The sequence below is a fragment of the Carassius auratus genome, unplaced genomic scaffold (assembly GCF_003368295.1).
Source record: "Carassius auratus strain Wakin unplaced genomic scaffold, ASM336829v1 scaf_tig00215205, whole genome shotgun sequence".
Classification (NCBI taxonomy): Eukaryota; Metazoa; Chordata; class Actinopteri; order Cypriniformes; family Cyprinidae; genus Carassius; species Carassius auratus.
Window position 1 is genome coordinate 1,318,343 of NW_020527982.1, and position 65,621 is coordinate 1,383,963.

Here is a 65,621-nt window from a genome sequence, read left to right on the forward strand (position 1 = left end):
GGATAGCTTAGGCTCAGAGGATTGTGATGGGGAATCGGCCTTAACAGATGTGCACTAAAGAGCTGAGAACTATTGTGAGAGAAGAGGGTCATCTGTAGGCTGAATGCACATTGCATCATTTTCTACTTTCTCTGGTCCTTGTCCTCATGTATCATGCTGTTTTGCAGCCAACATGCATGCCTTCAGGACAAGAGCTCATGGGCTGCGACTAGAGAGGCGCTGACCCACTGCATTGCCACTGCCCCCCTGAGAGAGGGAGCTATGGACAAATCCACAGGAGAAAGGGGACAAACTTCCCCTTTCTTGACAAAATAAGCTCCTCAGCAGCACATTTGATGTTGTGTGTATCCAAGCCTGCAAAACTTTTCCCGCTTTAGGGAATGTTTAAATCGCTGTTCAGTTGCTCAGGGCATCTACCAGCAATAACTGCCTAATGATGAAGACTGAATTGGAAAACAGTGAGCGTGCTCCTGACTCCCTCCATGGAGACAATATAAAACTGCTGAGTAAGTGTTTAATAGCCAGAAGCTGTTTTGCTGTTTGTTTTGATGAAGGTAAAATTGTACGGTTGAACGCCCTGTCCGTGAGGAACGTTATATTTAGTGAAAATTTTCAAAACAAAAAGCTAGTCTAAATTAAATAAACAGAGCAGAAAGAAGTCAGCAGGATTTTTAAATGTGCCAACAACTGGAGAACGTGCTGAAGTTCAGGCTCAGCCTCACAGCACAAACAACACGCAATATGAAGTCAACTTAAGGGCGTTTCACATTACACTTAACCCTGGGTTAACATGCTTTCCCAGAGGAACATTTTAACGCTCAGAGCCTGCTCTTTTATAGCTTGAGTGATTTAATGGAGTTCTCAGTTGCTAAAGACACTAACTTAAAAAAAATATACAGTATATATATATATATAAAACAGATGCAAACTGAAGAACTGGAATAATTTTATGTTCTGGAATAATCTGTATGTTCACTTGTATTTACACTAAATATCTTACTGACCCCGAACTTTTGAATGTTAATATGTGTGTGGTTTTTATTCAAATAGAAGTCTTTTGTAAACATGTAAATATCTCTACTGTCACTTTTGATTAATGCATCTTTGCTGAACAGAAGTATTAGTTTCTTTCAAAAAAGAAAGTGTCAGATTGACTACCCAGGATTAAAACCCAACGGAGGATAAACTTTATACAAAATGTGACAAACTAAACAAGATAAGCAGGGTTGCAAGGGTGAAAAGGCCATTAACAGGAAGTTCACAATTTATGTCATAGGAAGAGCAATGCACATACATGTGCGTGGTGGGGGTTAGGTGGTATTTGAGCATTAAAAGATCACAGGTACGAGTCAGGCTGTGTTTAGCACCCTATCACTCATTCTCTCTCTCTCTGGTTATGTCCCTTTCTCGCTCTTTCTACCTCTCATAATAAGTTCATTCTGAGTGATATGATAATCCCAAGTGTGGAGCTTGAAAGAGGTTGGAGAGATACGGAATAGCTGAGAGTGTGCATGAAGGAGGGAAGTGGAGAGCCCTGGATTTAATTTCACCTCTTTCACAGGACAAGTTCTTAACAAGTCTTTGTGATTATAGAGAAGATCTTCAGCATTACTTTTGGCCTCCCCTCACTCAATAATGAGGGAAACTGTCTCAAAGACGTGCTAAAGCTGCATGACACATGCAGTAATGAATGTGACAGTAATCCCCAAAATGAATTGCACTGAATCTTTGTCAATTGATTAACAAAACCCACATAATGTCAAATAAAAACACCACAGCCCTTTAATCCAAAGCTATTCGCCAACTTTTCCTCAGGAGATGCCATTGATCTGCAAGTAATTTCACCTTCAATATCTGCTAGGAGTTCTGTGCCAGTGTTGTTCTCGAATCGGAATTAAATTTTTTGCGGCCTGACTGAGGCAGTGATCTCCCTCCGAGAACTGAATCTCATTTAGTGTTTCTGTTTGCGGATAAAAGACCTGGCCTCGAAGAAATTAATTAAATTGTGTTTAGTGTCAACCAGTTTCGCTAAGTGTTTTGTTGTTTTGTTGAAAATTGAGGCTAATGATTCTCACAGCCCAATGAAATATACTTCAAAAGATTGGCCTACATGTTGAATCTTTATTCTGAATCTCTCTGCTGTTCTCATGCCTCCCAAGTGATGTCTGCTCGGCTCAGTGAGAAAATGAGACAGAAGGTCTGGCGAAGTTCAGACATGGTTTACTAATAAAGTCCCACAGAGCTTCATGACCTTTTCAATATTCTTCCTCAGATTAGTTGAGGGGAAAGAGAGAGGTGCGCTTGGATTGCTTTCACGTCACTTTAATTCATAAAGAAAGTGTGGGAGGAGACTGTAAAACATAGCTTTTCACAGTTTTTTTTTTTTTTTTTTTTTTACAGTTTATAAGTTGTGACTCAAGTAAGGTGTCATTTTTCACAGATTGCAAATCATAGGTTTTTAGGGAGGGAAGTAATACACAATCATAATATCATCACTGAAGTTTAAGGACATTATTTAACTGGACTAGAACATTTAGTAAATGGTTGTTGTTGACCTTGCAAAATATTTCTGCAAAATATTTGAATTCCTATAGATTATAGCAAAACTCTTTAAGCATCACAAAGTAAAAGTAAACACATCACACTAATGGTTCCCAAGTCATTTAGAATCGGATGTAATGGAAAAATGACTCCCAGTGAGTCAGGTGAGAACTATTGTCTTTGGATGACCTACTCATGAGCCAATTCAACATTTTTTCTTTAAGACTGAATATTAATGATTTAATAATTTTAAAAGAACAAATATTTATACAAGTTTTGATCAGGGATTGGTTATTATCATGCATACTGTGTTTGTTGATGTGTGTAGTTGTCCAAGACCTTTTTTATAGACTGCTACATTTACCTTTTTCTCACATTTGTCACCAGCTCATTCTAGAGCTCTGTAAACACCCCACTAAATTGTCTGAAAAACAGCTTTTTTATGATGATGTATTTCTTATCAAAACAAAGTTTGGGTGGAATATTTCAAAAGCCTAGTGCAATATGTTGCACAAGGCTTTTGAAAACCATGATTTGCTATCTGTTATTAGTGGCAGTGTACATTCAATGTGAATGGAATTTTATTGGACAAACATTAAGCATAAAATGTGCTTGCATGATACTCAAAATAATTTTTGCTGCTTATTATTTTATTTTTTTTCAAGACATAATTTCATTGTTCAGCCCATGTAAATTTGTAAAATTGAGCTCTGTAGTTCCCAGCATGCTCTGCATGGGACTGCTATAAGAGTAATGTTGAAATTAAGTGTAAGTTGACGTGTTTTTCGGTAAAGAGAATGACCTGTTTAGTGATGAAGGATATTTAAAAGAGTTTCTATTATGCTTCTGAGGTTTTGTGGTTAGCATTGTGCTGAAGATTGGAAATGCTATTTAGGGAAGCTACATGTTTTCCGATGTCTGGCTTCACTCAATAAACAACAATATATATATCTTCTTACTTGGTTATATGATGTTATGTATAACAGTAATACATCTAATTGTCTTTAACTTGCCAACATGTTACGGATAGTAGAAAATTTACTATTTTGAAAAAAGAATATTTTGGTTTTCCATGACACTTGCTATACACTATGTACTGTAAAGCTAATAGTTGTGGCCTAAAGCCACAGAACACTTTAATCACATGAGTACTTAAGCTACCATTTACCTCATTCCATCAGACACATATTTTTGCCAACCTTCATCTTTCCCCCATGTTTATCAATAGTTTATGTCTGGAGTGTCCTTTGAGCCAAGTCCAGTCCATTCATCTAGACAGCAAGACTTTATCAAACTGCTCCATATTAGTATGAACATTTATGAGTTTTGTGAAATTGCATTTGTTTGTTTTGTTATAACACTCTCATAACACTCTTGTGCTGCTGCTCACGGTCTACGGTTTTCATTTGTCTGTACTGGCTCAATTTAGCCAGTAACGGACACACTCAGACTGTGGGAGATGGAGCAAGCTGTGATAGTTCTTTGCTTGCTCTAAAAACCTCATGGAGATTAATCTAGCACCTGAGAAGAGCCATGATCAGAGACTCGTACAAGCCATTGAATTGCACACAAGGCAATTAAGAGGGACAATTAGGCACATTTACCGTGAATCACACACACACACGCACGCGCGTGCACACACAGACACAAGTACCTAATGGTTCCCTTATGTTGGAAAAATAGGATATCTGCAATTACAGTCTTGCTCCATGGACTTTCTTTGATCACTGATCTGCATGGGACATCTGTGTATTTGTTTATGTACATTTGGATTTCTCTCAGTAACACCTCAACAGTGAAAAATCAGATATGGCAAAAATACAGTTTTGTATCAATGCCTCAGGCTTTGTAATAGGCTAAGGATGTTATATGTGGGGAAAATGCAAAGGTTATGAAGGTCTGGTAGAATATATATCTGTAATAACATAATAGTATGAATAATTTGAGAGTATATGTAAACTTAGTAGAGTTTTCCCATAATGCAAATGTTTTCAAACTGTAAATATTTAAATATTTATTTGTTCGTTTATTTGTTTATATGATATTTATTTTATACACATTAATATATTAAATTTAAATGTTAATTGATTAAAATAATACAGACAAACAGATAGACAGACAGACACACACACACACACACACACACTGTAAATATTGTAGCATTAGACCAATCACACACACAACTATTTGTTATACTTCACGTGGAAACATTAAATGCAGCTTTTTTTTTATTCAAGTCCCAAAAAAAAACAAACCTTAATGAATCAGCCTGACTGCACTAGCTGTCACACGTGTGCTTGTGTGTAGAGTAACGCGCACGATGAAAAAGATATATATCAAAATAGTTCTTTTAATGCTCACGGGAGAATAAGGCACATCTAACACAAATCATCAAACATAAGATAATCACATTAACATAACATTAATAGCGGACTGCGAGGAACTAAATAGACAGGGTTTTTAAACACCAGGAAAGTAATCAGGGGATTGAAAACAGGTGGGGATTAATCAATTAACAAAACGAGGAACGGAACATGACCAAAATAGGGAAAAACACAAAAGGAACAGAAAGTCTATGATCGTGACACTAGTTTATTAGGTCATATTTTTAATCAAGTAGAAACACCTTAATAATGGAACAGTTTCACATACTGTAGTAAAGTAGGCTATAATCAGTATCTTGTGTGCTACAAGCAATACACTAATGTTCCGTTCCAAACATATAATTTCAGTCCAAATCCTACAACATGTTATGCATGTAGACTTTGCTCCAAAACACCTTTAATTCCTCTGGGTTGTCTGGAAGCTTTCAGGAGGCCTCTGTTGCACAGGGACTGATACAATGAAAGTGTGATGATGAGCTGACAGTCATGCCTCTGTTTTGTGTCTGACACCTCACTTCCTGTGAAGTGTTGTGGAGCTGTCCATTGTGCTGCACTGGGAGTGATGCTGACAGCTGCTGTGTTCCTCCTTCTCACAATGCACAAACATATGCATGAACAAACAAACAACAACATGGACACAGACACATTCCCTACACCTCACAGCTGTCCATTCTGCTCATCGGGTATTCTCAACCCACTAGACTACATTTTGGAAAAACTATCTGGTCTCTTAATGTGTGTGTGTGTGTGTGTGTGTGTGTGTGTGTGTGTGTGTGTGTATGTATGTATATATATATATATATATATATATATATATATATATATATATATATATATATATATATATATTTATATATATATATATTTTTTTTTTACTTAATATATTTTATATTATTTAATTATTATTTAGTATATTATGTTTTAAATCTTGTTTTGGTGGCTTAGAAGGAAATATCAGGAGGTTCTGATATTTTTATTAAATAAATAAAAAGCTTTTATTATATGTAATGTATATGTAAGTCACTGAGGTTTTGAGGGAAATCATAGAGTGAAACTAATGAATGGATTTAGAGCTCCCAACTGACAGCAGAGTATTGACAACATAGCAATAGGACAGAACCGACTCTCACCGACCCCATACAAGCAAACACCTTTGCAAACACACTGCTCTCACAGTTTCCATAGTTACAGGTTAAACCTGCCCTGCCGACACTCCAGCTGGTTTATTGTACAACCTAGCCTGGTAATACCAGACTCTGCTACTTCACTTTGCTTCGTAGACAGAGTCTGGAATGGCATAATAGAGAAGTGTTTTCTCTCTCGCTAGGGGGCGCTTGTCTGAAGTTTAAAATCATTGGTTACCCGTAGCCTATCAGATACGTTTAGTTATGACGTATGCGCCTGTACAGCCGCATCGAAGCACAGACATCATGCATCGAACTCAAATCTATGATTGAACTGATGATGCAAGCGAAATACCGGAGTGAACATGGCTGTAAACGACTTTTGCAGTTTGAAAAAGAGTTGAATGTTCTCCATAACAGAGCGAATTGCATCCCGTGTCTCGTTTCCCATTTCCGCGGTCGTTTCGGTTTTCGATTTCTCTAACCTACAATGTAAAACTCGGCGCTAAGCATCTACGTCACGGCTCTCAGCCCGCCCTCTGTTCGGTGATTGGCCCGGCTGTTTCCAGACCGGTGGCAAACAGAAAGCTCTGACGCTGTATCAGACTCATACACAGTAAAAGAAATGGACACAGCGACCCCATTGGAACTCAATTGAGAGAAGTGAAGCCCATTTTTAGCGTTTTTTAGCACTTCCGTTTCTGACGCGCAGACTCAAATGAAGCTTGACGACGTCAGCAACCTGTCTGACAGATGTAAATCTTCTAGTAGCTGTGCGTGCAAACTGCCATCGTTAATCTTGCAGAGACGGCGAGCTTGAGCGGGGAGTTCTTTGGCGTGAGTGAGCAGGAGTAAGTATTCTGATTAACTATTCTGTATAGTATTTTAAAATGTAACGCCAGTACGCCATGTTAAGTTAATTGCCAGCGAGCTTCTCCTCATGTCTGTACGGTAATGCGACAGAGAGTTGAGTGGTTATGACGCAATCGATAGCCTATTTTTTACAAAAACTGTTTATACGGGGCCATAATGTAACATAGAAGGTAATAGAGCCCTTTATACATTGTCGTGTATCTTTAGAAATAAATAATGGACAAACGGAGTCTTTAAACGCCTCAGATGTAAAGTCATTCGCTGTCAAAGTGACGCCAAAATGAATGGGAGTCAATGGGAATGCTAACGCAAGTGAAGTTCTGCTACAAGATGGCAGCTCGCAGCCGACTTCAACTTCCGGTCGACTTCCTTGCCCCCTAATCAGACTGAGTACAGAAGCGAAATGAAATTGAGCGGAAGTAGGAAGTCTGACGTAGTCAGGCTAGTACAACACAGCATCCCAACGAAATAAACTGCTAAGTGTAAGCAGTCATGACTCTGCAGGTTTTAAATGACTCACTGAAATTTTGTGAATGTATTTTCCATGACATGGCTACAGGAGTATTTTTAAAATGTGTTTTAAAGTCATATGCTTATGTTTCTTGAGAAGTCAGTTCAAGATGAAATAACAGAGAACTAAGTGAAGTCAAACTTGTCTTTGATTTTATCTGCTGCTCAACAGTATCATCCCTTCTCAGACTAAATGCATTCAATGATGAAAGAGAACCTTCATCAGCAGCTATATCTGTAAAAATGAAAGATTAAAGACAGAGCGAGAGAGCAGAGAAAAGAGATCTTCGCTGTATCACATAGTGATGTAGTAGCAGTTTAATGAAGTTTGATGGTATTAACACATTGGCCACCAGACTGTACTAAACATAATACAATACTTATTTTTCCTGATGTCCCTGATGCTAATTTTTACATTAAATTAGCTTAGAGACAGAATATGCATATATAGGACACACATATGATTCGGTAGCATGATAGTATAGAAAATAGACGGTACTTGTCAATTGAATTGTATGTCATCTTCACAGAAACAAACCTTTTTACTATATATGCAGCCTTTCTCTAATAATTATCACAAATTAATGGTTTTGCATTTATAAACCAAAAGGGTAAATAAATGTCTTTTAATAGAAACATTTTGAAAACGCTTAATCTTGATGAGCGGCAACTATTTCTGAAGTGCTACAGATACAAAGGTTAGCCTTTTAACTAGGTGAGCCTGTTAAAATCTTCCTGCAGTCATAATCTACTGTTACTCGTCTTCCCTGCTGAGCATGTGTGTGAGCAGGACTACAGATTTCTGATGCCTGTATTGGCCCTCAGTGGCTCTGTAATTAGACAGAGATATCTCGGTTGGGGGAGATGATCTAAACGCACATGGCAAGAGCTTTGCGTAAACTAATGACTCTCCACGGACCATGGAGGAACAGGGAAAACACCTCCATTATGAGGAGCTAATCCTCCGTAAAAGCATTGCATAAAATGTTCTTGAAATCAGACAGAGAGAGAGAGAGAGAGAGAGAGAGAGAGAGAGAGATGAGTTAGCTCCATTAAACAATATCAAAGACTGAACATTCCAGAAGATAAAAGACTGAAAATTCACCCATGTATTTGCAGAAGACTGTACCTTTTATATTATTCAGAAAATAGATGCATATGTAGAGTGTGTCATATTATTTTAGAGATACAGGGGATCTTATTAATTGTAGCAGACACACTGTTAACTGTGTGTAATTTTAATAGATCTGGGCAACACTTTATTTTGATATTCCACTTTAGACATTATACTACTTATAAACAACTTTGAAACTACATGTCAACTAGAAGTCATTATAGTATTAGTAGACTGTCTGCTTAATATCTAGTAACACTTTATTTTGATGGTCACTTATAAATAACTTTGCAAGTACGACAACTTATTCTACTGACCCTAACCTAACAGTCTAACTCTCATTACAGCATTTGTAGTTTACATGTAGTTACAAGTTTCTTACAGTAAGTAGAATGTCTCTGTTACCTATCGAAATAAAGTGTAACCTAGTTCTATATTCATCCACACATAAAACCATACTGTTAGCTCTGTATTAATGTTGCTATTGGTGCAAGATATGAGTGGTTTTGTTAGCTCTTTTAATAATTAGTATTAATATTAGCAATGCAATATAATCACTACTGTAAGCTGTGTGTATTGTTATTAGTATTATTACTGAGGCAGTATAATGGGTATTGCATAGCTCTGTGCAGTCCTATTATAGTGATCCAAAGTAATTAGCTGTGTGTGGTATTATTAATGTGGTATTACTAATGTGTTGTATGTTAGCATATTAGCTCTGTATAGTCCTGTGCAGAATTATTAATGTTAGCTATGCACTATAATTAACACTATATAGTTGTGTGGGGTACTATTAATGTTAACTATTAGTTGTCCGCGGTATAGTTATGTTAGCTATGTTGCATAATTAGCCCTGTATAGTTGTGTGCAGTATTGTTAATGTTAGCTCATGCAGTGTAATTAGCACTAGTCGAGTGTGGTATTATGAATGTTAGCAAAGCTGTATAATTAGTACTGTATAGTTGTATGTGATAGTATTTGTTAGGTGTAGTGTCAGAATTAAAGTTGTGTGCGGTATTATTACTGTTTGCTATGCAGTATAATTAGCACTAAATTGTTGTGTGTGTTATTGTTTATGTTAGCATTGTGGTATATTTACCACTGTATAGTTGTGTGTGATATTGGTAATGTTAGCAAATCCAGAATGATTAGCACCATTGTGTGCGGTGTTAGTAAGGTTAGTGATGCATTATAATCAGCATTGCATAGTTATATGCAGTATTAGTACTGTTAGCCATGCAGTGTAATTGGCTGTGGTATTATTAATATTAGCCTAGCGTTTAGAGTATTAGCAGTGGTGTTAGTGGGGTATGATACTGTATAAGCAGCAGTATAAATGTGTATACATTCAATAGCAGTATTAGTGATTTGTAGCTTGAAGTATTAGGGGTACTAGCCTGTTGTGTTTGAGCTGTGGGAGCAGAATCCCCTGCAGAGTTCTGGACTGCTCCCAGTAACAGCCCTGTTTGACCCACTTCACATCACAAAACCTGAGACTCCAGAGACCCACAGCAGTGTCTTCACTGAGCGTGTGTGTCTGTACTTCACAACAACACCAGAACCCCCAATACATCAGCGTAAAGCAGATGACTCCCACAGGAAGTGAATTGCCCCTCTTTTTTTCTCTCAAAGCTGTAGATCAAAGCTTTAGATTTCAGCAGAGAGAAGTATACCATGTTCTTGCCACAGTCAAACTGATTAGAAAGCACAATCTCCAAAAGGCTGGCTCAGCAAAGATTTTTGCAAAAAACGGGAAGGAGGCCATCCTCTCTTTTCAAGCTATGCCTAAGCAGTCCTATAATGTAGGAAAATGACACGGTGTCACATAGTTCTCTGTGGCTCCCAGCGTGTGAGTGTGAGTCATAACTGTGTGTGATCAGATTTGAAGATGTTGTGTGATGTGTGTAATCTGCTGTGTCAAGCTTTATCTTTGATATAGAGCAGATATCTCAAAGTACAACACACACACACACACACACACACACACACACACACACACACACACATACACACAGCCAGTCCCTTTGGACTCTAGTACTTTTTCACAGTGCTATTGATGTATTTCTCCATGCTCTGCATTAAACCATTGGACCAGAATCAACATTTCAGCAGTGATAAAGTGCTTCATGCACATTTACTGCTGTGGATGTTTGACAATGAGTAATGCTGTAGAACTGAAGACCTTCAATGGAGATGGAAGTTTAAAACTTATTCCCATTTTAACTATTTCAAGACGAGGATGGAAATAATGTTTGTCTGTCTGTCTATCTGTCTGTTTACACCTTGACACATCATAGAGTATGTGCTGTTTTTGACGAAAATATATTTAAAAAAAATAATAATTTAAACTCCCACAAGAATATATTAAATTGATTTCAAATATTAAGTATCCCAAATGTTTTCAACATAATAATAATCAGAGGAAATGTTTCTTAAACACCAAAATCAGTAAATTTGAATGATTTCTGAAGGATGTCGTTTGCGTCGCTCGCCCTCGCCAGCTCCCTCGAGGGGGAAATAATGGTGACACTGTTCCAAATCAGGATGAGTTACCATCGCCCTGCGGTGCTCCCATACACCACCTACCTCAGCTGGAAGGAAGCAGTCATCCGGTGTCTGGAGAGCCTCTGATCCTGATCCGGGACCCATTAGCCGCCCGTCCCCAAGTCAAGCCCACCGCCTTGAAAGCTGCTCCGCCATGGCTGTCCGAGTCTCCAGATCTGCCATGGTGCCTCGAATGGGTACTGCTCTGGAGGTCCTCTGTCCTGAGGGACCACCAGAGCACACCCCTCCACCTTTTTGATGTTATGTGGTGTGAGGTCACGTCTTGCAGAGGGGGCATTATGTCAGACTCTGTTCCATGTCTGAGTGTGTGTTCTTCCCCACCCCCCACTTTCTCCATGTTTATGTTTCAATGCTTGGTTTTCCTGTTCCTGTCCTCAGTTCTTTCAGTTCCTGGTGTTCACCGTTTAGGTAATTTGGTACCAGGTGTGTCTAATCATTAGGTGCCTTTACATGGAGCATTGTAATCGGTTTTAAAGTCCAATCTGAAAGAAAATGGTCCATATAAACCCCTCAGTTGGAATAAAAATGGCCAAAATGAATGATTTTGTAATCTATTTTTGAGAGGGGTGGGATAAACCTTTCTATGAACCAAACAAATTTAAAATCCTTCCATGTAAATGCATTAAACCGATTACTTTGCATCAACGTCATCACATCAAGTCTTGGCTGTCAGAATGGGAACGTGACATCGGTAACGCAGTACATTCTGTGATTTATGGACACCAACACTACAGTAGACACTAGGTAATAGTGTACATAGTTAAAATTTCAATTATACAGTTAAAACACATTAGAATAGAGAACACTTGCTGTGTTATGAAATGCCATATCTGCTCTCATGATCAGAGAGGAAAGCAGATCTGAAATGAAGCACAATTTACTGCTTTTCAGTTTAGAAACTATTTGATGATAGTGAATAGCAATAGTTGTTTTAAAATGAACAAATTGACCAAAATTTACCTTTGTCATTTGTTTGTTCAAATCTAATCATTAGAGAGTAACCTTTTCTACAAAACATACAAAGACGCACACCATAAATAGTTTATATAGTAGTTAACCCACAATGCCGTGCACATACAGTATGTGTTTAAACGGCAGTTGATGGTCTCAGAGTGCATGGTGTGTATTGATTCAACAGTCAACACTGTTGCTATTGACCCCCACCCCACCTGAAACAAACAGAACTACAGCATATACTGTACAGCTACAAAGGTGGTTTATATTTATTTATATCCCATTTTAAACTTTAGCAGCAGCTCATTTTCTTACTGATTGATAATAAAATACAGTTGTTTATAGAACAATCACCAAACATCAAATTTGTTCACACAAAATCCCTTAAAAATAGGGCCCATTTGAATGTTTTTATAAAAATTTAAGTTAATTATGCATTTTGTTGTGTTTTGTTTTAAGGGATTAAAGGAGGGGAAAGGGTTAAATGAAATAATAGTAAACTTTACAAATAATGTCTAAGCATAAAAATAATAGTTTTTCTGATTTCAGAATTTTCTGATCATTAATTTATTTCAAGCACACTTCAGTCAAGGTTGGCAAAAAAGAAAGACTTATTTAAAATATTTTTCTTTAGCTCAAAGACGTCTGTTTAGTGAATGATGATGTCTCTTCACAAGGACAACTGACTGCCAAAAACTGTGCCATAACATTAAAATTGACTAGCTAAGTAAAAGAAAATATTCAGGACTGATATTTTATTGGCTTCTAAGTGCAGTAAAAATAAATTTATTCTTATAACTAAGGTATTATTTAGCTGTTTTTCTCTCCATTCTGGCACTTGCAGCACAGTGAAACACCACTTGTCACGAAACATGGAAACACATTGTAATTAGTTTTAGTGGCAAAATGTGAGGAGTATTCCAAAAATCACCAATTGGATTTTTAGAGGAAAACATCTTAAATGTTGGACTGTAAATTGTTCACCAGTGTAGAAGTTCTTAAAAGATGTGCAATATCATGATAGTCACTGATATTTTAGTAAGCATATTTAGTAGAGCATTTGTACATCAAATAACTGAGTCAGCCACATTGTTTGAGCAAATCATGTTGAAAAAAAGTATCTGATTGGAACTTGTTGTCCAATAGTTCCTGAAATGTTTAATTAATGTATTTTTTTTTTTTTTTTTTTTTTTTTGCCATACAGTAGCTAGTTTTTATTTACAGTAGTCACCCTCAAGTTATTCCAAACCTGTATGACTTTCAAACACTAATGTAGAAATTGTCTGGACTTCTATTCTACATTTATATCAGAAGAAAGAAAACCATACAGGTTTGAAACACCAAGAATGTGAGTAAATGATAGATATAGATGACAGAATATTAACTTTGAGTGACAGATCCCTTTAATTTGGACCCAGATAACACACACACAGGAAAACTGTGATAGTCACACTGTTAGTTAACACAACAACAAACATGTTTGTTAGAAAGTGTTTATGTATGCGTGTGCATGTGTTAATATGAACATACGCAAAAGAAAAAAAATCATCCAAGCATGTATAATTGGACAACAAAATCTTTACAGAGGCTGTCTGAGTACTTACTCTCTTGACAACAAAAACATGTTGAGGTAAATTAGGCATAGATTGATACACAAACACACACACACACACACACACAGTCACATCTGCTCAGGTAAGCAATACAGAGAAATATTGTTTCACATGGCTCTTCTAATTAATGATAAATGAACTTCTGCACCACGTTCAAATGATGTCTGATCTCTGAGGAGAGAACTTGTACTGACTAACAAACACTCCATTCATATTCCCGCACTCTCTCTCTCTTTCTCTCTCTCTCTGCCTAGGGCCTACATTTGAGTCTGAAGACTTTGCAAAACACTTTTTTTCATAAAATAAACACTTTACAACACAAGCAGCCCATGTTCATCTACAGACAAAGAGACTTTCTCTTGTAGAAAAAGCATCTGTCTCTCTGGTGTCATTTAAACATCATTTATATTCATATCCGCTTATGCTTCTGGAAAATTACTTAATAATTTGAGTTTACAACAGTGTCATGGATTGGACTGCTGCTATGGATAGAGACCATACTGTATTTAGACTCCATTAGTCAAAGATCTGTTGCTCAGATTATCAATAGATCTTAAGTTCTTAACAGGCATTCAGCACTAATCTCAATGTGAATGTCTGATGAACATCTGCCAACCCTGTCTGCCAAGAACCATTAATGTAGTCATAAGTCTCCGATGTGTGCAGCTATACACCTCTGAGATGAGCTGCAATAGGATTCTATGAAACCACAATCAACTCAGACAAGGCTTTGGAAATAGTGGATATATTGTGATGTTGTTTTGAAAATGAATAATTCTGGGCTGAATACTTCTGTGCAGCTGTTTGATAGAACACAGGCTTTCTGGCTTGTATCCACTTATTTAAAAGGCAGGATGTGCCTCTGCTCTAAACAATATTGATGTATGGAGTTCTTTTACAAAAATATGGAGAGAAATAAAGTACAGGTATCTGACTGGGGAACGAGCTAGGTGTTTTTTGACTATGGGCACTTTTTGCAATATTTTCACAATTTTTCCATATTTGAACAAAATGAGTTGATGCACAGTAAAAAAAATAGTGATGTATATATAATAGTGATGTATATATATAATAATATCTATTATAATATCATCATTTAAAGTTCTTTAGTGGTGCTGTTGTTAACCTGGTAAACACGTATACTAAAAATATTTGTTGTAGAGGAAATAACACCTGCGGGACAGCCATATATATTTTTAAATGTTTATAAATCATTTTCTCTCAATAAATATTAAAATGGTTTCACTTTGTGTTTAGATCTTAATAGTTTTAAATGCAATATTATATATAGTTTTTTTTTTTCTGGGAAAAGGGTAAAATAATAAAATAGCTTTTGAAATGTAGCAAAAATAAACGATGATGACATAGGCAAAAGTTTCCAAAGAGTGTTAATATAATTTTCATTTTGCAAGCTACAATTTTAAATCATCTGTTTGAATAAAAATCAACCCCTGGGATGTATGAAGTAGAGGAACATACAAACCAGATTTTAAATTTCATGGCAACACATCTCAAAAAAAGTTGGGACATGGCCATATTTACCACTGTGTGGCATCCCCTTCTTTTTATAACAGTCTGCAAATGTCTGGGGACCGATGAGACCAGTTGCTCAAGTTTAGGAATAGGAATGTTGTCCCATTCTTGTCTAATACAGGTTTCTAGTTGCTCAACTGTCTTAGGTCTTTTTCATCGCATCTTCCGCTTTATGAGCCGCCAAATGTTTTCTATGGGTGAAAGATCTGGACTGCAGGCTGGCCATTTCAGTACCCGGATCCTTCTTCTACACAGCCATGATGTTGTAATTGATGGAGTATGTGGCCTGACATTGTCATGTTGGAAAATGCAATGTCTTCCCTGAAAGAGACGACGTCTGGATGAGAGCATATGTTGTTCTAGAACTTGGATATATCTTTCAGCATTGATGTTGCCTTTCCAGATGTGTAAGCTGCCCATGCCACATGCACTCATGCAACCCCATACCATCAGAGATGCAGGCTTCTGAACTGAGCACTGATAACAACTTGGGTTGTCCTTGTCCTCTTTAGTCCGGATGACATGGCATCACAGTTTATCAAAAATAACTTCAAATTTTGATTAGTTTGACCACAGAACAGTTTTCCACTTTGCCACAGACAATTTTAAATGAGCGTTGGCCCAGAGAAAATTGGCTCTTTTCGCTACCTGTCCCAACTTTTTCAACTGTTGGCCAACAGCAATAAGCTGTCAGCCATGGCTTTTCAGCCTGATCGGACAGAATTATGCTTCCACTTGGTATATCAGCCAGCCAGACACAGCTCACTGTAAATTGTCAGTGGTGTTCCAGTGTCGTTGTGTTAATCCTCCAGTTACAGATGTCTCTTTCTCCATTTCCTTGGTGCCTTCCTCTGCATGCGCCAGCATTTGTGATTAGCCTGGCCTTTGCCTGTGATTGTCCACTGCGTCCACCCTTGCAGAGAAAGCATGACTGCCTGAGACTCCTGTGACAAAACTCACATTCAATATTACATGCACCATGGCAACATGAACCTCAGTTTTCATGGATCAACTTAACCAGCACACTAATTAGCAGGTACGCTAACCTAGCTGTCTAAAATGCCAGAAGGCTAAGGGAACTTTTAAAAGTGTTCCAGAAAATATAGCGCATATATAACTGCCCCATTCATTCTCATCTCTGTGTAAACAGGTGATTTAGTGTTCACAAATGAACATGGCTGGTCTGGGTAGAGTACTTCCAAATCTACAGTACCATTTCTATCCCTGCTTTTGTTTCAATTAAATCCTCTTAGAGGAAGTAAGCTCATAATGAATGTTAACCTATTTTACAGTTCTGTCATCATTGAATAATTGATGTTACACATTCTTGCTGGGAAAGAAATAATATGTAGACATATTAAAATAACTTTCCCAAGATAAAATAAAACTGATTAAAAAAGGGGTGAGTGAAATTAAAGAGATAGTGAGAGAGGGGCCCCTTAGGGTTTAGCTTCGTATTTAAATAAGGAGATAAAGCAGAGAGAGTTCAGTGAAGTTAGTAGACCATTTATTAAATACTAAGGTCTAGACTGCTTCTGTAGTATTTATAAAGGCTGTTAACCATTCAGCCTCGTCTCTTTTAATTTATTAAAACCTGAGACCCTCCAGTTAAACAACCTTGAGATTAACATTCACTGATTTAACCATAATTGCTATAATAAAGTAATAGTTATTGCTATTGCAGCATTCCTGGATATGACAGATGAACAACAGGGAGGGTAGACATAAATGACAAGCTCATCTGTAGCAGATTTAACCCTTCCTTGGAGCCACAGGATTTAAAGCTACTGCTTTATGCTTTTTTTTTTCAGTCTAAAACAGAATGACATCCTCCACAAGAGATGATCTGGACATGACAAATGTAAATGTTACTTATTAACTAAGTTGTTCTTTAAAAGACTAAGAGAGCTTGCAAAAGAATACTTATTCTTTTTATAGTTTTATATTTACAGCTTAGAATAGTTATTAGGGAAAACATTAAACTGCCCAAAAGGGGAAAAAAAAGGTTTCAAAACATTTCTATTTCAAATTAATAATGTAATTTTGAACTTTCTATTCATAAACAAATTGAAAAAAGTATCATGCTTTCCACAAAAAAAAAAAAAATATTGTTTTTGACAATGATAATAATTAGAAATGTAAATGAAAAATGAAAACAGATGTTTTAAATTGTAATATTTTATAATATTATAATTTTCAGTTTCATAATTTTTTATTCCTAGTTAAAACTATTTACATTCAGCTGTGTTCATAACTATGGGACAGCTATGTGTTGCAGACAGCATTACTTATAAGAAACATGCCTGGATACATGCATGTAATCTGTTTCCAAGTGGATTTTTCAAAGTATGCAAATTTGCCTCATTTTGGGAGTTTCTAATGAGGATGCAATGTATAGTGATTAGCAGTTCTAAAACTGCAAGACAAGGGGAAAAAGAGCATTGACTCTATGAGTTTAGCAGCAAAGCTGAATGAGTGAGCAAAAATAGTCTTCTAGTTAATGCCATTAACTGCAGTTTGATGCTGTTCGGCCTCAATTTGCAAGCAACTGTAAAATTAGTTCAAGATGCTCAAAGCGTGCAGACATGAGGGGGTGGTGGCATTAATTCCGAAAAGCTCTGAAATCAGCAGGGTTATGCTGGATGAATCTCTGCACAGTTCACCAACTCAGACCACAATCATCAGCAGAACCTTTGTGTGTGTGTGTGTGCATGCTTAAGTGAGATGGATGGCTTCAACCCTGAAAGAGGACACCTGCCCTGCTTGCAAAACTCATGACAAGTTACAACATCCCAAACAGGTTTTGTTGCCTTCAGGACACATAGAGGACAGACATCAGAAACTTGTGCCAACATGTCTGCCAGCTTTCTTGTGACACCTGACACACATCCTCACAACCGTTCTGCTCACATTCAGACAGACAGAGAGAGAGAGAGAGAATAAGTAGCTTTTATTCTGGTTTTACAGGGGTCAAACACCTGCACAACTATCCCCAGGGGAGCAGAGAGGTGGAGAATGAAGGGAAGGAGGGATGAAAAGGAAGAAAAAAACAGGGCTGAAGTGATGAATAGGGCTGACTGCGGCTGCTCGATCGAAACGATTGATCGGCACGGCTGCTGACTGATAGTTTCACCTTCCGTCAAAACACACAAGGAGAGATCGAGTCTGATAGAAAGGTGGATTAATGCTGGGTGGGGTTGGGGGAGGCACCTATAAATTAATCTAATCTTTCAAAATGTCAAGTGAAACTCAGCGCTTGAGTTATTTTCCACAGCTGTCACAGAGATGATTTAGGCCTTTTAATGAACCAGAGACCATCTGGAAAATGTATTTCTATGCTTCCTAGGAGTCATAAACATCACAATTGAGCTTTAAAGGTTTTTAATGCTTTAAGAGTTTTCAAAATACTTCCTCTAAAGCCGCATTTCCACTAACACTGACATTTGCATACGATTGTCAGATTTCACTCTCTAGTAACAGTAAAATGGAACTTTCAAGCTGGATGTGAAGCAACCCTCCACTTATTCAAAATGTTCAAATGAATGATTTGGATGGATACAAGGAACATGTGAAACACAAAACAAATGTGCCCCAATTTATCTAAAAGAAAACAGTAGGTTTCCAAGTCTAATGATAATAATATACACCAGCACTGTGGCGCTAAAGCTAGCTAGACCACCTTCTTAACCTTAAAACAGATAATGATTGAAGCAATACTCATAACAATATGATAGTGGTAAGAGTGTCTCACCTATTTTAAATTAAATGTTGCACTTTTCTGACCTACTTTATATTAAGTGGCCTTAACTACTATGTACTTACATTTTAATTAATAATATAGTACAATGTACTTATTGTGTACATACATGTTTTTACATTGTACATATATTTGGATAAAAACTACATGTAATAACATCTGTATTAAATTTCTGTAATTACATTTATAATTACACTGTTGACCCATACTTTACACCTTAACCCACCCTTAAACTTACCCATACCTCCAACCCTCTCCCTAACCTTACCCCATCCCATCTCAATAGCAGCAATACAATATGAACACATTAAGTACATTGTACTTATTTTTTTTTATGTAAGTACATAGTAGTTAAGGCCACCTAATATAAAGTGGGACCCACTTTTCAATAAGAGCTCACCAAGTCAGCATAAACTGAAAATCTATTTTCTAAATGCATGTTATGCATAATTCATACATTTTTCTTCTTCTTCTTCTTCCTCATCTTTACACTGGCTTCATACATTTTTTTAATCAAAATGTCATAACTGGATCTTCTGGTGAAACAACAGACTTCTCTCTGATGACATATGCTGGACTTCACCAATCATTTAGTCTGCTTAAACTCCGCCCATTGCTTATAATCGACTGCAAGATCATATTCAGGTCTGCCTCCATCCTCAACAGCTGATGGATAAAAGCAAGTCCCCGACCTATGTAACCCGGCAATGTATGTAACAACAAATACCAAAGAAAAGATCTGTGGCTACTTCCATTTCATCGCAATATTATGAATCAGTTTACTGAGGACAAGTAAGCTAGTGAACCTGTTTCATAGCCAGCTATAGTCAATTTAAGGCTATTGTTAAAACAGTAAGAAATAGCTGAACAAGTCCAGCATTTCCCACTGTATAAATTACCTTTAAGAGCTCAGATTAAATGCCACTATTAAAGTTGTCTTTAAAAATTGGAACATGCATATTATTAGAATTAATTCTCCAGCCAGTTTCCATTCATTGAATCATGTTCAAATAGATGTTTCAAAAATGAGCAATTTTCGGTTTTATTAAGGAGAGTAAAGGGCAATGTTCACTCATGGTACAATTACTGCAGCTGTTACTGTCGGTTTTAGCCCAAATCCTTCACTGAATGCAGCTTTATGACAGACATTAATTTGATGGGCTATAAGCCAATAGAAGCTGCATCATTTTATACTGCTGATAAAATAGAAATGAAATTACTGTGCTGCAGTATCTTCTTCTCACCAGAGAGTCTCTAAGCTGCACTCTGTGGGGTGTTTTGGTTCAGAGTGGAGGAAAGATGGCTCTTTTAAACCATGCTTGAACTGCTCTGCATTGTTTACCTCACAGTGGGTGTCCTTATTAAAATATTCTTAATAAATATATACTTGCTTTGAGTATATACAGACTTTATTCCCCTTTCACATTGAGCGCAGTTTAATATTTGGGGGTCTTCCGGTCGCTGGCTCATGCTTATGCCTATACTGCTGGATTGGTGAACTGTTACTGCCAATAACTTAAAAAAAATACTTATGAAAATGTCATTCTGTTTTGACAAGGATTCAGTTCTCGTGCTGCTACAGTAAAAATTGACATTCTGTATGGAAAAGTGTTTGTTTATAAATCATTGCAGCGCATAATGCATCATATCATGAACAAGATGAATGATTATCAAAGTATTTCTGACATGGTTTTCAATGCATCATTTTTTATTAAATCTGGGCAGGGATAAATCACATAGAACAATGACATCATTCACTTAATTTTAAGATTTAGCTTAGCATTAATGTTCAAAAGTTTGGGGTTGGTAAGATGGTTGATGGTTTAAAGGTGTTTTTTTTCTTCTTCTAGGAAAGTCAAGTAATGTCTCTTATACTCACTAAAGCATCCTAACATGCTAATTCGGAGCTAAAAACAAACAAAAACACATTATATTAATATAATTAGGTTAAAAATAATTACATTATAAGATTAAATATTTATTAAGGCATATTTGATAGGGACTTGCCAATGTAAAGCATGACAGGAATCACCCTTCTCAAAATTAGAAATGACCCACATCACATCGCCAGCGGCCCTCGTCTCTCATGTTGCGGCAAATTGTCAATTCTCATTGAAAATAAATGACTTCCAGTTGGTTTAGTCCTCTCTCTCTCTTTCTGATGGCAGACACATTTGTTGGGCTGATACTGTCACGGCCAGCTATGAAATAGATCTTTTTCTAGTGTTCTCAAAAATCCAGAACTGGAGAATAAATGTGTTTAGAGGATCTATACAGCCACTGCACACTGATATAATTGCTGCCATTCAATCATTCTGTTCTGTAGCCAGTTGTCCTGCTATCTTCATTCTCTGTTCTCAGGATTTTTATTTTTTATTTTTTTCTCACCTCACTGTTCTGGCTTACTAATTAAGCACCAGCACCATGGGACTCACTTTTTTTTGCTTTTCTCACAAATACAGGTCTTAAGCTCTAACAACAGGAAACATCCTGGCTCACACAGAAAGAGGAAAAAGAATATAGTCTTTTTGAAACTTGTGAATTCTGGTGAATTCTGCGATGCATCTAAATTGAAGGTTTAGGTAGATGTTGACATGATGAAAAAGATCAAGTTGCACAGATGTCTAAAGATAAGTTTGATTTTTGCTCCATTTCTATGTATCTGTACCCATCATCCCAGATAGTATAAATAAAACAATAATGTTAATTATAATAATAATAATTATTATTATTTTTGCATAAAACATTTATTGCTACTACTACTACAACTAATGCAGAATTATTATTATTATTATTTTTATATACTAATAAGTGATTGTAAATAAATTGATAAAATGTGTATTTGACATTTGAAATCAGAGTATTTATTCTCTAATGGAAATTAATTTTGTATAATATTCTAAATATGTTATTAGAAATGTTGCTTCCCATGTAAATGTTTTTTTTTTGGTGACACTTTCTATGAGGCCTATATTTATATTAGATTAGATTATAAGGGTGTTTATTAAGTCATTAATGTATATATATATATATATATATATATATATATATATATATATATATATATATATATATATATATATATGTTGTATGCATTTTATTTATTTATTTATTTAGATATTTTATATTTTGATGGTCCCCTTAGTCTGTTTAATGTAAGCATGCCAACTTACTCTCATTAGAGTATTAGTAGACTTAGGTTAAGATTGGGTTTGGTAGAATAAGTTGACGTACTTGCAAAGTTGCCTATAGTCATTTGAATATCTGCTGGGAAACCATCAAAATAAAGTGTTAGCAGATATTCAGCAGACATACAACAAATACTCCAGTGACTGCTAGCTGACATGTAGTTGTGCAAAGTTACTTATCAACAGCTGTCTAAAGGGTACCATCGAAATAACCATACTGATATTACAATAAAAATACTTCAAAGCAAATGTGTACACATTAATCTGATCTGAAGCTACATTGTAAAGCCTTTTGGATGTTTTCATGAAGACTTTGAATTTGTCTTTTTACAGTAAAAACACTAATAAGCTGTACTTTTTTGATGCAGGTCCAAAACAATAGCAAGTTATGAGACTTATAATACATTATAATTATACTATTGTAACTTAAGTGGTTGCAACATGTTCAAAGTGTGTAAATCATCATATTCTTAAAATATATAACCACAAATAAGTAAGTATTATAATACATTAAAACTGTTCTTATGATTATTTATGAGATGATACAACCTATTATATGATTTTTTAATAATGCATTATTAATTCATTATAACGCCTTAAGAATACACCCTTATAATGTATTTCCTTTTTTTTTTTTTTTTTTTTTTTTTTGCTCAATTATAACACAATACCACAAATAAACCAGAGTCTGCCTCTCCTCATATCATCATGGTGTCGGCAGACTGACAGGAGCAGGTGGCTAAAAGGGGACTGTTTCTGTGTACTTCTGCCAGTGTGTGATGAGGCACACCTGAACTTATTAAAGCCTCATCACCACTGCCATAAAGGCCCCCGCACGTCCTTCTGACCGGACACGGTTCTCCCACATGTATGACCAAGATCTCCTCAAAGTCCAGGAAGGGTATGGCATAGCAGGACCCCTACAGAGACAAGGACCGCTGGGCTGGAGCCTCTGGACCTAACCGCCCCCTGCACAGCCTGACCTTCACTGCCCCATGGACACTATAAACCCTTGTTATTTCATTTAAAATACTAAAATAATAATATTAAAAAACTCCCCTTGGTTTCTCACCACAAATCCCGCTGTGTTTGTTTGCTCTCTGCCTCACAGCATCGGTGTTGGAACGGGGCCCTTTTCCCAACCCTTTTCCCCACCCAAAAATTTTGTGTCATAAAATTATATCGCGCATAAACTCAACTAACGCGATCGTTTTAAAAGTGTTTAAACAACAATACACTTCCACTTGCATGTATTTGACAATCGGAATATCAGATATTTCATGCCATAGCTAACACATTTGTGAATATGGGCCTAATCTAGGCTATCCATTTTTTTTTTTCATTGCATCTGAAAATGACTTTGTGCAGCTCATTCACATGTGCGCTCGGGCACAGATCCGCCTCTCACGATGCTCAGCTGTGAACGATTTAAAAATGGGTGCGTTCAACTTGAAGCATGACTACTGACGGTGGTATGATTCACTCTTTTGTTGTTCTGTTTTCTATCGGGATCAAAAATACAACAAATGAAAGCGTTTATCTGTATTTCCGACTGATGAGAACTTTGCATATACATTCAAAAATCAGTCATTTTTTTTAATTTTATTATGAGATATTTTATCCTAATGTGATCAGTGACTCAAGTATTGATGGACCAAAGAGCACGCATTTCGACATTTGCAGTAAAAACTTGAAATATAAATTCTCAGAAAATGCATTTAATACTAATATATTGAAACGTATGTTTATATACTCCATTAATAAAGGAGACATTGGAAAAATATCAGTCCACATGCATTTTATATTTAATATGAGGGAAATAGACATGGATGCATGCATGACACAAAAAAAAATCTTTAACTTTTAGGTAGCAAAATAGTTTTTAGTAATTCTGTGAATTACACTAAGGTTATTACATTGTCAGCTATTTGTTTCTTATTTATTAAATACGGGAAATTGATTGATAAAACATTGATCAAAATTAAAATACAATTTATACAAAACGAATAACTTTTTAAAAGAGTTTTCTATAAAACAAAACTTAATGAAGTCATCAAAATCATGTTTTACCAAAAAGAGTGCCATTGCTAGGAGGGTGCCACCGCCTCTGCCTCGCCAGTGGATGATAGCCCCGAAGACGCCTAGCAATGATATACCTTTAGTGGTAGTATACCTTTAGTTAAATTATACATTAAGAGTCTTCGTAGCACGCTAAGAGACAATGTTATCGGGAAACGCAGCCCAGGTATGCGCTTCATGCTTAATGGAGATTCCAAAGAGCTCTTCTTTGGTCAGAACCATGGAGAGCAATCGCAGATAGGTCTATCCTACGCACCGAAAATTTTAACAATGCAACAAAATATTTAAAGAGCATCAAACTATTAAAATCTATATCATGTATATGCACAGATAATATAACGTTAGGCTATATTAGTCAATATTTTTTAATTAGGTTTTATTTTATTTTTTTAACCTAATTTAACATTTTTAATTTAAGGCCCACCCACAATTGGTCTGGCCCATCCAAAACTGGAATCCATGGCGCCTGTGCCACACTGAGCTGTGCCTAACACCCACAGATGTGAAGTGAATGAGACAGGCTGTCCTGTACTGTCTGAAATGGTTAACTCTTTGGCGATGCATGTGCAAAACAGATTTAACTAATCATAAAGTCAATCAGGATACATAACACAGCCTACACTAACACCCCCCCCACCCCCAAGAATCCCGTCCCCCCTCTCACAATACAGTTCCCACGTCCCTGCCTCACAGGTTAAAGTAAGACATAACAGAGGTTCCACCAGCAACTGCAAGCTTATTTCCAAAGGTCTGGATCATCTTTGTCTGTGTGGTTCTAGATCAGAACTGAATGGCTGTGGGTGATGAGTGTTCAGGCACAAGCACTGTTTAATTCTGCATGACACACATGGACACCCACATAAGGCATTTGTCAAAACCTTCTGCTCAATGTGACATCTGTCAACATGATCTGCATGGGGAATTATCATACACATTACATATTTACATACATATATATCATTAAGAACTGGTTATTCCTACTGTAAACACTGTTTAGACGAACCTTAATTGGTTTCAAATTTATATATATGGTATATATATATATATATATATATATGGTATATATATATATATATATATATATATATATATGGTATATATATATATATATATATATATATATATATATGGTATATATATATATATATATATATATATATATATATATATATGGTATATATATATATATATATATATATATATATATATATATATATATGCCAGTGTTGTGAGAGCAGAATGAAAACCGTATTATGTAAAGTTCAGAAAATGTAATTTATTATAATACTACTACCACTAATTATTATTGTAAAACTTCTGTTATTTTTCAGATACCCACAAATATGAAAATGGAAGTCTTTGGCAGGATACCAATCTCTACAACCCTGGACTGAATTAAACAATTCAGAGAATTTCACAGATAAAACCTTATGATACACTCGTGAAACTTATGTATCTCCTTCATCCTCTCATTGGTTTTTCGTTTTTCTCTCTCTTTCATTCATTCTGTTCATCTGCTGTTGCTCTGTCCCCATCCTCTTCAGTGCTAATGGCCATCTGTTCACACACACACACACACACACACACGCGCACACACACTGGACTGTGATGCTAAATGGCACAAGTGTCTGATATCTAGAAAGTGTTAATTTGTTAGCACAAGCCAAATGATTATTCTATAACATTACACTGCATGGTTACACTGTAGCGATGGACTGCGTGATTAAACTAGAACACAAGACGGCACTAAACTACATCGAATGCAGACTATGCACCACTGACCTACATTTAATACATCACAAATATTAAAAGTGCAACAACACCATAGCATAAAGTTCAGCATAAAGAGTATCAATTAATCAATTAGACTTTAGGATTAAACTCTGGAGATCACTGGATCACAGCGGTGGAGATTGTTGGCAGCATCTGAAAGAATTTGACCACCGGAGTCGTATTAGCTCAGCAAGTCCTATAGGACCAGATTAGAGCATCAGAATCTACAAACCCTCACACACTGAACTATTTTCTGCATGCCAGTGGCACATTTTCAGGAAACGTCAAGGAATCTGGATACAGACTCAGGTACTTAAAGATGAGTGAAGGGAAGCTTCATCTGTGCCAGCAGCAGTCTGGCCTATAAACCCATAGATGTGACTCAGATAGGGGCTGTTTATTTTAGACTTGCCATTTTAAGCCTCTTGTGCTGTTAATATTTCATGTCTGTCACTGAATCAACAACATTCTCAGCATGAAAAAAAAAAAAGATTAATTAATTGAAAAGTTCATGTAATTTAGTTGAACATATGACAGCCCCAGAACCACTCATAAATAAGAATTTAGACCAAATGTGACTTTTTCAAAAGTCAAGCTTAATTTCATAAAGTTTTCTGCAAATTTACACTTGTTCCTCCAGCATTGCTGAGGACTGGATCTCCAGAGACATGATTAAACGTAGTAAATTGAATCATGAAAAAAAAATAAGTAGAAAAAAAAGTAGAGTAATGTGAACAGAGAAATAAGAGGAAATATTTAAGAAACCGATAATAATAATAATAATAATAATAATAATAATAATAATAATTATTATTATTATTGTTGTTGTTATTTTTATTACCGTCTTTTTCTATCAGTGTACAAAGGTTGTACTCGACTCCTAATGTTTTTATACTGAGCTGATATTTTCCATTCCCAAATGCATAAATCTGCTCTGCATTTGAACACTGTCATTAAGACATTTTTTAATGATGTTTATTAAGCCGTTTTTCTTATGAGGACTGTTGTTTTTTTCTCGTAATATCAGATTTTACTATCCTTATGGTGTTATTTGGTCTTCACAATGTAGAAAAACCCAGAACCAACCAAACCACATGCATTATTGCTTTCAGCAGAGTATGACCTCAAAGAAAACAACAAACATTTTCTTAGACTATAGCAGTACTAGATTTAGTACTTCTTTTAATGAATAATTCATATCCACAAACATTTTATTTTGATGGGGAATGTTTGTATCTTGTGGAATCTGGAACAGCAGAATGACAGAGAGGTCAGTTAAATGTTACCATCAGGCCAGCTGAATTATTAAGATCTGCTAGATTTAGCTGCACAGTGTTTCTCCTGAAAGATCTTGGTGTCCTCTCACATTATTATGCTAGAAGGGCTCTACCCATGAGCGGACAGAAAGATGTCTCCTCAATATTACCTTATCCTTGTTGTCAGTGGCATACACCCAATTGGCTATTGGCTTGTCTCTGCTGTTCTGAACACCACAAGGCTCTCGTGCTTCAGGAGGGATCGACTCTTCTATGAGCATGTTAAGAGCTAACTGCAGGTCACAAACATTCACCGTCTCTTTGCAATTTGGGGCTGAAACCTTCCATTCCTTCTACACTTGAAAAATGAATGTCCTTTCAGACATTGCTATAGGCTGCAGAGTACTGTATGTGACAAACTCTCTCTCTCTCTCTCTCTCTCTCTCTCTCACACACAAACACACACACACGTTTGTTTTTGTGTAAAGTGGGTTCATCCCATAGGCGTAATGGTTTTTATACTGTACAAACTGTATATTCTATCCTTCTATCCTGTATATTCTATTCTATCCTTGGCCCTTTACCAACCCTACACCTAACCCTAACCCTCACAGGAAACTTTGTGCATTTTTACTTTCTCAAAAAAACTCATTCTGTATGATTTATAAGCGTTTTGAAAAATGGGGACATGGGTTATGTCCTCATAAGTCACCCTCTCCTTGTCATACCCATGTCATTACACAGAGTTGTGTCCAGATATGACACAAAAACAAGAGCACACACACACACACACACACACACACACACACACACACACACACACACACACACAGTATGGTGTCCATACTGTGTTTGTGTGTGCTGAGAGAGTGCTATTAATGCATCATAATTTAGCCGAACTGCATTAAAGCCGCAACCAGTGTTTTGGTGCAAATTTCCATTAAAAAACTATGAAGACAACATTTACATTCTCTATCCAGTCTTTCCTCCATTATTCTTTATCTGCCTGGCTGATATCAGTGAACAGTTATGTAGGTCACCGATGTTAAACTTCAGAATAGTGGGAGACGCACTTATACAATCCAGCCAGATAAAGCATGATTAATATGCATTCATCTGCCTGTTTTGTCACTATATGTGTGCGAAAGTGATAATGCTCATTTAAAATCTACAGATGTTTTTGATTAAGCTGCAATCCTCTACCACTTGTAATTTTATGCTGATTTATTCCATAATATTTGCATTTTTAAAGCAAAACCTTTATAATTAATACAAGTAATAATTTCCAAAATAATATGCATTGAAAGTTCTGTGTTGTCACATGTGCATATTAATAAAGCAACATTATAAAAGCAAGAGTCCATTTCTTAAAATCATCATGACTGTGTTTTGGCTTTAGGTAATCAGAACCCTGATGAAATTGAGGGTTTTCCTGTCTGATATTGCTATTATATAACAGTTCAATAAACAATAACTGGTGTTTTTGAATGAACTGGTTAAGTGAATGATTCAAAGACTCACTCTGATGATGAACAGTTTGACTCACTCTTTTTCACAAACACTGTTATTGGTGTTAATAGTTATCTGAACCTTTCCATTCTGCCAAAAGTTATTTAAAGTGGAAGAGGGCTCTTTAGATATAATCTTCAAATAAATAGTTCTTCTATGTAATCACTTCAAAAAAACACTTTTGAACCCCATTTTAAGATTGAATGTAGCAATGTTTTGAACTAATCAGTTGACTGAATAATTCAATGACTCACTCTTAAAGACTTGTTGTCACCTACTGGCGAAACTATGTACCGTGCAGAAAGTGGCATTCTGGAACAATCAGATTTAAGAACCGGAACTAATCGTGTGAGAATAACTTGCAATGTGAAGTGAAGTGTAGCCAAGTATGGAGATCCATACTCAGAATTTGTGCTCTGCATTTAACCCACCCAAGTGCACACACACAGCAGTGAACACACACCTGGAGAGGGCAGTCACATTACTCCAGGGAGCAGTTGGGGGTTTGGTACCTTGATCAAGGGTCTCACCTCAGTTGTGAAATATTGGAGATGGAAGGCTGATTATTCAATCCCCCCCACCAATAATTACTGCTGGACCAGAGACTCGAACCCACAACCTTCAGGTTACAAGTCAGACTCTCTAATCATTAGGCCATGACTGTCCCTAATTGCTGCAGGTTAACATACCTCACCTACGGAATTACATAATGTTTACATACATCTATCATACAGTTACTGCATCTCATCACATTCATATGCATGCAACTCAATTCATATGCAGCATTAAAGTATTATGTACATGCACACCTTCATATACAAATACAATATGCTATATGCACATGTACAGCAATAACTGCACAGTGATTCTTTCCTCCTTTCTTACTTGCCTTCTTTCTTATTTATTCAGCTAGCTCACTTTATTTTTGTCTGTGCTGTCAGAGTGTGCATGGTATCTCTCCTGGCCTTTTTGCTCAGACTTCATTAAATCTGCAAGCTGTATTTGCATAAGCGGCACCAAGTCTCAACACCTATATCCCAGGGTGACGTGTCAATTCCTGGTGTGTGTGAATGAGAGAAAGACAGTGCGGTAGCAGTGCCTGACAACATATGCTTGAAGTTTTGTTCACCTGTTTGTATTTTGCCAGATTCATACTGATTCATAGTAGCCCAACAATCCCAGATGCTTTAGAAGTGAGCTGCGCCTATCATTATTCTGCAACGCTCCGTTGAATTTTCAAACTCACAGTCTTGTTATTGCATGGGGGGGATTTCTGCTTGTAGTGAGCTTCAGTATGTGTACAGTATGTGCAACATGTATTACGATATCAGCATGCATTTCCATACACAACCTACCTATGCATCATTTAACTTTCAAATATGCCTCTCTCTCTGTGCTGCGGTTGTGGTTAGTATTAATGATTTTTATTTTTGGCTAATTTCTCTAATCTCTTAATGACATGCGCAAACGTTCTCAAGATTTCTTCAAAGCTAAATGGCATGTGCATTGAACAGATTTGGTAATTTGATTTGACAAATAAAAATCCCATTTTGTTGTCAGAAAGGGAAGGACAGAGAGACGTGGTGCACAGAGAGCATATGTTTTGTCTCAAGGCATAAAGGTCAGAAAATATATATAAGGCTGATTATGTTGTTTTCCTTGATATCAGTATTGGTGGAGGAAAAATGAATAAATCATGTTATTTGTGGCACAACAAGCTATTAGTTTTCACTAGCTTGCAGCCTCTGAAATCAGAGCACAGAGAAAAAATATTTTTGACATTTTTAATTATTGAATGTAATACTGACACATGTACTCAATAGAAGTTACCAGGCTGGATAAGAAAGAAAAGAAGAAAAAAAAAAAAAACCTTGATAATAAAACTGATAACCTTTAAACTTGATTCTTCTTGTTTTCAGAAATAACACTTTTATCTTTTACACTTAAACATTTTCTTGAATATACTGGTACATTTATTCTTTTATTTCAGACTGTGGGTTTGAAAAGCTTTAATTTAGAAACAAACAATATACAGAAGACGAGTCCATTAAAAGTCCAGATTGATTTTACATGTTTAAATGCTGTTTAAAGGATTCCAAAGAAATCATCAGGCTTTCTTATCAGGTAGAGCAGGAATGATTATGGAATTGTCGGAAGAACTGAAGGGCAAGGAAGGAGAGCATGTTGATGGAAAGCTTAAACTCCATTGCGCTGCACTGGTCTAGATGATCCAAACTTCTGTAAAAAAAAAAACAACTACAACAACTGCATACGTACATTGAGACCCCCAGCGAACACATTCCAGAGGTTATGGATCCACACCCAGAAGATCGAGCGTCCGGAAGGCCAGGGGGTCCATTGAGGAGGACACATCAAACTCCAGGACGGTCCTAATGTTTATGGTGGATATATTTCTGGAGATCAGTCTGCTCCTCAGATATTCTGATTGCAAATAATCTTTGACTAATACTGATCGGTCCTGTTAGCTGAAGCTGAATGCTGTCTCTAGTTAGTCTTCACTTTCAGCACTTTTGTCCGCAGTGAGTTGTGTCCGCTTGGAGTGTAGAACTATCGGGTCACCTGAAATAGAGAACAAGGAAGAGTTTAGATTTGACACTTTGGTGTTTTCCCATTAGACACATCTACACCTGTGTTTACCAGCACATCTGACTGCAGTAACCCCGAAATATGAATCATTATGAACTATATGGGCCCATTTTGGAAAAAATCTGTCTGGTTCTCCAACTCTGTTTTCATTAATGCTTGACATTTATCTGCACAGACTTTTTGTCCTGGCCTGCTGATGGACATGGCCTTCTAGAGCTGCGGCTGAAACAGTTGGCGCCAAAGCAAACTCATTCATTTAGAATTTGGCACCATGCCTTCCAAGTTGGCACAGAGGGACAACTGAAGAGCGGCATGGCATGATGCCCAATCCTTGATCCACCCTCTCAGTCTTCCTCTTTCCTCTTCCCGGTGTCTCTTTCAGTTTTGGCAAGGTTTATATTGCAAGAGGTGTGCTGGCATAGATTGAACAGTTGCCATGCTAATCATTCATTATAAGATTCATTCTGATCCATAGCTGATCAAAGCAGCTCTTAATTTCTCCTCTCTTATATTTTTACAAACCTGCACTGTAGGTCCTTGGAATATATAAGATCTCCAGCCTCTTTCCCTTGTTTCCACTTTCTTTTAATGTGATGTATCATTTGCATGTACTGTAATTTCCTTATTTATCTTGGTTAAAAGTTTTGATCAGCATGTGGTCCAGTACTGAATACAAACTTAGAGAAGTGAGATCGCTTTAAAACATTTCAGATTGAGTTAAAGAGCCGAAGGTTCAGTGCTGTAGGTCTCATTCTTAGTGTGTAATGAGAATTAATGTGTTTGTGTGGGTTTATGTAGCTATACTTTTATAGGACCTGATAATACCTCTGGGGATGCTCTCAAAGGTAAAAAATATTAATAAAGTGAATCAAATAATTTTTTTTCATATAAAAAGACAATGTACATGCTGTAATATAACTCTTAAGATGATTTGAGTGCCATCATGAGGCTATATGGTATTTTGGGTGGTTTTCAGTGTGTTATTATGCTGGTGTTAGGGTGTTCTGGGTGCTTGTTGCAACATTAGGTGGTTGTTTACAGGTTCGAGCCAAAAGACAGACAGGTCTTTATGATTATTTTTTCACAGATTGTTAGCAGGCACTAGTAACAATAAGCTTTGGGTCAGATTGTGTCTACATTGTGGGAACAAAATCTCCCTACAGAGAGACAGAGATAGAATGAAACACAGAGGAGTGTGTGTGTGCATGGTCCAAAGTAGAAGTGTGTGTACAGTTGTTTGTTCCAACTGTTCCATGGGCCTTTTTTCATTCATATAAAAAAAATTCACTACATCTAAATAAACATAACACTCGTTCAGAAACGCTTCATCACACAGATGAAGGTTCAGATTAATTCACTGTGATGGAAAATAGATCAGTGTTATGCGCGCATTTTATGTTATGAGAGGTTTGATGGCACAGAATAGCTTATCAGTCATTGATCAAACCAGACGCTTTCTTCTCCTTCTCTCCTGCTCTCCTCTATTTTTATTTAATGGAATTCTTTAAAAAATAATTAAAATCTCCCTGACTCTCATTTTTACAGTAAGACAAGGAACTCTACAGAAAAGTCTCCATGTACTGTTCTCTACAATAAAACCGAGAAGTTTCAATATTCATTACTGAAGTGTATGGAAAATACACATTCTGTCGGTTAATACTGTATTAATAATAATATATGTAGTTGAGTGTGCATAATTTGATTGTAAGTCCTGGATACTTCCTCTCCAGCAGAGTCCAAAATTAACTTTCTGTAACACCTATCAATTGACGGGTGAACTGACAAAATTTGCCAGTAATATAAGTAATTCACATTTCTTAATGGCCAGAATGTGCATCATGGTGAAATATAAAATAGCCTACTGCATAGTGCAGGTTCATGGCCATATACTGTATATATATATATATATATATATATATATATATATATATATATATATATATATATATATATATATATATATATATATATATATATATATATATATATAAACCATGTTTTTTTGGTTACAAAGTTAAAACTATTTTCAAATTATTTCCCTCAAATTTTCCACTTGGCAAGAGTTCATTTTGTACCCTGCTCTCCAGCGACTAGATCAGAATGCATATTGACATCAAGTCTTCTGGTCACTTCATATTTACTGCTTTGTTCTGCCATTTTTTCTTTCTGTTGAGGACAGTCTCAGTCAGTCACTTCACATCTGTCACTCATAACCTAAGCTCTTGTGTGTTTGTTGCTGTGCTTGTCTCTCTCTTCCTCTGTCTCTGTCTCTCAAAATTCAAGAAGTTTTATTGGCAGGATAAAAAGGAGTAGTCTCTGTGTCTCTGTTTTGTTCTTCTTTTCCCTAAATCAGGCTGTATTGTGTTTGATGTCAGTTCCAACAAACTCCAGGCTCCACTTGAACTCCTAAGGTACGGTACGGAGCGTATTCACAACAACAGGAATTAGGTCACTGAGGGAAAGAGAGACAGGCTTTGTTCCAAAATCTAGTGTGCTGCCTATCTAGACAATATTTTAAATACTAATAGACATGTTTAGCCACATTCTAAGGTAGCATTGCTTGTGTATACAGTATATATACTGTGTTATATATATGTGTGTTTTATATATATATATATATATAACACACACACACACAAACAAGCCCATTGAGAAAAAAATGTACATAATGAACACATTTAGATAATTGTTATAATTATAGTAAATTATGAAAAAAAAAAAAACATAAATTAAACCAATATACTAAATACTATTTTAACTAATATTTCTGTGTGTTGTGTTTTATGCTGGAGTATTGCACTTTCTGCGTATTGTCATTTAGAAATGAGAGTATGAATAACCCTGACTTTGAACTTTGAACGTTACGGCATCCAACAGGCCAATAGGACAGTCTTTTTGCTTTGAGGTGTGTGTGCATGTGTTGTGTGCGTATGTGTGTGTGTGTGTACGTGTGTGTGTGTGTGGACGTGTACACTAACCTTGGTGGTCTTCACCTTGTTTCCTGTGCTGCAGCTCCAGCCTGTAAGGTCGGGCAGGACTTTACACTCCTCACCATCCACACACGGCTGCATCTGACACCACCACTTCTGAGCTACTATAGATGCTGAACACACATCACAGGAAACATGAACACGTAGACTAAGGTTAGTACAAACAGACATTCTCACTTCCTATAAGTATATGGTTCATATCATGGAATGGGGGAAAGCAAATCAGACAAAATGTTGATGTGTTCCTGGATGGGTGTAGCACCTACAAATCTGCCTATACTTTTGAAGAGGCTAGCCATGAGAAATGTATAGGCACCAAATCATTTCAGTGCAGATTGTCTTTTCACAATGTAGTGCAGGCTTTGCAACGAGATATTTTAGCCAATTGTAAAAGAGGTCATTAAAGGTCATAGCAAAAGCAGCCTGTTAATTTAATTTATAGGATTGGATAAAGGGTAGAAAATTGGCATGAATAACTAAATTCCTAGTGCTATCGATTTTACTTGTTAATTTAGTGCCCATAATATTTTAATCATGCTCCCTGACATATGCACTTCTAAAGGCAACATGCTTCGCAAATCATGCTTATCGAGAGTATGGCAGTACAGAATAAGTACAGTATCTGTGTTTATGTCAAAAACAGCTGGATGGAGTGCAACTGAATCCAGAGGTGCATTTTTGAAAGTTGAACTGACTTGACATGGCATCTTAAAATTGTGATAATTATTATGCAAGATGTGACACGTCAAACCAAAAGAGTCCATCTTTTAACCATCAGTAATTAATGTAATTACTGTAATTAATTCCATTAAAATTTAAGTCCTATGAAGTAAGAGTGTTTTAGTTTTAGGTTAAATTTGTTAGTGGACTCTAGGGAAAGAAATAAAATGGTAAAATATGACATGACCTCTTTAAAAACAGAGGATCGTGGATCAGCTCAGAAGCAAGAAAAGGGTAAACAGACGAGGAGCTATTTGAGCTTATACAGAGAGAAAGAAAGAAGCATGAGATAGGGTGAAACATAGCTTATTTGACATTTTCTCTCACGCAGAACGCTGTGTGTAGAGACACTTGGGCTATTTTTTCCTGAGTTCACAGTCAGGCAAAATAAGATAACGATCGATTTCTCTGTCAAGTGGACAGTGTTGACACAATATTAAATCAAATAGCCATACAACTGAGTGAGACAAAGAGACCCAAAGTCAGTGAATGAGAGAAATAGGGAGAGGGCAAAAGAGTGAAAAATCCAGGACACAATTTCTCATTTAACTCTTTAATCTTGTATACATAAAGGTGCATTTTCAAAACAATCCGGTTAATCCAGACACTAAATGCATGGAAATAGTGAAGCACAATGAGTTTTTAAATTAAGTCATTATCATTATTTTCAGCACAAACGCTTTAAGTGAATTAAGCTAATATTAAAAACTCAGCACTATTTGCCTGAATAGAGTTGAAGATTGATTTTACCATCCACACAGGAGGGTGCAGCCCTTGTTGTTCCAGCGACTTGTCCTGGGAAGCAGGAACACTTAACCGTCTGTGATCGCTCTTCAATCTTATTTCTGTTACAGCAGCGGTGGGCTGCAATCACCTCACATGTGCCAGCCTTCACGTGCACTGCAACAAAACATACACACACATTTCATAAGAACATTTGTCTCTGAATGACATTGCAGTCAGCATCTCATTTACACAGGCACATCTGCAGTCAGTCATTTCAGTAATTGAAACAAATTGAAAAGAGTAAAACCTGATAGCTATTTATTTTTATTTGTTTTTCTAATACAGAAAACATATACAAGCTTTGCCCAGTTTTTTGAGAATTTTAATTAAAACTCTTAGGGTCACACAGATGAGAAGAAGACATAACCAAAAAATTAATAACAGAACCGCTCTGGGTGCCTGACGGCTACTTGCTAGGGCGTAAAAATGATTGAAAATCTAGCAGAGATCGTCACCATCTCACTATCTCAATATCACAGGAATGGAAAAGTGTTTTTTCTTTCCGAGTGTTTGAAATTTGTAGACATGCCTTTGAAACCTTAAAACTGAAAATAACACAGAGTTCTATTAGAGAAAAATGCCAATAATAAAGTAAAAAACAAATTAATAAATTTTTTCAAACCACATATCAATCCTTGATCTTTCTCAATCCACCCACTTTGTCTGAAGCATTCGATACATTTTATTGTGGATAAGTACAGCTTAGTGGGTTACACTTACAAACACCAGAGGCTTCAGCTGAAATTTAGTCTGAGCTTTTGAAAATGACCCTTAATGTCTGGAGCGGGTTTTAGCATCAGCCCAAACTGGCATAAAAGTAAAGGCCTATTTAAAACAATAATGACATTTTAAACAAAACATTAGATCTCTATGAACTCTCTTCACACTGATCCTGTTTCTCTCTGTCTCACACACACACACACACACACACACATGACGCAATATTCTACCAGGCACAAAATTCCACATTTGAACAGTCAATAGCAAATACTTAAACTATTAAGAAAACATTCTTACAGTAGCTGATTCAGAATAAGCGCCAGATTGTCATAGCAAAGTCAGAATTTATTTATTTATTTATTTTTTTTTGTCCATAAAATGCATTAAACATATTCGAAAATCTGGGTTGTGCTGTTCAGTTGTAAATAAATCTTAACCAATGATTCCTCATTGCATTTACTTTCGGAAGGCCAAATAAAGTGCTTTTGCTTTCGCACAGAAACACAGCATCTCCCTGACACGGCTGCATCAACTACTGCGCTTCCTGAAAAAATAAATAAATACAGTAAATACAGTTATATTATTTCAAGATATATTATATAAAATGAATTGGACTTGCTGTGAATAGTTTCAGCACACATTTTTTTCTATACTTTTGTGTCATTTAATTGCATCAGAGCCTGTGTGAATAAACCTTGACTGGGAACAGAGCATGAGGAACAGGCTAAGCAATGGAACCACTACTGACATGATCAAATGTTACAACAGTGTTCGATTGAAAGGAACTTTAGCTAGTTGGAAGAGGAAATACTTGTGAGTGTTGGAATGAAATATCCTTCGGAACAGAGCATGTTTTATGTTGGTTTTGGAGTGCTTCTGTCCTTCAGTGGATGGGCAGTGCAGGGTGAAACAGTCAATCAGTTCAATCTCTGCACACATTACATCACATCAAATTAATCCATCCTGACTGGTCATTATGGGGGCTGACTGGTCAGCAGCCTGTGCTCTGTATGTGTGTGTGTGTGTGTTTGTGTGTGTGTGTGTGTGTGTGTGCGAAATGTGAAAATGTCAGCCGTCCTGAGAGATCAGCCTCTCAGCTGAGAAATGATTCTTTCAACCATATTCTTTCTCATCATGCATCTCACTAACTGCAGTGACAGGGTATTTTATTTCTGTGGTCTCAACATGACAGGATTCCACAATATGGCCCCAGAAGATGTGACCGGAGGCGTTGTTCTCACACACACACACACACACACACACACACACTGTCATACAGCGCCCAAGAGTAGTTCTGATCAGGGGATCTGGGAGTGTGTGTTTGTCCTTGGGGAGTTATGTTTCTTTATTCTTTCTTTCTCTTCATTTTTCAACTCCCACGTTTTCCTTCCTTTCCCTCTCTCATTCCGGGTTTTAATTTCTTTCTTTCAATTTTGTATTTGACAGTTCCCTATATTTATAAATCTATCTATCTATCTATCTATCTACTAATTTATAGACAGATAAACATTTAATATTTCATTAATAAATATGGCACATTTTAAATATGTAATTAATGTTATTTTTTCCTCTTTTAGTTTTGAATCAGTTTTCCAGTGAGAACGAGATATTCTCTCAGTTTCTGTGTGGTTTCCCCTCTGCTTGTTTTAATACCAGCTTATCAAACTCTGCTGATTGAAATGTCAAGATGTAAATATTGTGAGTGTTGGATCCTCTCAGTAGAGTGAATAATATTACTCAGTCATTACAGACGGAAAACCTTCAATTTGTGAGAGATACATTGCACAGCTCAGAGGGAGTGCCACCCAAATCAGCTGTAAATGGCAAATTCAAATATCTTATGTTATCGAAATGAGAGGGCGATGACATTCCTGTATCGTGGGACCACAAGACGGCATGGAGACAGGCTTGATGCATCAGAAATCATAAGGATGGAAGGAAAAAAGATTTGTATTCTGCACCTTACCTGCCACAAGAGATGCTGTTAATTGCTCAGTATGTTAATGATATCTTCATGGTGTTTGCAGGGTTTACCAAGACAGCTCACTTAGTCTCCAGAAACTCTCTGTCTTGGGCTCTCATGCATCAGTGCTCTGGTTTCGAGATCTCTAGGTTTATATCCTTCCCAAAGCTATCATCACAGTGAACCCTTCTTATTACATGGATTTGCAATACTTGCAGTTTCTTGATGGACAGACTTATCAGAGTTGGACAAAATTCTACATTTCAACACAATGACACAAATACAGGAATTTCACTAGCTCATATTGTCCCATAAGTTATTATTAATTTACTCTACTGACTTCCTGATATTGAATTATTAACATCAAAGTGTCCACCACCTTGTTTTCAAACAACTTTATAACAGTAATTATGCACTGTACTTCTATCCCTCACAGTCACGTTTTCATTCCTGTCAAAAATGTTGTATGATACTACTCTGACTGAGGTCTATTAAAGTTGATTGCAAATTTGGGAATTACAGTTTAAAAGGCTTTCTTATTTAAATTCTGAATGACATCACAACAGATTACTGTGATTGCAAGTGGTCATTGTAATGATGATGATGATGATACGATTTTGATATGCCAACACAAAACACAGATTTCAAGAGCCAGTTTATCTGTAAATTTATACAATCCCACACTGATATATCAAAGAGCTCAAATGTCTGTAGGGAAACTGACAGTTTGAGACATTATGTCTCTGAAGGCACATCCCCTGTGGCGTAGCTTTAAAATCAGCTTTTTAGAAGAAGAACCCTAAAATGCATAAACATATTCATGTACACATGCACAAAGATGAGTTAAACAGTTTTACAAACATGGGCACATATGCTTTTAGGAGGTTCACACAAAGCCAGCACAGACAGGATGACATATACATCAATAATTGACTTAAAAATAATAATAATAAAGAAAGAAAGTGTTTAATTATAAAGTGTTTTAAAGTGTGTAATGATTAAATGTGTTGGGATCAGTACACAAATCCAGGTAGAGCACACCTGAATCAAGGTCTTTACATCTGAAAAACCCGTGTGATACTGCAGGGCTGGATCTAAACTCTGGAGGAAGGAAGAAAGGTTTTCACGAGATTGACAATATCTATAACTCTCTATATCAAATAATATCTCATATCCTACAGAAGAGAGAGAGAGGGTGAAAGAAAGATGGAATAAAAAAATATAAGAGATATTCTACTACAGAGAACGACAAAGCTATTGTTGAAGTTACTGTGTTAGACTAGAAGGTCTTAAGCTTTCATTTTGTAATCGATCTTTTGGATGGCTTTAGTACAGTATATTACTGAATTCACTGTGCTTGTGTGTGTAGTAGTAGTTATGCACTCAATTGTTTATTCCCTGCACTGCAAAACACTGTAAGCTGATTCCTGGCAGGTATTATAAAACAACACATACACATGTTCTCATATACCATTAACGTGTTTGACTGTTCATAAGACCAGATGTATAAAGAGATGCATTGCTAAAGGTAATGGGTTTTTCTCGCTCCATCTGTAGGTTTGAAAGAACATTCAAATTTAAAATATTTCTCAGAAATAGAGACATACACATGAGAAAACTACCGCACTGAGGCAGTGAGAAATAATGTCTTAACAAGTGCTGGAAATGTAAGGGTGCAAGGCCATGTCTTGTGTTTTGGACATGTTCTTTTCGGCTGTATCTCCTTCTTATAGTTTTCATTTTACATCTAATCAATACTTTCAGATTTTGCCATGGTTTAGGGTTTTGGATTCTTGTATATATGGATGGCTTTTATGTGAGTTGATTTTTAATAAACCTTACAGATTTCAACTATTGCATTTTTTTGTTATATGAAGGCTACATCAAACTAAAAAATCTAAACAATGAATAAATAATAAAAACTGAAAAATTATAAACTATATTTCAATATTTGTTATTAATTTATCAAGTTAATGTACAACACTTGCTTACCAAGGAGACAGCAGTGTCCCTGAAGAGCATGCAGGAGGCAAAAAACTTATATATAAGTATATATATATATATATTGTATCTGAAAAGTGTTTACAATTCAATTTCCACACAGAATATTAATAAACAATATGAATCATTTTAAATGTGGTGGAAAAGCAATTTGTTTGTCCAAAGCTGTAGAAACACCATGGTACACTTGAACATACTCCTGCAAAAGCCTCAAAAGGCATAATTAATTTACCAAAAAGTGTTTGTTCATTGCAACAATGTTACTCTAGACACATTTTAACCTCATTTCAGATGATTCTGTAAAGCAGAATTTCTTTGCACTCTGTGACTGCCTAAGCGTATTAGTAGTAGTTACTACTGTACCTTGTGGACAGGTAAGTGTACTAACAGCTAATACCGGTGCTGTATTATGTATGTTGAGCACAGCAATTGCACAAACTTATGTCATAAATAGTGTAACTAAAAATATCTCCCCATATTGCACAAGCATATTCTGCATCATTCAAACATGCAATCCTATACATGATTTAAACATGTTATGCAAACCGATGATTGCAGAGGCAGGAAGGAGTATGTGATGTGTGGTGTTTGTGGTTTTGTGTGTATTATTCTGGTGTGTTGAGGGAGTGTGCGATGTCCAGAAATAGCAGTCTAGGTTACATATAATATAATATAATATAATATAATATAATATAATATAATATAATATAATATAATATAATATAATATAATATAATATAATATAATTGTTGTTTATTATATGCTTTGATTAGTCGAGTTGGACTGAAAGGTGAGTCTGATGACATCTGATCTCCTCTAAAGATCCAGTCCTGTAAACATCCCTGGGGACATATTTGACTTTTTACAAGCAGATCTTTCCTTCAGCTTTTTGAGGGGGAGTTTCATGACATGGCTATTAAAGTCTGTGTCATTTTATGGCCATTTCAATCAGGCTCTATTTTAAGAGGACAATTCTGAGCTCGACCACACAGCAGAGTTCACCAGATCCCCACACACATCATAATTCATATAGAATAGAGATCTTTTACCATCTGACACACACATACAGATACAGTATATAAGAAAGAGGGAATCAAGCTATCAGTCGACACACAAAGTCAGTAACCTGTAAATCTTAAGAGATATTGTACAAAGACAAATGAAAAACGACTACAATCATTTTCAGGTCGATGCTGATGATGCTAGATTGATGTCTTGATGTAATGATGATTTTGGTAGGGTTTGTTCCATAAAATGTGTGTGTGTGTGTGTGCTCTTGTTTTTTTGACATATCAGGACACAACTCTGTATAACGACATGGGTATGACACAGGTATTACAAGGAGTTATGAGGACATAATCCATGTCCCGATTTTTCAAAGCATTTATAAACCATGCAGAATGAGTATTTTTTTTTTTTTTTTTTTTGAGAAAGTAAAAATGCACAAAGTTTCCTGTGAGGGTTAGAGTTAGGAGAAGGATTGGTGTAGGGCGATAGAATATACAGTTTGTAAAGTATAAAAACCATTACGCCTATGGGATGTCCCCATTTTTTTTACAAAAACAAACGTGTGTATGCGTGTGTGTGTGTGTGTGTGTGTGTGTGTGTGTGTGTGTGTACACCTCACTATCTATGTGCGTGCTTTACTGCAGTCTGCACGAGTGGAGGCGTGTGTTTAAAACAAAGGCTAGATGGATTGGGAATATGGGCATCCCATTAAAAACCGTTTTAACCCGCTCTCTAGTGTCATCCACTACAATACTCTGCTCTGATGTAACAGCTACAGCTTTCTCCACATGGACCACCAGAGTGGTTTGATCTCTTTCTTTTATTATAATTTTTTAGACAGTGAGACACAAGATTGCAATTTTTCCAACCCTTTTATACAAATCTGTGATGTTTAATTACAAATAATACTGCAGAAACAACAAATATACAGTTTTTCATTAATGTTAAGAAAACAAAACAAATATCATCTAAGTTCTCACTACACACACACACACACACACACACAAGAAAATCTATTATTATTTTAAATACATGAAATATGCCAAAGTGAACCGCAAGCACCCTGAAATATAAAAATGCTGCTACTAACTGATCTTTTTTAACATCATTAACTACAGTTATAATTGAATCTGAACCATAATCTTTATGAACAACACATTAATCACACCAAAGTGTACTGCCTCCATGCAGTTTGTGGAAGTGTATGTGCAAGTGTGTATTTTGGCCATCATGGCAGCCACTTCTGAATGCCCCATTAACCAAGAAAGGGTGAGTGATCTCTGGTTTATAATCTCTGGGAGGGGTTGATCTCAGGCTATCATCCAATCACAGTCTGCACTTGTGCAGTGATTATATTCATTAGCAAGATGATTATGAAGCTTTGATGAGAGAAAACGCCCTGCTGCTCCGGAGCAATGCAGACACCTGGAGCAGTTGCACTACTGAGAGGGATAATGGAATTACACCTGCACCAGTGCACTTTCTCTTTCTCTCTCCCTCTCTCTTGCATTCTCTTTAGTCATTAAGAGATTGTCTTTCTATTAAAGTACAAGCCCATTGCTCTTTTGTTGTAGTGTCTATTGGAGCATGTATAAACCCGATTAAAGCAGGATGGTTCTTATGAATCCTAGTGTCCCTAATGAGTTCCACAGGTATAATAGCTCTGTTCCAACACTTAGTGAGCTGTCTATCTAGACGGCATTTTAAGGACGCTGACACCAAAGGATTTTCCAAAAGACATGTTCCTTTTAAGATAACATGTTTTAGCCAAATAGTAAGGAAACAGTCAATGTATCTTTCAGAGAAATTACAATCCCAGAATGGACTGCCATGCATCTATAAAAAATAAAAAAAATAAATACATTTCAACAATGGTGGAGGAGGTTGAGAGAAGTGTTGCCCATCTTGAAAATGAAAACTATTAAACATTGTTTTTATTAACTGAAAAGAGTTCATATTCAAATAGTAGACAAAAAACTAATGAAAATTAGCAATGTTGCAACTAAAAAAAAAAGGTCAATAAAGTAATCAATAACAAATTATATAATAAAATAATTTCACGCTGAAGTACCAAAAATAGGTTTGAAATAAGTAGAAGTATTAAATAATAACAAAAAATAATAATAATGAAAAATATACTAATAAAAATGACATGCATATTTACTTAAACTTGAAACATAGAAATTATACAATGAAAGCTCATTCAAAATATGAGTAAATACTATAGTATATAAAGTAAATAATACTAAAATATCAATGTATACTGCAGCAGTTGTTACTGTTTACTGTTTTCCCTAAGCAGATTTATGTCATGTGTTATTATGCGTCACTTTTGAAAATCTGTAAATAGGAGCAATAATGACCTCTCTTGCACAGAAATTAAGCGTTTAGACATGCTGCTCCCAGAATGTGTCACAAATACACAGACAGATGGCGAGAATGAGCTACAGTATTAATGACATCACTTCCTGTGCAGATATAATGAAGCATCATTAAATATCAAAATATTGCAAAACAGTCTCTTTTGGCTCCCACTCACACACACACACACACACACACACACACACACACACTAACTCTCTCTCTCTCTCTCTCTCTCTGCCCAAAAAGTGTATGTAATATTAAAGTCGGATTACAGCAAAAAGCGGATTAGTATTTTAGTAGCATTTGTGTTTAATTTTAATGTTTTATATTAAAGGACTAGCAAATACAAACCCAGTTTAAGCATATTTCTCTCACACATTTCAGATCTCTGCCATGTCAGGGATATTTATTCTCACTTCTGATCTGGTTTGTGTCTTGTCTCCTTCCAGCTGTGTGTTGCTGACTGCGAGAGGTCTGCGTGTGGCGTTGCAGGTGGAGAGATCTGCTCTACCCCCCTCTAATCTGCTAATCCTGTTAAAACATGCTGTCCTCAGCATACACTGTCTATGGGAAAGTGGGGTGTTAGATTATTTAAGCCCCCTGTAGCAGGAGACAGGAGATCATCCCTACCTGATAACTGTGAAATGGAGAGGTTCATGTAAAATGACGGCTGAGCGCAATATCTGCCCAGTAAGCACTTTGTCCAATTTTCCCCCTCTAATCTCTCACTTTCCATCTCCATCAGGGCATCAGCAGCATTGACATTAATTATAAGACAATCGAATAGAGGTAAAAAGTGCCATCCATCAAAGACAGACACACTGAAAGAGTGAGACTTACTGAGAGTGTTAGACACACCAAGGATAACACACTTAAATCCCACACTGAGATTTTCATTGACTGAGAAAAGAGACAAGGACGAGAAGTCTCATAGAGTATATTGGGACCACAATTTTGGCTTCGCTACAACACAGCCTCAGTATGTATACTAAATCTTAAAGTCATGAAATCAAAATTCACCCTATCAATTTTCTAAATGTGGGTTATTGATCTTATTGTGAACAATTTATCCATACTAAAATTTTTAGCCTAATAATTATAATAATCAGAATATCAACTGGACCTTCCAGTGAAATTAGAGACTTCTCTCTGGTGATGTACAGTACAAGTATACTAGACTTCTCCAATCATTTAGTCAGTTTAAGCTCCACCCCTTTTCTTATAATCGACTGCAAACATAAATGCTTTCAGATCTGGCTTCATCCAACGAACAACCAATGGATAGAAAGAAGTCCCTGCCCTACAGTTTTTTTCCTCGTTTCTTTCTTTTTTTCTTTTCTTTTCTTTTCTTTTTTGATAATCCATTTCATTCAGATGTACATCACAATTCTGAACAAATGATCTGTCGCTACATTCATTTCACTGTGACAAATAACTTGCCTCAGGTACTGTATGATGGTGATAGATTTAATAATTCAATATCAATAATTCAACAGAAAACAGTGTAGAAATGCTGGCTTCAGTACTTTATTTTAGTAACATGTACCAGAAAATGTGTGCACTTACTGTAGAAAAAGTAACTGCACTACTTGAAAAATGGAATCCCCCCCCCCCAAAAAAATAAAAAAATAAATGATTGGATCAATACATTTACATGCTTCATGTCACATTGCCTGAACCAAAATGCTGATACATACCAATTCTGCAGTATTGTTTTATTCTACTCTATGCCATGCAACCCTACACATATTGGGGATTTTTTATTTTATTTTGTTGTTTAAGTCTTGTATAAAGAATGCAGATAGGCTATGGCTGTCTGAAATATTTTGAAATGTCAGGGAGAGGCCTATGGGAATAAACGAGAAGAGAAACATGGGCAGACATGAGCATCACACGACCAGTCTGCTGTGGTCAGGCCTCTTCCAATAATCCAGAGGTTAGCGTTCCTTCCTTCTCAGGCTGACCCACATTTACACACCTCAGTCAAACTCCCAGTGCAAACAGCCAACTCTCAAACAAATATTCTCTCATACACTTCAGACCCTTGAGAGAGACAAAGGGAGGGGTAAAGAATAAAAAAAAAAAGTGACATTTTTAACGACTGTCCAATCCTGTTAAAGCCGAAGATGTTATTCTTTGGCTCCAATTTGAGAAGAACGAAACCTTTCCCCTTTCCTGTCATCCTCTGCTTCTGTGTTTCTTCCTTCCCTCCTCATTCATCTCTTCCTCATTTCCGTCTTGTCATCCAGAGTCTCATCAAATGTCAGAGGACAGCATGCGGTCCCAGAGTGCTGGCTCCATCAGCATCTTGAAATACATACTTGTGGTGTGAACGATCTCCCTCAGGTCCTGTGGAGGGGGTCAGCACATTTATACAGAACCCTGATGAGACCACCTAGTGAGAATGTGACGGGAAATGTCCCAGGAGACGCCCCTCTCTCTCGCTCTCTCCTTTTCTCTTATTTTAAACTGCCCTTGTCAGTAAAACAAAGAGTTTCAGAAAGCCTTTCACAACCGTGTATGTATAATGTGAGAGCAGGCTGCTTTTATTTGATATGAATGATAGTTCATCCAAAGTGACAATTCTGTCGTAAAGAATGAAACACAAAAGAAGATATTTTGGAGAATGTTTAAGCTGTTTTTGTTCAAATAATAAAAATGTCAATGGGGTTCAAAAGTTTCAAACTCCAAAAAGGAGTATATAGGTGATTCAGCCAACTTCTGAAGCAATGTGATCACTAGGTCAATATGGTATGAACGTGATTATATATATATATATATATATATATATATATATATATATATATATATATATATATATATATATATATATAATATTTAAGGCTTTATTCACTTCCAAATGAAATCAAAACACTGATCAAAGCATGTATACACAGAATACATTAAATATGGTTATATGAACATCAAAAGTCAAACATAATAGACGAGTCATGTGGATTAAATTCATGCATCTTAACATTAACGTTTTATTGTTAACTAAAATTATTCCAATTGTTTTTTCTGTTTTGAGCTACAGGTGCAATTGCTAAGTGGGTGGGGCTGAAGTGTCTCAACGCATGGATAAACGCCTGCTTCCTTGGTGTAAATCGTGTGTGTACTGTACGACTGCAGCTTAAAACAGTGTTGTGTTAACCTGAGAGAGCTGTGCTGTGTCCCAGTTCATGTAAAACTTCTGGTGAGGAATTAGAACTGGTAGTGGTATTAGGCCGGTAATTGTATTGGTGAACTAATAATCATTTATTTAAAGTAACCTGCGAGAGAGGTATTTGGCCCTTTTCTTTCCTTTCATATAGTTTTCTCCTGTTTAATGGTCAGCAAGGGAGGTAAGGCTTTGTATTTTATTTATTGTTTAATTCCAGGGAAGAGGACCTAAAACTCCTCCATTTGTTTATTGTTTTGGCCGTCTGAAACCCTCTCAGCCTAAGTTATTCTTAATTACGACAATGTGTCATCTCAATGTAAAGGAATAAATACTTTTTTCCTTGACTTATTGGTTGTGTGCCGGTGTGTTTGTGGAAGCAGGAGATTGAACTCCGTGCGGCACTCTTTTCTTTGGTGTGCGTGCGCGTGACACGTAACAATATTAACAAATACTATAATAGTATGTACATAATCCTAAAATAAATCTTTTTGGTGTCTTGAAGTGTCTTAGATTCCCATTGACATTCATAATGTACTGTATATTTGGAATGACATAAGGGTGTGAAAATGATGACAGAATTTTCATTCCTGGGTGAACTATATCCTTTTAAGACTTTGAGGATACTGTTTTTCCGTATTCTCTTAAATAGAAGCAACTTTTCAGTACTGTTTCTCTGCACTGTAAGGCCTTAACATTAAAAACATTAACCCATTAGCAGGTTCACAGGAAGGGTATGTTCTGCATAGTTACATAAAAGTTCCCTTTCAACAGCACTCTCAAAATAACACCTCCACAATGTGAGCAGAGGAATCACACCTATCAGCACCTTTTTTTTTATCCTTTAAGAATAATGTGTCAGCAGCTTTTCTCATGCAGAATTCTGCCTGAACACATGTTTGATTTCACGGTAATCAGGACGCCTGATGGATAGGAAGCTGTTTTTGTTTATGGAGAGTGTGAGCTCGCTGCCATCTGCTCAGAGATTAAACACCATGCTCTGATGGAATACATAAACACCCATCAAGCTCAAAGCAGTCTGCTTATGACACTCATAAATGCCCATTTTAAATCACTTACTCTAGTGTGTTCTTAACACACACTTAGGGAAGCCTCTCTTGACCAATCACAGGCGGCATAATTAATTATGACCAGCAGGCACTTCTTTCTAGAGCAACAGCCTTGCTAGAATTTTAGTCAGCAAATTATAAATAAAAGCACAGAATATACAGTAATGTTGTTTTGAATAATCAAACACTAATGGAGCCCAGAGCCAGTTGCTTAAAAGGGTGCCTCAATCTAAATGAAATTACAAGTGAATGATAATAATTAATGAAAAAAGGGTTGCATAAAAATACTTTAAAGCAGGGATACTTTGCTTAGCAGAGCTAAAAGCTGAAAGTAGCTAATGGAAGTACCCTACATGGCAAACGTAATTGATATATACATATTAAATATAAACACAAATACTAAAAAGCACTCTTTTCATTCTCTGTGTTCTAAAGTTTCTTCTTACAGTACTGCAGACTGAAAAACCACTCCTAGCTTCAGAGTGTGATTCAGATTAAGAATCAATTGTGAATATATTCAGAACATTTTGTAGCCTCTACACCTAGTTTATCAGACAAAACAACTCAAAAGAGTGATTCGTTCAGGAATAAGGAAGTCTAATTTTGATTCTAAACCGTCACTAAAACACTACTGTTCAAGCCTACTACTTTACGTTCAAGCCTAAAAAATAATGTATCACAGTTTCCAAACAAAACATTAAGCCACTTAACTCTTTTCAACATCAATAATAAGAAATGTGGACATGTAAAGGATCATGTGACACTGAACAATGAAGTAGGCTATTGCTGCTGAAAATTCAGTATTGCCATCATGGGAATACATTATAATTAAAAAATATATTAAAATTAAACTGCTCATCAAGAGGACTTCTTTCAAAACCAATTAAAAAAATTAATAAAAAAACCTTGCCAACCCCAAACTTTTGAGTACTGTAAAGCACTGGATATACAGTATGACTATATTGCTGAAATATATGTTTGGAGAAAATGTAACATTTGTCAATGCTTCCCTGTAATGAACTGAATACAATAGCTTTGCTACCAAAGTGACATGATTTAAAAAATAGCGACTAAAGCCCAAAAGTGGTGAAAAAAGATGGTTGAATAAAACTGAATGAGGCTGGGGAGCTTGGGGAGGGTTTGATGGTGCTGTGACCTACATGTTTTATACCACAGATGAAACAGAGCAGCGTGCTTGAAAATTTCACATTTTTAATTCTCCTTCTGTGTCTCTCACAGGCCATATGGGCATCTCGGACAGGCTGTGTACTGTCACAGGAAGAGATAACACATAACAGAGAATCATGCATGGAGTTCAAGCTAGAACTCAAGCAAAAAGAAGTTACGAGATTGTGAATCAGTTCTTATAATCTGAGCTGTACGACTTCACACACTGAAAACTCATGAAATGGTTAAATAAGCAGGGAGATCTGATGCAGCGGCAACACAACAGCTTTTGAATATAACAGAATGTGTGTGTTTGTGGAGGTGGGTGGGGGACAAATGTATGAGAAAAGTGTTTTCTCTTTATCACTTCATTTGTGAAAAGGATCTAAAATGTAAAAACTTGAATGATCTAAAATATGTTTCATACCAGCAAACCCTAAGTGTTAATTTACTTTGTCACCATTCAAATGCTATTTCTAAACATGCAGTATAATCCATAAAAAAGCCTGACTGACTCAAAGATTAGTGTTTGAACTTTACAGGGAATTTGACTGGTTTTTGATATGGTTTTATTGTTGATGTTCAAACAGAAAGAGACAGAGAATATAAGGCAGGCGGCAGACTGGGGATAAAACAAGGTCAGGGATGACAGAAATCATAAAAACCAACCACTTTGGTTCTGGCACATGACAGCACCATCGGTCAGAGAGCTGTGTGACAATGTGACCCTCACACACACTCAAACACACAATGAGTGTTGGGGAAGCAACTTTAAAACTCAAAGCTACTTAAACTACAGTCAAGCTGCTCTTAGAAAATAAGTTAGCTATGCTACAAGCTACAAACAACCAGTGGCTACAATAAAGATATATAAGCTTGCAAAAATCTTCAAACATTACATTTTATAATTTTAATTAGAAAAAAAAAAGTTGTTTGTTGCTAGTATAGGTCTCACAAAAGTATTTTTGAAAGAATGACTCTCAATTATGGTGACAGTGTTAAACTTTAAGAGATTTACACTTACACTAAATAACTGTAAAACCTGGGTTGTAACTACAACAACAACAAAAATCTTTACAGCAAAAAACAGCAGTCTAGTTATAGAATATACATGTTATGCTATGCAGTTACAGTACCTCAGTGAGTTTTTCACACTTTACTAACCGTTATGAAAATCAGCGGTTAGCTTAGTATTTTGCTTCACAAAAATGCTACACAATGACTGAAATTGGTGAATTGATTCTTTTTTATGTTCAATCTCCAATTTGACAATGAACAAATTCACTAAAACAAGTTTTTTGAAACCAGTACTACACATTAAATTAATATAAAAAATATTTTATATAAAAAAGCAACTTGAATCATGTACTGTACATAAAACATCATAATTAACCACATCACAACTTTCCAATGCTACTTGTAGACTAAGATGTAGAATGAGTGGAAAACATACTTATGAAAAGTATTTTGCTGTACAGGTGTTCAAAGCTACACAGCGATTCTGTGAATTCATTATTGTGCACAGTGACTCAAATCAGCTAATTTATTAATTTTTATCAGGTTAATCTCAATTAATCTTCCCATTTATAATTTAGAAACTCTTTCCTCTGTGTCCTTATGACACACCTTCCCTGCTGAATTGAACTATTTCTTTTCATAGTTTTGATGTCACTGGTCTCAGTGTCTTGTTTAGGGTGGGTAGGTTTAGGACATGTCAGACAGACAGAGCAAGACTCATGTTTTACAGGGCAGAAGGGCACAGGACACACACACACACACAGACACACACACACACACATTCAGAGGGCAGGAGATCTCAGGACTGCAGTCATCCACAAGAGCCATGTCTCTTCCTGCGTTTCATCTCATGACACACTCATCTGTCTCTGTCTCTCTTTCCACACTTCTGTTTCTTTCTCTTCTTTATGCCCTTCAATAGATCTCTGCAGCATTTCTCCCTCCTTTACTCTCTCTCTCTTTCTTTCTCTCTCCAGGGATATTAGTTTTATTGAGAGGATGAGCCTCATAAAGAATGACCTACGGTAGCAGCACACTTTCTGGCTATATTCCCTGTGTATGTGTGTGTGCAAAACAAATACTTCACTCTCATTTAGCTCATTGTCCCTGAAGCTTTTGCTGCTCGTATAGAGAAGAAGAGTTTAGAGTTATTAGTTTCTCCCTCCCAGTGGTTTAGTGTGTGTGTGTGTTCAGCCACCTCGCTCTGACCTGTTAGCAGTAGTGTGTAATTAACTGATTGTCTGAACTATTTCCCACCTCTCAGTGGCTGACATATTTAACTTCTGGACTACTTATCCAATCAAAATGAAGAATTATTGTGCAGGGAAGACTGTAGTAAACAAAAGCACACAGATTTTATAGGCAGTGGCTATTTGCACTAAGTGCAAACAGCAATAGATGCTATTTACTCTAAGTGGAATTAGCAATAGATGTTACACTAAGTGTAAAAAGCAATGGATTCTATTTACACTAAGTGCAATAGTGGTACATATTAACACTATAAAAATACCAGTATTTTCTGCTATTTATACTACTTATTGCAAATAGTGGCAGATATCTGCAACTCATTTTTGTAATACAATATAAACATTATGCAATAATAACAATGTATTGAGTGTAAATTATCATTTTTATTAAAATTATTAAATTGATACTGCCCTCCCCAATTTTATATATATATATAAAATTGTAAAAAATCATAGCCTAATGTTTAAATCATCTCCTTTTAAATGTATACAGATAATAGAACGTGTATGATGTAGATGACTCTTGCAAAGCTCTGATTTCTGAGAGATACACGGAGAGGCAACAGCAATGCGGTGTTTGATTTGTGCTCTTTTCATTCATAAAGTTCATTCACTTAACACTTGTGACTTTAGAGGTCTGTGTATAATATTGCGCTGATCCCCTGACTCAACTTTTATATAGCAAACACCGGACTGTGCCAGCCTCAGTCGAGTATTCAGGCAGAATTATTCCTCGTCCGTTATTCATCATTGAAGCCATTATCCGAGCCATTCCGAATAAGGTATCCGGCTTCATGCACAACCCTAATTATTAGGCATACATTACATATTTAAATTTTACATGCAACATAGATAAGTTCATAGAAAGTAAAAGCTCTACGCAATATTGTAATCCTAAAATTCACGTCGTACTTCAAAACTCTTTGTATGCATTATGGTTAATGTATTCTTGAGTAGTCAATTGTTTACGGCAGCGCCAAATAGTTGTTGAAGTAATCGATCACTCGACTACTCTATGCAAGGCCTAATATATATATATATATATATATATATATATATATATATATATATATATATATATATATATATATTTGAACTCCGCAAATGGTAAAGTGATTGACACAATCGACCACTTTACCATTTGCGCCACTGAAGCTGATGTTTGAAGTCATTTGTAATGTTGTCCAGCCCAACCACACATTGGTTGGCAAAGTTAGTGTAAATAGCCTCTGGCGACAAGGCAGGTATTTGCACTTAGTGTAAATAGACACTCTGGATTTGGGCTATATTCTAATGTCCAATATAACTGTAAAAAGACACTGTGTGTGATTATAGGGGCCAACACCAATAGATTCAAACAGGATGCTGTATAATTCGATGTATTTTACACAACAATAAAAAGCAATAAATTCACAAATCATTCTCTATGAGACATTTGATATTTCAATTTATGGTCCCCTCCACCCTCTTCAAAAATAGTCTGAGCCACCATTCTGCTGCGACAGACGAGAGAAGTTTACACAATTAGTGAATCATGTTTAAAAAAAAAAAAAAGAACAAATTGCACTGCATTGCATCATCAGCTTGTCTACAAAATCAGGTAGATATTGCAACAGTGAACGTGTATTAAAATAAATAACAAAACTTGAATTTTATGTAGTGCTGATTTAAGGTAGTTAAATAGATGAAACCAACTGGCAAAGCATAAAAAATATTAGATTTTTTTTAAAAGAAAGAAAGAGTGTTCTTTTGAATGTTTCTATTCGTCAAAAGTTTTTTTTTTTTATTTCTCTCCATTTCTGTCATTATCGATGGATGATGGACTTTACACAGTTATTAGACCAGACTGAATCAACAACGAACTGATTCCAACTGAACAATGACTGTTTAGTATTTGTCATTTTAGAGCTGCTTAACAGCAGAATTGAATATTGTTTGCAACATTGAATCACTTTTTTTCTTATTTATCTAGTTTCTTTAAACAGTCATTTCTGGTGAAAACTGCCATCACATGAATAAATTACATTTAAATATATAAAAATAGAAAATAAAAATTTGTACAATTATTTCACAGTATTGATGTTTTTTCAGTATTTTTTTATAAAAAAAAAAAAAAAAAACATGCAGCATAAGAGACTTCTTTCAAAAACATTAAAAAGTCTAACCAACCACAAACTTTTGAATGGTAGTGTTACTCGTCTAATCAGAAATGTAGTGTTACGATGTCCATGGGATCAATCCTCAGGGATCCATAAACTGATAAATGCACCCTTTGAATGCAATGCAACTCATTTTAAAAAGTGTCTGCCAGTTGCATAAATCAGAATCAGTATACAGTCTTCAATTGCCACATAAAAGAAACAAGTTCTTATGCCAAATAAACTCTTATCACTTTCTTCTGGAACATTCTGCAGCAGCCTCTACATGACTCCAGAGACGTCAGTGTCCTGCGGTCCATCAACTCTTCTCCTCATAAACAGAGAACATTCACTGGAACATTTTAAGCTGAATTAACCATCCACCTACCACTGAGCTGTCTGCAAAAACTCTCTGTCTTAGGTTTGCATTTATATCGTTCACATTTCTGGTACAGATAGACACAAGAACCAAACTTCTGATCTTAAAAAGCAAAATTAAAATATTTATGGTAATATCGCCCCAAATCTAAATTCATGCAATCCACATAAGCTGTTTTTTAATGAGACGGCTAATTAAAATGATCAACACTGTAGATTAAAATGAAAAAAAAAGCAATATTAACGAGCTTTACCAAATGAACCTTGACCTTGACTTACCGATGTGACTGCGGTGAGACGAGGCATCAGAGAGATGACCCCAGAGAGACAGAAGGGTCAACAACACCAGCAAGAGCCACGCGCACACCCTCTGTGCCGCCCACTCCTGCATTCTGAAACACACACACACACACACACACACACAAACCATTTTAGCACATGAGCATTACACTGATCTCATTCCCTCATTCAGTGCCATCTAAATGTCATCATGTTGTTCCTAAATGTTTTCTGATACAATAATGAGTGCTCCAAAATATTGAATTATACAATTACACATAGACAGAGAGTAAGCCTAAGTAGTGGTTCATGCTGGTACAGATTTTGGTAATGTTGTTGTTTGTCTGTTTGGTTTGGGAATTTTTTTCGGCTAAATGTATTTTTAAATTTGCTACCCATTCTCAATGGGAAAGTGCCTAAGCAACATTGCAAAAAAAAAAAAAGAAAAGTTTCCCAGCAAAATTGCTCAAAAGTTTGCACCGTGTATCATCAGCCTAAAACTAATGATAAGTATTTGACATCAATTGGAGATTTAAGCTTAAATTAGCAAATTCCCTTCCAGCCTCCTCACAATGCAACTCTGGATGAAAATTATTGATAATCTAATTAAATTAAATTATCAATCTAAAGAAATTAACTAGTAAAACTACATAGACCATTGGTTTAGACTGTGCAAAATAAAAAGCACTGCACAGCTTTCTTCTTTCCCGCTACTTTTATCTCAGACAGACATATTTAAGTATTTCATTTGGAGAGAAAACAAAATCTTTTTTTTTTTATTCACAATGTATTGACATTAGGTAAACAGTGCAAATAAACTCTACAAATCCATGTGTGCAGTTGTGTGTGCTTCTGCTAATACTGTAAACATTACTCTATAAAACCTCTAAGAGGAAGTTCAGAAGACATCATGTGAGAACATTTAATAGTACCACCCAACCAGTAAGAGCACATTTTTATCATTTAGACTTTTGTGGAAAATGGAAGTTTGTGTACATTTTGCATTGATCATGCCAGCAGTAACTCATCCAATGATGATCAAATGATGAAGAAGAGTATTATAACTGGGCACATATCCAAAAACAAGGCATTGATGAGAATCTGCATTTTAAAGAGCTGATTCAGGTGCCTGGACTGCAGTAGTGGAGCAATGCTGTACAGTAGTTTCTGCATCCTCCACAATCTACCATTATACAACTGGCCTGCAAAATGGGGAACTGAACTGTGCAAATTGCATTCAGCACTAATTTTTGGGCATGTTTGCACCGTTACCTGATTTGCATAATGCCATTAGTGAATTGGGTGCTAACACAACACAAATACCATGCACAAATAAATTACATTATTAGTGGGCACAGTACATTTTTAGTGAACGCTCCCATATCCCCCTCCTGCAGTTTTGTAATGGAGGCCTGTGAGTTCCTCTTCTGATTAGTATCAGTTTAATAATGAATTTGCCTCTTTACATTCATGGTGCACAACACAACTCCCGGCACATTATTCAGCAGACTAAAAAAAGATAGATTTTGTGTGGGAAAAAGAGAAATTTTAGGGAATGGCGTGTTTTGAAGCAAGAGAGATAAACAACATAAAGGGGTGATTTGGAAATAGTTTGCCTGGCTCAGGGAAGTCTATGAGCCACTGTGGGAATGTGTCAAATTATGCCGATTTAGCGTACTAATTATCTTCCAACCAGCAGAGCTCAATAGAAATCTCTCCTGTTCAAGCTGAGGGGTGGGCAGGAAAACCCCTGCCTGGAGCGAGTTTTACAGTGTGAAGGTGGATTGCCATGAACAAACAAAAAGATACTGTTGCTGACATTTATATTCTCACAGAAATATGGGTTATTTCCACACCACAGTACCACATTTTTTCCAAACAGTTTTCCCAATCAATTCCATCTCCTCATTGTTACGACAAACAGCTTTTTTCGGGTTTACTTACAGTCATTGCATATTAAGCTGGGATAGAAGTATTTTGGCACATATAAAAATATAAAACTCATTAGTATTAAAAGTTAATTCTGTAATGAGTACTACTGTATAAATAGAAAATATAGAAACTGAAATGCAGTTTTAAGTCAAGTCCCATTCAATTTAGATAAATAAATTTTTTACATAATACCCAATGAGCTTCATTATACTCCCTAACTATCATCAGATTGATCACACAGTAGAAGGACATTGTGTGTATTAGTGTATTCTAAATTTTTTATTATGAGTTATTAAATAGCCGCTGTCTTTTATCAATGCCATTTATGTTTTTTTTTTAATACTGCACATAGCACTAGTCAACTAAATGAATGTAAAATGGCAAAGATGAATTCACTTTTGGAGCTTAAATTTAAGGGAAATGTCGTTTTGGAATTTCTGTTCATGATGTAATTTTATTTAATTGCTGTAATTAATTTATAGCATTAACAAGATGATTTGTTCAATTCGTTTTGGAAGAGATGACTGATGAAAGTATTTTTAGTCCAGTGCCTGTATATAATTAAGGTATATAATTATAGATTATTGTTGACCAGATTCAGAGGCTGTCAAATGTGGGTCAACTTACTGTACTATGTTGTGTATTTTCATCAGTTTTGATATGAAAAATTAATTTCGTATTGATTCAGTTGATTTATTGCATTTTGAGAGAAAACAAATATCATGGATTTATTGCATTTTGGGTCAAATAAAAAAAAAATATATTTTTTTTTTCTTTTTATTTGAATAAATCTTTGAAAATCAAAACCTGAGTTAGAATTTTTGGACCCACTTTATATTAAGTGGCCTTAACTACTACGTACTTACATTTTAATGAATAATATAGTACAATGTACTTATTGTGTACATACATGTTTTTACATTGTACTTATATTTAAAAAAATGACATGTAATTACATCTGTATTTAATTTCTGTAATTACATTTATAATTACACTGTTGACCCATACTTTACACCTTAACCCACCCTTAAACTTACCCATACCTCCAACCCTCTCCCTAACCTTACCCCTATCCCACCTCAATAGCAGCAAAAGTGTTTTACAATACAATATGAACACAATAAGTACATTGTACTTATTTTTTTTATGTAAGTACATAGTAGTTAAGGCCACCTAATATAAAGTGGGATCGAATTTTTTATGTTATTATAACCTAAAGATGCTATGTGAAAGTTTGAAACAGAAAATAGTGGTTTTCATCTTGCCACTTTCTTGGTAAGATTTTTTTTTTCACTGTAGAGGTATATGCTTGTATTTATTTTAATGTTTTTCCTCCCTTTTTTCAACTTTTTACTTTCCAGTTATCTACTAACAAAGGCCTGCATCTGCAACAAATGTACTGTTATTTTTCAGGCCAAAAGGCACACCAGAGATGAGACTGTAAAAGTGGAAAAATAAAGGATAGAGAGAACAGTTGAAAGTGTGCATTGGAGAAACATCTTTCTGATCAATTGATTCAGCAAAAACATTTTGCACACTTTTCCCTCCATCCAAATGAATGAAAAAAAGGGTTCATTTGCAACCACAGATACACTTAATTGGCAGTATGTTGTATTTCAGAGATATAGGAGCAGTATTTTAGAGTTGTAAGTCTGTGTTGTTGATACAAGGGGCAGTATTTCTTTCTATGGCAGAATTTGAGTGATAAAATTTGTAGTATGACAGAGAAAATAGAGAAATTCTGTTGCAGAAGGGCAATATTTTGGAAACAGAAGTGCAATTTTTGAGCGTGAAAACGATTTAAAGGGGTCATATGATGTGAATTAAATTTTTCCTTTCTCTTTGGAGTGTTACAAGCTCTTGGTCATGAAGAAGATCTGTAAAGTTGCAAAGACTAAAGTCTCAAATCCAATGAGATATTCTTTATCACAGTTAAGACCCCTAAAACGGCTCATTCAAACACGCCCCCACATGTCTACATCACAATGTGGAAAAATTTGCGTAATGCCGCCTGAATGTGCATGCAAAGAAAGAAGGCATGGTTTCAGTAACCGCAGTTAATGTTGAAGCAGCCATGTCAGAGAGATGCTTAGTGTATCTAGGCGAAAGCAAAAGCACTTTATTTGGCTTTCCGAAAGTAGATCACATTTAGGAATCTTTAAGATTACTTAAAATAGAACTGCTGGCACCCATTTAAAGGTATAATAGCAATATTTGAATTGTGAGGGAACAGGAGTGTTTCCACAGTGTAGCCATATTAAGCTAATACTTGCTGTGAGGTTTTTTTTTTTTTAACCCAGTGAATGTTTCACATTACAGCAGCTGCATCTTAAACATTTTCACACACACACACAGGGGGGGGGGGGGTCACCGTTCCTTTCATTTAATTAGTCCCACTGGAATTTTTGCAGATGGGGATATCATCACACGCAGACATTTCTGTTTCATTTTCTCCCCAAGTACAGTATATGTCCACATCACACCTCTCTCTCTTGCTCGCTCACACGCTGTTTCTTTTCTCTGTGTGTCTCTCTCATTCAGTATTTTAAACCATGGTCTAATGGTTCTATCCTTATTTGGTTGGCCAAGACTGAAACAATCATACCATGTCAGAAAGCTCACATCCTTTCATGTAATGTTTAAAGTTAAACACTAGCTACAAATCAACACACACTCGCACAGAAATATTCACGCAACTTTAGTATTGTCGACCTCATTATGACCGACAGACCAAAAGGCATCAAAGAATATTCACCCATCACCTAAAGCCCCTTTCATCTTCTCTTCCTACTTCCATTCAGACAGGTTTTCCAGTCCTGTAACAAATGCTGCAGGCTAGTAGCTGTGCTGCTTTGTGCACAATAAAATTAATGTGTTTGTAGTTCTACTGTTCTCCCTCTACTCTCTCTCACTATTTCTCTTTCTCCTTCTCTCTCCCCTAAAGGTACAATCTGCATATCCGAACACACGGCTGCATAAGAATGTCTAAAGATATGAATGCATCAGCACTCATAAGAATATATATATATATTTTTTTATCTATAAGCAGCCTTTAAAATCAATGAACAATGCGCATGTTGAGAAGCTCTGGGGCCTAATGTGCAGTAATCAATACTGACATGTCAGGTTATGCTGGTAAATAAAAATTTGTTTTGACGTGACCTGGCCTGATTAAATATTCAGTAGTTCAGTTTTTACCTGATAATATTTTCACCATCTACAGAGCCATAAAATTGCTACATCAGAGGTTTTTAAACCTAAAATACCACGAGGCAGTGCCAGCAAGTCTGTGGGATTTACAAAATGTACATTTAGGGCTGTCAAAGTTAACATGTTAATTTAGGCTATCAATTAAAATTATTAACAAAAGTTTTTAAAAGACAATAAATACTGATTAGTGTCATTTTGGAAAAAAAAAAACATCTTGCCTTTATATTAATAGTAGGCTATATTTTATCAAAACGTTGCTCCTAAAACCTCTATGCTAAATGGCTACTTTTACTGTAGCAATATTAGCTACAAAGTAATTCCATGACTGCTATAAATTCACCATAAATTTGCTGACAACAGTGCCAAACAAGCGGGAATCTGTGAAAATTACTTCCTTAACAATTTTTATATTCAGTAATGTTTCACAATCTATATAATACTCCATCGGTGGCATTTAAATCACTAGAATTTTACATTAACACATCACAAACATAAACGTTTGTAATGCATAAAAACACATGTACAAGATCAATGATATAGACACAGCGAAACACAATTCTTTAAATTGAGTAAAAACATAATACAAATCCAGATAGGACAAATCAACTGACTCCAAACTCTGTCACAGCTGTCCAATCCATTATTTTGAACATTGAATAGGGATTCAGGATAAACCAAGTCACAAAACAGTACAAGAATTATCTGAGTTTTCTCTTAAAAGGAAGAAGATTTTATGAAACTCCTTGGTCTTTATCTGTGTATGTGTGTGTAATCTGTATGAACCCTACACTAAAATGTAATGTCACAGTTGTGGGTTGATAACATCAGTTCATGTGTATCAGTTTACTCAAATGGTCACAAATCACGTCCAACACTGGTAGACATCAGCCTCTGACTGAACCAACTCACTAGAATGAAAAAGACAGACATCATGAGAGAGAGGGTTTAGGAATTTTTTTTTTTTTTTTTTTTTCACAGGGATATTTTTATTCGTCTGATAGGTGTTCATGGCTAGTGTGGCTGGCAGAGACAGTGCTGGTGAAAATAATGACCATGAGTTGGCATCCTTTCTCTGTCATGTGGCAGATTCTGTCAGGTAGCAGGCATCTGATGAAGAGCTGAACTAGAAAGAGTGACTCGCTTACTGTGCCAGTGGACCAAACAGGTGGTCAAATCTGGCCAGCAATAAATATGACGGTTTACATCAGATATTTAATCCCTCCCACACACACCTGATCTCAATCAAACACTGGCACCAGAAATGACAACCAATTAAAAATGAGAAAACTGCTGCTAGGACATCGACACCAGACAGGAGAGCAGAGCCAAAGAAAGAGAGAAGCTCCTGGATAACAAAATGAAAGACTTCCTAATGAAGTCACGCTTCAAGAAATACTCATTAAGACTCTACATTTTCAGTCATTATTCTTAAAACACATTGGCAACTTGTTTAGGAAAATACTGAAAAATGAATGCATGAACATAAATTGGAACAGAAATTAACATTTTTATCCAGGTGAGAAGGACAACTCTGAATTGTCAAGCTGGTATAAGCTAATGGTCTAGCTAGCAGAAAAGAACATATTCTTATTCATTCAAAAAAGCATCCCTCATCGGCTCATTCACAAACTGATCCAGCTGGGGCTTAACAATTCGCTGTTCAACTGGCTATTGACTGGAAGACCTAAGGCAGTACTGGTGATTTAATGAAATTAATTAATTAATTTCCTTACAGGTTTTCAATCAGGGAAGCAAGACCCCCCCGAAGGATGCAAGAGAATCTTTGGAAAATAATAGTCTGTTACAATTTACAGAACTACAAATTAATATTGTGCACATATTTTTTACATTTCTGTAAATTTGTACAACAAAGGAGATGGAAAACACATCCACAGTGTATTGATATGTGACCTATCCACAGCTCTACCAACTCACCATGAGATTCTTATTTAACTGTCATGACAAAGCCATGAAGGGTGTTACCATACAATATGCAACCCTCATTCTTCATGCAGCAGAACACAGGAGATGCCACAAGCTCAAAACACACAAACAAATGCACGCACGCACGCACGCACATGCACACTCACACGCACGCACACGCACACACACACACACACACACACACACACACACACACACACACACACACACACACAAACAGTTGTTTGCAGTTTTCAAACTATCTCCAAACTCTCTCTCTCACTGCATGTACGTGTTTGTGTATGTGTGATGGAGAAGCTTCACCGATGCAGCACAGCTAAGCGTTGATATTCTCAAACCTAGTGTGAGGAGTTTTAGACAAATGAAGACTCTGTGCAAGATAAAAAGTCTAAAACAAGATTAAAGTGAAGCAGCACGGTGCCTCTGCTGCCTTTATATTCATCTTTCAGGATGACCTCCCTCCAACAGTTTTGAACCAAAGCAGCTCAAGCAGGATTGCTTCTGGGATATGTTTGGGAATTTAAGAAATATATCTGAAATGTAAATGGCACAGCATGGAAGTCTTTGAAAAACAATCAGCATGTGGAGACTGAGGGGAGAGGTGGAGAGAGACCACCGATATCAGGTTTACTCAGAGACCCCTCAGCCTGCCCCCAAACAGGCTCTAATCCACTTTAAATCCACACTATGTTCTAAATGACTCCCATGGATTCAAATAGGATTGACCAATTGCTTGCTACTTTGAACTCTGTCTGTGTCTTGGCCTGAGTCAAAATGCCTCCTAGAGGAATTCTCCAGCAGTAGTGATGAGATATCTTTGGAACGTCTCACTTTTCTTTTACATCTTTATCTTTCTCTTGTTAATTTAATTTCTTCGGCTTCTGATTGTTGAGCCTGTTTACACCCGGTAAGCATGCATCACAAGACACATACCTACACAAACACACTACACAGTGCTGGTGCCGGTACATGTACTGTATTCATCTGAGCATTTAAGGCAGCCTTTCTTGGTCACTTAGAGAAACTATAGATGAAATATGCACTAAAGGTTTATGACTCCTCTGCGGTATTAAAATAGGCCTTGAAAATCACGCTGGTGCTGAATGTACTAAGCTTGAGAACAAAGCCTAAAATTTCAAGAACAAGCCTAAAATTTTGGTTTTTCAAGAACCAAGCAACAACATGGGACTCTGGGTAGTTTTAAAAGTTAATGAGAGACTATGTGGGCTAGGTGCACGCATGCTGAATCATTTATGCTAGAGCAGCTCAGTGTCTGTTTCTGGTGAGGAAAAAAAATACTCTGCATGCAGTTCTGAATTATTGAGAACAGAAAGGAGCATTCCCAATGGGAGAGCAACCCAACTTTCACTGCACACAGGAGACGAGACGAGATGATTGAGAAAAAAATGAGGAAAGAAAAAAAAACGGGATGAGTCAAATAAACCTAATTACAGTTTTTCCTGGCGTTAATTGTTGCACATTTCACAGTCCACGTTAGTGGAATTTAAAAACTCTGAGCCAAAATGAACTTCAGGTATGTGAGGCAGGAACGCCCCCCCCAGCAAGAAATGATGTGAGCAGTGCTGGTCCAGTGGCTGTCAGGAGACCCTGCTGTTCCACCCAAGAGCAAGGCTGAGGCTCACTAGCAGGCACAGCTGGCCTAGTTAACATGCAGATAACCAGGATAAGCCACTCAGAGGTCACCTTAGATTCAGCACACTGCTGTCTCTGTTTTTGTATGTGAGTGTGTAAACAATGACAGCATTTATTATGCTAATAATAATAAGTAACATATAATAATAATAATATCTATCTATCTATCTATCTATCTATCTATCTATCTATCTATCTATCTATCTATCTATCTATTATCTATCTATCTATCTATCTATCTATCTATCTTTTGCACCCTAAGATTCCAGATTTTCAAATAGTTGTATTTAGGCCAAATATTTAAAAACCATACATCAATTGAAAGCTTATTCATTATATATATATTACAAATGTATACTGGTTTTGTGGTCCTGGGTCATATATACATATATATACAGTTACTGTGCAAAAGTCTACTAGTATTTTCAACAAAATAAAATGGTTTTAAGTCAGTTGTTTCTATATTTTGCTGTAGTGTCAGTTGTAAATATCAGTTTACATTTCCACATTATTTTTGCCATTAATTGTAATAATCAAGTAAGATTTATGTTTGAAAACAGCCAGTGCTCCACACAGAGATCTGATCTCTTCATCATCAGTCTGTCTGGAATGACTTGAAGAAACAGATGAAACTGAGACAGACTCAATCCAGAAGAAATGTGGCAACGTCTCCAAAACACTTCAAGAAACCTGCAAAGCTGCCTGAAAAAGCAATGCACAAATGCACCTAGGACAAAGCTTGTGTAATGCTCATTGTTGATCACACAAATATGTTAATTCAATTTAGTTATGTTAATAGAAGTAAATTAATAAAATCTATTTATGGCATTTTTGACGGCATCTTCACTTACACGCATTTTTACACAAGTGCCTAAAACTTTGACAAAACGGTAGCTTTGCAGGTTTCTTGAAGCGGTTTTGGAGACATTGGATTATCCACTGGACTATTACTGGAAACTGAGTAAAAGTTAAAAAGAACAGTATTTATTAAAAATATAAATATTTTCCAACAATATGAATATTTGCTATCACTTCATATTCGTGTTAACATATTCCCTTGCTGAATAAAAGTTTTACTTTTTTCTTTCAAAAAAAAAGAAGAAAGAATAAAAATTACAGACCCCAAACTTCTAAACTGTAGTCTATATTGTAGAAAAGATGTATATTAAATATATATATATATTTATATATTATTTTTTAACTTTTTATTCACCAAAGAATCCTGAAAAAAGGTATCATCACAGGCTCCAAAAATATATTAATCAGCACAGCAGTTTCCAGCACTGATAATAAATCAGCTTATTAGAATGATTTCTGAAGGATCATGTGACACTGAAGACTGGAGAAATGAATGCTGAAAATTCATCTTTGCATCACATGAATACATTAAATTGTAATGTATATTAAAATAGAAAAAATTATTTTACATTGTAATAATATTTTACATTATTATTTTTTTCCCCTGTATTTTTGATAAAAAAATGTAGCATTGGTGAGCATAAGAAACTCCTTTAAAAAACATAAAAAAATATTTCTGATTCCAACTTTTAAACAGTAGTGTATTTGAAAATATTTACGTATATTTACAGTTATTAATATACTTTATATTACATATAAATATATTTAATATATAAACAACATAGTTTTACGAAATATATACATGCATGTATATATACATACTGTATTATGTAAACAAAAAATTATTTTGGATGCGATTAATCACAATAAGATGTTTGACAGCACTACTATGTATAATATTATTCAGTAATTTAATAGAGTATAATATTATATATATATATATATATATATATATATATATATATAATATATATATATATATATAATATATATATATATATATAATAAACTAAATTATACATCATACATATATATGAAACTGAATGTAAAGCAAATTTAAGTCTCTGTTAAGAATGATAATTATATCTAAATACATTGGGCTAGACCAATGAAAGTAATTTTTTTATGGGTCAGATCAGAAATACCTGCACATGTTCACAGTGAAGCTTCAGTCATAAAAAGACAGACATAAAAATAGAAAGAAGAGATAAAGAGGGTAAGACAGAGAAAAGAAGGAAACAGCTTTCTATATTCAGCAAATAATAAGGCCAGTCCCGCTTCTTTCCTTAACTGTAAATGGAAATCACTCGCAGCTCAGGAATCAATGGTTGTTATTTTTTGGTATGTGCATACAAGGAAGAGCGGAGACCACCCAGATGGTATTTGTCCCACTTAATAGGAAGCACATAGCTGTGCTATTCTGGAGCATTAAAGGTTGATTATAAGGCATGCTTAACAATGGAGCTGATGTGTAACTCTCTCAGCCTGCAGTATTTTCATCTTCCGTTGTACCAGAAGCACATGAAATACTATTACTTTTCAATACAGTACTCATATGAAGTCTGCGGAACGCTGTCATCTGCATTTGTTATTATCTAATATGGACTGGGAGGCAATTGGAAAGAGTGATTTTCCT

General features: G+C 36.0%; 1 protein-coding gene across 1 annotated transcript; it reads right to left on the reverse strand.

The window, feature by feature from the left end:
• Positions 1-30,582: 30,582 nt before the first annotated feature.
• LOC113093956 (protein FAM19A2-like) lies at positions 30,583-54,500 on the reverse strand. The gene is made up of 4 exons (XM_026259570.1): positions 54,389-54,500; positions 35,841-35,990; positions 34,359-34,483; positions 30,583-31,353 (listed from the first exon to the last, which is right to left on the reverse strand). The coding sequence occupies exons 1-4, from the start codon at positions 54,498-54,500 to the stop codon at positions 31,342-31,344; spliced, it is 399 nt and encodes a 132-aa protein (XP_026115355.1). The 3' UTR covers positions 30,583-31,341.
• Between the last annotated feature and the right edge of the window lie 11,121 nt (positions 54,501-65,621).

Coding starts and splice junctions, on each gene's coding strand:
- LOC113093956 (XM_026259570.1), bottom strand. CDS start 54,500: ATGCAGGAGTGGGCGGCACAGAGGGTGTGCGCGTGGCTCTTGCTGGTG. Junction 35,991..54,388: donor GTCTCACCGCAGTCACATCG/GTAAGTCAAGGT, acceptor GTTTTGTTGCAG/TGCACGTGAAGGCTGGCACA. Junction 34,484..35,840: donor TGCACCCTCCTGTGTGGATG/GTAAAATCAATC, acceptor ATGTGTGTTCAG/CATCTATAGTAGCTCAGAAG.